At 38.4% G+C, this 72,089-nt stretch overlaps 2 protein-coding genes across 4 annotated transcripts; one reads left to right on the top strand and one right to left on the bottom strand.

Moving 5' to 3' along the window:
* Window positions 1-1,824: 1,824 nt before the first annotated feature.
* Window positions 1,825-3,381, top strand: LOC143616536 (glutathione S-transferase APIC-like). The gene is made up of 3 exons (XM_077089340.1): window positions 1,825-1,990; window positions 2,093-2,141; window positions 2,794-3,381. The coding sequence occupies exons 1-3, from the start codon at window positions 1,844-1,846 to the stop codon at window positions 3,240-3,242; spliced, it is 645 nt and encodes a 214-aa protein (XP_076945455.1). The 5' UTR covers window positions 1,825-1,843; the 3' UTR covers window positions 3,243-3,381.
* Window positions 3,382-14,116: 10,735 nt separating this feature from the next.
* On the bottom strand, window positions 14,117-41,701 carry LOC143616533 (glutathione S-transferase APIC-like). Of its 3 annotated transcripts, none has more exons than XM_077089339.1 (3): window positions 41,545-41,701; window positions 41,403-41,451; window positions 14,117-14,670 (listed from the first exon to the last, which is right to left on the bottom strand). In XM_077089339.1, the coding sequence occupies exons 1-3, from the start codon at window positions 41,689-41,691 to the stop codon at window positions 14,222-14,224; spliced, it is 645 nt and encodes a 214-aa protein (XP_076945454.1). In that variant the 5' UTR covers window positions 41,692-41,701; the 3' UTR covers window positions 14,117-14,221. The 3 variants fall into 3 exon arrangements, with proteins under 3 accessions (XP_076945454.1, XP_076945453.1, XP_076945451.1); XM_077089338.1 differs by lacking the exons at window positions 41,403-41,451; window positions 41,545-41,701 and adding exons at window positions 15,577-15,625; window positions 15,719-15,912 and having other exon boundaries at window positions 14,125-14,670; XM_077089336.1 differs by lacking the exon at window positions 14,117-14,670 and adding an exon at window positions 40,111-40,618.
* Between the last annotated feature and the right edge of the window lie 30,388 nt (window positions 41,702-72,089).

Raw genomic sequence — 72,089 nt, 5'->3', positions numbered from 1 at the left:
TTATTTAGGTGTTTAATATGGTTGAATTTGCATAACATTGATAGCACCATGAAATCATGAATGGTCGTTAAATATCTTCGTTAAATGTGTGTGAAATGCCTAGTTTACCCTTGTTAAAAAACAACACGCTTTTATTCTTCATCACCACACCGGCTCACCTCTTTCTCTCTCTCCCCAACCTGTAAACGCCACCACCAAACTACCCGTTTGTAACCACCTGCCACCATAGCCGCACCGGAACCATCTTTCATCTCCATCACCCCCACACTCACCTCAATCTTCTTCGACATTCATAAATTAAAAGGTTTTTAACACTTTACGTCCGTTACACTAACTGTTCACAGCTAAAACTTTTCGTTAAATACATGTATGAATAATATGCCTTTATCTGTTATACCAAAACTCCAAGATGTATAAAAGAACTATTTTCTTAATTAAAAAAATAGAGTTAAGTGTCAATTTGGTACCCATGGTTGTTCAATTACGCAACTTTAGTACCAATTTTGATTTTTTTGCAAATGGCTACCTCACTTTTATAAAACATGCAATTTAGTACTTTTTTTCTTACCTCGTCTAATTTGTCCGTTAAGTCAAGGGCAATTTAGTAATTTGTATTTTTTTTTTCTTTTCATATAAGTTAATAGCCTTATAACGCATCGTTTCAATACAACAGATCTGAACTTTTGAAAGGCATCATATCTATAAAACAAAAATGAATCACCCACCGCCATTGTCACTGGTTTTCCGGTGTAGGTCTACGGCGGAAAAATCAGCCCCAAATTAAACACACCACCAGTCATCGATTTACGCTACACTATCAATTCAAACAAAAACCGCACACAAACACATCGATTTAGATAATCGATTTTTCAGATAATTGGCGGCGGTGGTGACCAGAGCTTTCAGATCCGCGGCGGACACCGTCAACGAAGCGACGTTCTGGTCGGGTGCGACAATAGTTGGTTGCCGATTTCCGATATGTTTATTTGTTGAAGGAGGAGCCACCAAAGAATGAAATCGACGAAGCTATTGGTCCAATTCCGATGTCAAACAATCAATTGACGGTGGCGACGGCTTGCTAGACGTCGTAGGACCGTCACAAGAAGGTAGAGGGATGTGGCCGGAAAGACGATTAAGTGGTTGTTGGAAGCCAAAGATTAAGTTAATGGTCCAAAATGTTTTTGATATGTAAAGTGGTTTTTTTTTAATGTAGGTTTGGGATAGGTTTGAGTTTTGAAGGGAGGAGGAGGAGGATGTGGATGTGGAAGATGAATTGGTGTGCAGGCGGTGTAGTAATTCGCTAGTGAGATCTCTGGCACGACGGTCGAATTCCATGGACGGCGTAGACCACCAGTGGAGTTGATGAGGGTGTCTTACATGATATAAAAGGAGGAAAATCTTTAAAATAAAGAAATAAAATACCAAAATTACCCTTGACCTAAGGGACAAAATTAGACGAGGTTTGAAAAAAGTACTAAAATTGCATGTTTTATAAAAGTGAGGTAGTCATTTGCAAAAAGTTCAAAATTGATACTAAAGTTACGTAATTGAACAAACCACGGGTATCAAAATGACACTTAACTTAACAAAATATAAAAATTAATAAATATTAAACATAAACATAAATAAAACACACCCGACTCGGTTTCTAACTATTCGATCCTTGTATCACCTTAGGTGATGTATTTTTGTTTTTTATTTCACTTTTTTGTCCCCCCCCCCCCCTTCTTTATTTATACCACACCACATCTCATGCATCAATATATGTTTCCATCATCTTCTCAAATCTCAAATTAATCTTTCTTTTAGCTACATTTTAAATCAGCATTCAACTACCATTTTAATGGCGATCAAAGTCTATGGCTCCGACTTCTCCATAGGGACTTACCGTGTACTGCTTTGCCTAGCCGAGAAGGACATAGATTTCGAGCTCGTTCCCGTCCATTTAGCCTCCTGCGAACACAAAAAACCTCACATACTTGCACGAAATGTAAGAACAACTCACACAGTAATTAGTAAGTAGTTTCTGCATATACACGTTTATTCACTTTCTTCATATTTGATCTATATGTGTATGTGTATGTATATGCAGCCGTTCGGCCAGATTCCTGCGTTCGAGGACGGCAATATCAAGCTCTTCGGTAATCATGGCTACAAATCTACATCACACAAATTTCGTTTGTTGCGTATTAATTTCAAAACTGTTAGTTAGTTGTTTATCAAATTAACTAATTTTTCTGTTAAAAAAGAGTAGTGTTTACATCGGAGTATAAGATAAACGGAAAACAAACTGCGTTTCCGGCTATTTTCAGATAGCAAAACAAAGTTTTATTTTATTATCATACTATCACAATTCTGTCATAATATTATTATTCAAAAAAGATGAAGGCTACTAATTAGTAGGCATAGTAGCTCCACACCCTCAGACGCTAAGTAGTTTACTAATGTGGCTCAATGGTAGAGAGCACTTACTTTACTAGTGAGAGGTAAGGGGTTCAAACCTCACTATCACCAATTTATATGAGAGATATGAGGGATGACCCTGACTTGCCAGGGTTCGAGTCCTGATCTCACCCGGTTTTACCGGCTCCTCGCTGTCGTGCCGTTTGGCGGACGTGGGGGTCGAGTTTTACCCGGGGAATCCCTCAATAGGTGGACCGCTAGGGGCTCCGTCCGTCCAGACTTGTGGCTGGCTCGGGCTACCTTTAACCAATGGGGGCCACACACAGAATACCCGGCGTTACTTAGTTGGTCGTTCCAAAAAAGGGTTTGCTATATATTAATTTGTTGCAGAATCAAGGGCGATTGCACAATACATATCACGCACATACGCTGACAAGGGGACATGTCTAATAAACATGGACCCGAAGAAGGCGGCCGTGGAAGCAGTGTGGATGGAAGTGGAGGCTCATCAATTTAATCAGGCGACATCGGCATTAATGTGGGAGCTGTGCATGAAGCAGTTTTTATTCGGACAGAATGGTGATGAGGATATCGTGAATGCTGAAGAGAAGAAGTTGGTGAGCGTGCTTGACGTGTATGAAGCGCGGTTGTCCGAGAGCAAGTATTTGGGCGGAGACAGCTTCTCGTTGGCGGATCTGACCCACACTCCTATGGTTAAGCATCTAATGGGGACGAAGATCAAACGCGTGTTTGACGTGCGACCTCATGTCAGCGCGTGGGTTGCGGATATCTTGTCCAGGCCTGCTTGTGTGAAGGTTTTTGGTGTGCCTGTTTATTAAGCGTTTAGTTTGAGTTTAAGATGGCTTTGTGTTTATTAAACTTTGCGTTTGATGTTGAGCAGCCGATCATTGATCAACTATGAAAGAAAATATTTGTAATAAAAACCACTTGAAATTGAATTGTTTTATGTGATTAGGAAATTTGTTTTAAACGCATACATCTCCTTCATGGTGATATACGGCTCGTAAAAGGTTATATCGGCCTATACGGTCACGCATGATTGATAAGTGTATGGAGTGGACACATAAAACAACTTTTTTCAGGTCATATACGGTCTACATAGCCTTATAAGAGCCGTATAGACGAAAAGTGGAGTGTGGAGATCCTAGGACTATAAATAACAATAAGGTCATCTTGTAAGACTATATGTGGTGGCCGTTAAACGCCGTTTACATCAACAAAAGTGGACGTTAAGCACCTTTCCAATCAAAGCGCTAACGGAGCCGTTAGATGTTGTGGTTTGCGATGAAAAACTAGTCGTTGGCTAGTAAATTAAAAAAATCAATTGTCTTAAGCTCTATAAAGATATCAAAGCAAAAACCAAACCCTCATGTTCATGTTTAATACTTTAATCAATACGTATAAAGTCGCAAATTAATAGTTTTAGACTCGAAATTTGATCGAGTGCACGTGTACAGGTCAAGATTTCGATATTTACAACAATGTTTTAATATTTCGCGTCACATAAATTAATATAACATGAGGCGCGCACTTCTAACTTGTTTATTTGCATACTCAACTTTTGTTATTAAAAATAAGTCCCACATTTTTTAACATTAGTTGGGGCTTAATACACGTTTATTATATTAAACGTGATTAGGTGACTTGTATTTAACTAATAAAATACATAATTTATTATACCACCTGCAGCTAAAATTAAATAATTTATAGTAGTGTGTGGCTGTTTCCCACCACTTACGAGATGTATGCCAATTTTTCTTTTATAATTACGACCGTCGTTTTAAAATTCATTAAGCTAGTTGATTGATGAGGTGAGAACTATAGATTAATCGGATTGTACTTTTATATGCAACTTACCAAGCTTATATAAAGAGGTTCAATTTTACACTTAAAAACTCATTTTTACATTTAAAAAGTTCAATTTTACATGTTTTCTTTAGTCTTTTGTATACCAACACATATTAATCTTTGGGAAAGCTCCCAACGGTTCACCAGGAAATAACAAACTCAACTACAAACAGCAAGTTCGGGCTGCTCATTTGGGACATCCTAGTTGTTGTCCCGATTTGCACGCCGACGCCCATTTCCCGGCCGAGTGTAACATCTCAAATTCTTGGTCTATATTAAAATGATTTTTGAGTAAGGTAAAATCATTTAAAATTGTCCAAATAAAAGATGGGAGGTAATATATATGTATACAACTGGTTATATTTTATAAAATATATAGGTATGATGTGTTAAATATTCTGTAAGATGTTATATGCTTTACTAATTAGTAGTTGTCACGTCCGGTCTTAGGGGTCTAGACGTATGACAAATAGTTGGTACCAATTTTATAAATATATCAGAGCTGCGTACCTTTAGCGGAAGTTTTTCAATAAATTATTCTTTTATAAAATCTCGGGCTTTAAACACTCGTTGATATAACAAAACATGCTTGTGAAAATATAATTTACATTAATTCTGGTTTCAAACATTTGAGACATCAAATAACATCAAATAATTATATCTCCAATGTTTTATTCCGTCTTTCTTGTTTGATATAAGCTTACTAGTCTCCTGTAATACAACTTTATAAAATATGTTAGCGATATGCTGGTGAATCGTTGACTAGCTCTAGAGCATTTTCAAACTTTTCGTTAAGACACCAAAAATAGTTTTATGTACAGCTCAGTAGGACATCTGCTATTCCCTTGGGGCGTATCAATAATATACACACAGAAGTCAACAAACTCGTTGGGAGTTGTGCCCATTGGAGATATGGTTTGAGGCTGACGCATGATGGTCGGGTAAAAGTCATGTATATTATTATATTATTTGTTTACTTTTAGATTAAATATCATGTGAACTTTAGTACTTCAAGCGTGTTTATATGTTTCAGGATACAAGACGTTAAGGACGCTTATCGGGATGAATTATGGGCTTGGAACGAAGTTGTGGAAGACTCATGGTGATTGACACGCTTCCCTATGTAGAATAAATGAAGAAAACAAAAGAATGGTGTCAGGTACCCCTTAGCGCGACGCTAAGGGGTCCTGAGTGTGATCTTAGCGCTACTCTAAGATGGGAGAATGGGCCCCCGACTATTTTTTCCTTTGCGAGGCGCTAAGAACGTTACTCCATGATGTTAGCCGCGCTAACATCCTTTCAGACGGGAAAAATTAACCTAACTTTAATATATTGAGTTTTCAGCCCCCATTCGAGATATCCTTCATTCCAGCAATCAGAGAGAAGCCCTAAGACGATTTTCCACCATCCCGAAGCCTCCGATTCGTCAGTTCATTGCATGCTTTCGTTCTTTCATCAGATAAGCGAATCCTTCGTGATGTCGATGCCAGGTTAAACCATTGTATTCACATTAGGCTAGGGTTTTGTGTAAACTAACTTTGATCATATTATATGTTTTGAATGAATATAAACTTAATTGAATGTCTTTAATCTTGTTTTACATTAGCACTGATTGTTTAAACAGTTTATTATTTTGATTATCAAACTTTGCGTCACATTTCTGGTTGTGTTTATCACATGTAGGGTTAGCTCTTATGTCATTGAACCAGTAATCGTTAGTTACTCCTTACAATTGGTTATCATACATTAAACTGGTAATTCGGTAAACCGGAGTTCAATTGGGTCAACAATTTGGTTAGGATATTGTTTGTCCTCACAACCCAACTGTTAGGTTCAGTAATGACTGCGCAATTAACAATTAATGTTTATGAATATGTGATTAGTCGGTCAACACATTACCTGAACCTAAATTGAATCATTCTCTCATAATTGTTTACAGTTTACTTAAAGTAATTGTGTTTTATTAAATCAGCTTTTATAAACCGCTTGACATTGTTTGTCCGCTTAATATAACAATTAATAATTATGAACTTTACTTGCACTTTCCACTGATTCCCTGTGTAGATGACCTTACTTAACCATACCAGTTATAGGTATTTAAGACTTTAAAATACTTGTTTTTTATTAGAGCACAACATCTACATCAAAATGGCGTCATTGTCGAAGACTCAACGCGCAAAGTGCTAGATTAGCTTAATTTTTAGTTTTTGTTTTTATTATTTCTTCGTTGATTTTACGCGGGTGTTAGTGTTTTTGTCCGTGCAGGTGACTTTACATGTTAATGCAGACGAGATATTCCCGCAAGAAAGAACCGCTACAGTTTGATCCAGAAATTGAGAAAACAACAAAAAGAACGAGCAGCTCAGAAACCCAAAGTAAACCGAAAAGCAGAAACCACAATTCCAAAAAAGAAACCATGAGTACCCGAAACATCATAGACCCAAATGACTAACCACCACATAACCAAGATCAACCAAATTACCAAGAACAACCAGCTCCTCAAAACAACCTACCACCCAACCGAAACCAAAATGCTAACTGTAACCGAAACCAGTTAAACCGTGTAAGGGGTAACCATAACTAGAGAAAACAACGAATTTCGACGACAAATTATTAGTCAACGAGGATGGTAGACGGGTAACCGGCAATATGGCCTTCAACCCGTAGGGCTTTAGGAGAAACAAGAACTAGAAGGGAGGTTGTGGAGAGGGAGAGGAATTGGGTATCGGTCACGGTTGTAGTAGATGGTCGTGGGATGGGTTGGTTGTGGTGGTTAGTATGTAAAGGTTTGTTGGTGAGGTCTATGAGTAGTGGTTGATTGGGAAAGGAGTCGTCGTTGTTCACAATGAGTTGAAATTGTGGTGGCTTGCACTTGTGGCCAGGGTGGTACTTTTCCGGGCAACAAAAATAGCGACCGAGAGCCTTTCATTTTTCGAGAGCTTCTGGGGAAACTGGTTAAATGGGAGGGCTGGTTGTGGGACATTCGGGGTTGGAAGGATGGGCTGTGTAGATGGGTTCTAACTGAGTCTGGGTGGTTAGGGCTGTGGGGGTGAAGGTTATGCGATAAGTTGGATTTGGTTTGGAACGGTAACTTTGGTCATTTATCTTGTCTTCAACAAGTTTGCCAAGGCCTATGGCGTCGGGAAGGGTTTGGGGTTATAGATTACCAACTCTTGTTGGATGTCTTTACGAGGGAAGCCGTTTAGTAACGCCTCCGCGGGTAACCCGTGACGCAATTGCTTAGCTGTTCAAAATCCGTGATGTAAGCTGTCACGATAGTCGTTTGGCGAAGTTTAAATATGCCCGCTTGATGGTTATCGTAGGAATATGGTCCAAAACGAGCTAGTAGGGGGCATCGTGAACGCCTCCCATGTGGTGAGAAGGCTGTTATAATGCAAATATTTGTACCAACTAAGGGTGTCACCGGATATGCTAAAAGCTACCATCGTGAGTCTTTGGGCATGTTCGATTTTGTAAAAGGAAAATATTGATCGGCTTGGAAAAGCCAGTCTAGGGGATTTGAATTGTAAAAAACTACGATGTAGAGTTTAGGAGGACGGATGTCCATATGGTGATCTAAATCTAGGGGTTTTAAGTGAGATTTTACCATAAATTCGCCATTAGTGATGGCTGCGAGCTGTAGCTTGTTCTGCTCGAATTGGACAACCAATTAAGCCACTAACATGTCGATCTTAGATGCTTTTTCTTTGGCGTTGGCTTGTTCGGTGGCTACGGCTGCAATGGTATCGGTTAGAGCGGCGAGGGCATCATTAATGTTCTCACTACGAGGAGGCATGGTGGTAGTGAAATGATAGCACCAGTTGATGCGGGTTTTGTTTGAGATGAACCTTAATCTCCAAGAAAATAAACTAGCGAGAAAGAGAAAATTCCAAAACTTTTTATTCAACTAAATAAAAGTTCAACACTATATAAATACATAAGTTAAAAGGATAGCTTTAAGAGATTTCCATTCTAGTGGGGTGGTCATTCTCATCCGGAAAGTGATGGATGACCCGGATCACCCGGGTTCGAATCCTGATTCCTCCCGGTTTTATCATAATATCCAGATTTCGGTCTGGTTAACTTAACCTTCGTGTCTTCGGGCGGGTTGAGGCTATCGGATTTTTCCAGGGAACGCCCAAGCCAAACTCGGACGCCAGTGTGGATCTGGTTAAGACAACATAGTCTGGCCTGAGTGGGGTGAAGGGGCTCCTCTTGAAGGAGATGTGGCATCCCATTATAGAAAAAGTCACCGTTTCAAAAAAAAAAAAAGGATAGCTTTAAAGAGTAAACGAGATAAACTAGGATTCTATGAACATTTAAAATTAAATATAGACTTTTGAGTACACATTTAACTCTTGAATTAATTAATCTTCTGGGTCTTGAAAATAGGTTGGCTTGCAGGTTACTTGTTTAGTTCTGGTTGTCAATTGTCGGGCCGTATCAGTGAACGTGGCATTGATTCCTACTGCATATAAACGTGTAACTTATAATGTAGGATTAGTAAATAGATATAGGGGTGTTCATTAAATCGAATAACAAATTTTTAAATTAGTCGAATCAAATAATCCGAATAATATTTGTATTTGTATTCGTATTCGAATATATGTTGACTGAATTATTCGATTCGAATTCGTACTCGTATTATATGACATATTCGAATCGAATACGAACCGAATTCGAATAAATTCGATTCGATTTAAATTCACCTATGTTAAAATTTCCGTAAACCAAAACCATAATTGTAAAACACACAAATGTCAGTGTAAAGTAGCTGCAACACCATGTGATAATAAGTTCAAAATTTAAATACAAATAGTATGAATAATAACATGTGTTATTGGGCTTGTAATGGACATTTATTATTTATGTATTTGGCCTAAACAAAAAATATATATATTAATTTCAAAAACAAATTTCGAATCAAATCTGATAATAAATCATAAATATTTATTCAATTTGTATTCGATTACTATATTCTAATATAAATCGAATTGAATTCAAATTTTTTAAAAACGAATTTGAATCTTAATAATCTAAATCGAATCGAATTACGAATATTTCAAATTCGAATTAAATTATGAACACCTCTAATTTAGATAGAGTTGCGTAAGTAAGCTGCTATAGAATGAAAATATGAGTAAATTACAGTTTTCACCTTTGTAAGTTACATGAATGATCCTTTGCGTTAATATGCTATCACGGGTTATGTCCTTTGGTCTATTTGGTCCAGTGTTTTGATACCCGGACCGGCCAGTCAGACCGGTTCGACCGAGACCCGCTACGCATATCGGTCCGGTTCACAGTAGTTAGCCCGCTTTCTTAAAACCCGACCGGTTTTGACAGTTGAGGATTGGACCGGACCCGATGACCCGCCAGTTCAGACAGTAAAAACACTTTTTTTTATATTATTTTTAGAAATCTTCGTCTGTTCATCTCTTCCGCTTGATCTTCTAAAAGCCTTTGACCTTCAAATCATCTTCATAGCCTTCGTCTCCATCTGCTAATCTTCAAGACTGATATATGAGTTTCTAATAGAAGGTGTTATGTAGTGCAACCGTATCCCGTTTTCCGATTACTATGATTCTATTGCTTGAGTAAAACGATTACACTCAAATAACATAAAAGAAAGGGGGTAGGAATTCATAGTTGATGGAGAAGATGTACTTGGAAGTTTGAACCGCGATATCCTCTTCCATCAATCTGCCTCTTTTTTGTAAAGCAATCAAGCCCTAGATGCATAAGATAATTAGTTTGGGCTGGTTTTTAGGTTACGGTTGTTGGACCTTGAATAACATAAGGTCACAAGGTGTTATGTAGAATGGATCATGTTTCGTTATTAAAATCGTAAACATTTTATATAAATTATATTTATATTATTTATGATGTCATCCGGGTCAAACACCAGTATTCCCTTCTTGGTTGGTCTGACCTTTGACTCAATAAGGAGTCCGAATCAACATCCGGGCCGGGTTTAAAAATTTTGCTTTAGTATATTGGATTTCTATTTTGGTATTGACAATTAAGTTCACATGGGAGGAAAAGACAAACATGTTATGTCCTTTGAGTTAAGTGCCATTTTAGTACATGTGGTTTGGTCAACTGCGCAACTTTGGTACATATTCTTTATTTTGTGCAAATATCTACCTCAGTTTCAAAAAACTTGCATTTTTAGTACTTTTTCTAACTCCGTTTATTTATCCGTTAAGTCAAGGGTATTTACGTAATTTCTTATTTAAATGAGTGATATTTGTCAGTTTTACTCCCTGCTTGCGGTGCGCGCATATAATGTATATATGTGTGAACCCTCGGGTGGGCAAAAGTAAAATTGCACTAATTTTGACGTTATTTTACTAATCTCGTGAAAATAACGTTAAAAGTGGCGGAAGGTTAATCAGGCATCATGTGGTGGCGTTGATAGCCGAAAGACAAGGGCACATGCACCGATCAGTCGGTGTCCCGATGATTGAGTGCTATGTGCCTTATGTCCAAGGCTTGATGCAAAACTACTATCGAGCCGGGGGTCTCACCGGAAGCAGCCTCTCTATCCCTATGGGATAGAGGTAAGGCTGTCTACATCTTACCCTACTCAGACCCTACCATAGCATTGCTATTGGTGGGATATACCGAGTACGATGATGATGATGATGATATTTGTCAGTTTTAATTTCTTTCTTTTCTTTTAATCACATTCCCTATTTATGAAACTGCTCGATCTGTTACAGACCCAACCCCATTTCATTATCATAAAATCCAACAACCTGGGTTCATCTTCAAAACCCTAACCAAAATTCCATCATAATTTTCCCCCAAAACCTTAGTTCATATTTATTTCTCAATTTCTCAATTCCATTCCAACTTTCTTTCTCTCAATTCAATTCCAACCATGTTACACTGGAACCCATCTCTCCCCATTTCCCACCAACCTGACCCCAACTCCGTAACAGCCGGCATCCGCCGTCGCCTCTCCTCCGTCTCATTACGGATCCAGCTTTCTTCCGCCACCGCGCTCCAAATCCGTGTCTTCAATGGGTGAATCTGCTTCCACTTCCATCAGGAACTGGTGGGACTGGGGCGGGGTTGGATACTATCCCGGAAACCCATGTTCGCTCCAGATCTGGAGTTTAACCAACACCAAAATAATAATAATAATAATAATAATAATAATAATAGTAATAGCAAAGGAAGAAGCTGGAGACATGTGTTCGACAAGGTTAGATCTGAGATCCGGAAGAATGTTAGATCTGATAAAATCGGACTTCCTCAGACTGTTCGGTATAACTCCGGTAGTTATGCCCGGAACTTCGACGACGGCAACACCAAATATTGATCTAGAGATCGGTGTATTGGATTCTTATTATGTTGTTTTAGTAAATTCTTTTGTTTAGAGAGAGAAAGTGTAATGTGTGCCGTCAGTGGTGGTTTTCCGGCCGGTAAGGTGGGAATGGGTGTCGGTGGATATGGATTTGTGATAAAATGTAATTTGTATAATTGATTCATGTAATTTTTAAGTTTTGTGATATAAATGAAATTATTATTTATTGTATTGTTTATAACAAAATTACCAGATTACCCCTGATTTAACTAGACAAAATAAACGGAGTTAGAAAAAAGTACCAAAATTGCAAGTTTTTTGAAACTGAGGTAGCCATCTGTACAAAATAAAGAATAGATACTAAAGTTGCGTAGTAGTTTAAATCACAGGTACTAAAATGACACTTAACTCTATGTCCTTTGGTCAAAAGGATGTCTATTTTGGTGGTTCAGTCCACATCGGAGGAAAACATGTTTGAACACATGACATGATTAAGAATAACTCGTTGTAGGTTTTGGCGTTTTGTGATGATTTGTAAAAAATGTTGATATAAACCTATCTAAAACTAGGGATGAGCACGGTACCGGTATCGAAAATACCAATATCGAAAATCAGAAATTCTTGGTACCGGTAACGGTACCGAAATATTCGGTTCGGTGCCAGTACCGGGACGGTATTGGGATAGTACCGGTACCGAGGGTAAAAAATCGGAAATACCGATACCGTACCGATACCGACACTTAAAAATTTGGTACTGATTCGATACTGACGGTACCAAATCGATACCGATTTCGGTATCGGTACCGGTTTGGTACCGGCACAGATTCTGCTCATCCTTACCTAAAAGGACTATAACTATCGTATTTTTAAAATAAGTAATTTTAATAATATAAGGGTCAACTTATTCAATAAATAATGAGAAGTATTTGTAGCTATAAAAAAACTCTTAAAAAAATTAAATATTAATAAAAAATAATAACTCAAAAATTAATAAAAAAAGAAAAAAATTAAAAGCACAAAATGTTTCCACTGTTTTACTCTTTCTTAAAAAAACACAATGGATGATGAAAAAGATCATTGTGTCTTTTTGATTATTATTATATTTTTTGTTTATTTTCGTCATTAATTGTATTTTTTTCTTCATATTGTGTTATATTACTCAATATTGTGTTATATTTTGTTCGGTATAACATTATTTTTGCGATCTATTGGTGTCTTTTGTTTATTTTCGTTATCGTGTCTTTGATCTATGCATTGTGCCTTTTCGTCAATTTTTTTTAACGGGAATGACGGGAAACATTTTAGTTTTCTAATCTTTTTGTTTTTTATTTACATTTTAAGTTATGATTATTTTGAACTTATTTTTAAAAGGTTTTTTGTGTGGTCACAAATTATTCTCACATTTTTAATTTTTATCTCAATTTGTATATAATAAAGTATAGGAAAATTGGTTTTTATTGGTCCCAACTATTTTATTTTTGCCGGCGCTGGTCTCAACTATCATTTTGGCTGGCAATGGTCCCAACTTTCATATACGTTGAATCCACCAGTCCGCGACTAACGGAGTACTAACTCTGTTAGGTATAATCTGATGTGTCGTCCTAGTTGTCAAAATCAGATGACATGGGCATCCTACGTGGACCGGCTGTGTATTATAACCAACGTTTTATACTTAAACATTATACAAACATAAATTCCCAAATTATACAACCCTAAATCCCCAAATTCTCTCTAACTCAAGAACTATAATTCACTTTTAAGAGATGTTTACCTAAGAAACACGGGCGAGGAGGTCAGTCTGCATACCGATTTGTTCGTCTTCGAACGTAGAAATGCCACAATTACGTGAGAAATGTCGCTGAGCTGGCGACACAGTTTTTCACCAATCCGTCATCAAGTCAACCTAATGTGGCTGGACTTATCTTACCTGAATCTGCTGATTTAAAAAGCGAGCTAAGCCGGGCTGGTATGTTTGATCCTTGTTTGCAGGCCAAAATCTTAAATGTGGTTGATGTTGCTTATGGAGGTCGGGACGGTTTCAGACTGACCACCTCGCCCCTGTTTCTTGGGTAAACATCTCTTCAAAGTGAATTAGGGTTCTTGAGTTAGAGAGAATTTGAGGATTTAGGGTTGTATAATTTGGGAATTTATGTTTGTATAATGTATAATAAATAACCGGTCCACGTAGGATGCCCATGTCATCTGATTTTGACAACTAGGACGACACATCAGATTTTACCTGTACTCCGTTAGCCGCAGACTGGTGGATTCAACGTATGTGAAAGTTGGGACCGTTGCCAGCCAAAATGGTAGTTGGGACCAACGCCGACAAAAATAAAATAGTTGGGACCAATAAAAACCAATTTTCCTAAAGTATAATATAATTCTTATCTTTCTTTCTGTTTTCTATTTTGAACAAATTTCCCATTACTAGCCTCTTTGAAAACCAGATCAATCAAAGAATTCATTCTAAAGAGCTTCACCAACATGGATTTTATATATATATTATAGTTGGGCAGTGATCGCTGCTCAACATTAAACACCAAATTACCTAACAGAGTAACAGTACATCCACCACAAACACATCATACAACTCACACACCTATCTTAAATTATTATCAAACCTAACGTTAATTAATACGCGGACACACCAAAAACCTTCACACAAGCAGGCCTAGCCAACATATCCTCAACCCACGCGTTCACATGTGGTCGCGCATTAAACACGCGTTTCATCTCCGTCCCCATCAGAAACTTAATCATAGGCGCGTGGGACAGATCCGCCAACGAGAAGCTATCTCCCCCCAAATACTTGCTCTCGGACAACCGTGCTTCGTACACGTCAAGCACGCTCCCCAGCTTCTTCTCCTCCGCATTCACGATTTCCTCATCACCATTCTGTCCGAACAAAAACCGCTTCATACATAGCTGCCAGACTAATGTCCCAATCGCTGGGTCAAATTTATGAGCCTCCACTTCCAGCCATACATCTTCCAAAGCTGCCTTCTTCGGATCCGGGTTTATAAGATCCGTCCCCTTACCAGCGTATGTATTTGATATGTACCGTGCAATCGCCCTTGATTCTGCAACAAATTTCATATCTAAATTAATACAAAGTTGAATAGTGTTTCACTTTGTGGGCTATGAATTCCACTCTGGATCTATGAATGCTATTCATGAGCCGTTAATGCTACGACTATAAGATCTATTTTTTTCTGAACAGGAAATGTTACATCTACTCTACTCAACATTAATAATAACTAAACTACGAATTTGCCAGCCTCTACCGAATATGCTAGCCCACATTAGTTTATGGCTAAAGGTCTATTAATGTGTTTTATTTAAACATTTAATTTTGTTATTTAAAAAGTCAACAGCACACTTTATTGTTCAGTGACGTTTTATTTTGATGTACACACGACTCTTTTTCTTAACACAAAATTTTGATACACAAAATTTTGATAGACAGCTGACAACAAATTTGGAATTTGTAGGGGAGGCTTGAGGGTGGGTAATGTGGGCGCTTGGCTGGGGCATGTGTTTTTTAGGGGCAAGAAAAACTTAAAATATTCCGATATTATATATATATTTTGAATACCTGAGCTTTTATAAGGCCGCAATTTTATAATATCCAAACACTTTATAGTCTATTTGGTTATTAATTCATTCTAATATCATAATTTTACTAATTTTTTTAGTTAAATGAAATCACTAACATTTGCAAATTATGCAAATTAAATTGTGAATTAGTTTGCAATGTTTATTAGTTTCGAATGCTTAATTTGCTTTTTAGTTTGAACTTAAGAAAAAATGTTATGTTTATTACTATAACTTTAATCGTTGTTTAAAAAAAATCGTTTACATTGTTTAGTTCGTTAAGGCTTAAAGGGCATATTTTTTACAGCTCGGCAATTCTCAGGTCGGCCCTGGAAATTAGTATGCAATAAACGACATTTGTGTGATGTAAATTTGAAGCCATAATTTATTACCGAAGAGCTTGAGATCGCCATCCTCGAACGCTGGAAGCTGGCCGAAAGGCTGCATTCACATACATACATATACGTACAGATCAGATATGGACAAAGTGAATATATAAAACTATATATTTGAAAACTAATTACTAATTCTTACGTTACGTGCAAGCATATGAGGTTTTCTGTGTTCTAGGGATGCTAAATCGACGGTAATGAGCTCGAAATCGATGTCTTTTTCGGCCAGGCAAAGAAGTACACGGAGAGTGGCGGTGGAGAACATGGAACCGTACACTTTAATTGTCATTTTAATGGCAGCTAAATGTTGATTTCAATTCAAGAGGTAGCTAAAATAAAGGAATTGAGATCTGAGAAAAAGAGTGATGGGTGTGGCTTTGAATAAGAGATAAATGAGCAAAGGTACTAGAGGGTTACGTCTATAGTGACGTGATAATAATTTAAAGCATCATGAAAGAATTTTTTTGATTTTATTGGATTTTAATAATCTATTTTGATTGGTATTAGCCGATAATAATTCATATTCATTTTATTATAACGGTCCTAAATTTTAAAAAGTTGCCCCCCAACAGTTCTTCGTTAAAAGGAACTTAACAACGTTATAATTTTTTTCGAATTTCAAACTAATGTTTTAAGGTTTTTTATCGGAAGGCAGGGGTGTGCGTGGTGCGGTACGGTGCGGTTTTTGACTGAAACCGAACCGAAAACCAAACTTTCGGTTTTACGACTTTTTAAAACCGTTTGGTTTCGGTTTTTTTCGGTTTCGGTTTTTGGTTTTCGGATTCGGTTCGGTTTTGGATGCGTTTTTTTCGGTTTTGCATCGAGGCAAAACGTTTTGGGCCAAAATAAACTTGAGCCAGGATATTGAAATTGGGCATGATATTTTTTTTTTATTTAAACTAATCGTTAATAGAATATTGAATATTTGAACCTCAAATATTATTAAAAGCTTATAAAAGATAGGTTTAAAAGGATCGACGATCCATTTTGGGGGCAATTGTTAGGCCACGATTTTTATACTGAGGATCCTTTATCCTTAACTGTCTTATGGATACTTTATCCTTGAAATATATGTCAGGATATAAAGGATCGACGATCCTCGGTATTGTTTGTTTACTATTGATTGCATTTAGTATAGTGATGTGTTAGACATGTGTATCAACTTTGAGACGCATTTGCATCAATTATCCACATGGAACACCCTATAGCTGGAACATGGATATAGGATCCTAATTCAACACAGCTGGTTATGGACGAACTCTCTATAAGATTGAAGTTTAAATATCACCAACGGCTGTGTGACTCGTTCTTCTGCTTATCTCGCTACTGAACGACTATACGCACGTGGTCAAAGTCATGGAGCGGCTAGTGGAGGACTTCCGTGTAATTAGGAGATATTGTTATTATTGTTATATTATTTAAACGGGTAATGATCGAAGAGGAAACACACTTGTATTCTCACACACACTAGAGCAGATTCAATAATTCTCTCTATACACTATACATTGTAATTTCGATCATATACTCCACAAACATTTGTAACCACTTTTCGTTGATTAATAAACTTGACGGTGATAGTTTTCACCGTTCGGGGGGTTTTTGTGCCGGAGACCGAGATAACCATATACTCATCGACCAAAGGTTATCTTGTTGATTATTGACTAAGATACTTTGACCAAAGATTATCCTATTAATCCTTGACCGGAGCTATTTTACCAACGATTACCTCGATAAGTTTTGACCAAAGTAAGACTATCTTGGTTAAGGGCTTTTTCCCTCGTGATCAAATCATCGTGTTCATCAATATCACGCTCATACATTAGTCATTATTGTGTTAGCACCTTACCTCACATTTACAAATTTGGATACTTGATCCTTAGCAGATTTTTGTCCAAAACAATTTGGCGCCCACCGTGGGGCAATTGGTGATATAATCCATATTATTCTCATCAAGCTTCATTTTTCCATACCCTGAACACTCACAATGGCCTCTCAATCTACCTCTGCTTCGTCAACCATGCCCTCATCAATTCCTCTCTCATCGAGGACCTTGCCACCAATGCCCCCGCCAATCACGGCAGCACAACGAACTACTACTACTGGAAGCAAAACACAACTACCAATCTTCCAGAGCTCGAAAACCACTGCTGCTACCCCGGCGGTTAATACTAATAGTGATGTTTCGTCTATGTTTTCGCAGGTTAAAGCATATATGGAGCAACGGAACAAGACTAACCAGAGGATCCTTCCTGAGATAGAAGATCTCAGGAAGAACAAGAGGCCAACAGAAGATCTCACTCCCCTAGTGCCCAGGATGCTGGATTTCACCAGTCCGGGATACTTGGCTCAGCCTTCGCAAGGATCTTCACTGTTTCAGCCAGGATCCTCTATCCTACAACCAGGGTCCATGGGTCAACCGGCTCAGGGATCCTCAATGTTTCAGCCGGGATCCTCTATCCTGTAACCAGGGTCCATGGGTCAACCGGCTCAGAGATCCTCAATGTTTCAGCTAGGATCCTTTATCCTGCAACCAGGGTCCATGGGTCAGCAGGCTCAAGGATCCTCACTCTTTCAGTCAGGATCACATATCCTTCAACAAGGGTCCGTGGGTCTACAGGCTCAAGGATCCTCGCAATCTCAGCAGGGGTCATCAATGATACTGCCGGGATCATTTGGGTAGTATGCTCAAGGCTCCTATGGTTACCAACCTCAAGGATCCTTTGTTCAGGATCAAGGATCTTCAAGAATGCAACATATACAGTCTTCCGAAGTCCATGTTGGAGACATAATTCCCATGCAAACCATAGCTTCAGGAGGACCCACTCCTATTGTCGAATCCTCTTTTCCAAGATACTCGTCTGGAGTACCAAACACCACCCAGAAGAGAGGTAACTGGTACGATCCTATATCTTTAGATACTAACCATGTTCCCATGCAGGATTCAGGCATCAACCAGGCCATAGCTAGGGAAGTACAAAAGCTAAAGGATATGATATCCAGTGTCCCGGGAGTGATACGTCCAATTCCTGAGATACCGGAGGGGAGTCACAAGTTATCCAGATTCGCTCCGCCCATATGTGATACTGAAATTCCGAAGCGATTCCAAACTCCCAACATGAAGACATATGATGGGAGCACCGACCCTGAGGAACATGTTGCCCAATATAGGGAAATGATGGAAATTAATACAATTCCTGAAAGACTCAAGGAGGCTTGCCTTTGTAAAGGATTTGGAGCCATGCTAACGGGAGCTGCACTGAAATGGCTACTAAGTCTTCCACCTTTTTCAGTTACATCTTTCTCTCATTTAGTCAATTTGTTTAACACTCAATTTTCCTGTAGTCGGAAATTTGAGAGGTTAACTAGTGATTTATATCGTGTTATCCAGCATAGTAATGAATCCCTTAGGGATTTCGTTACAAGGTTCGGTAAGGAAGCTCTAGAAATCCCAAACCTTGATATGACTACTGCTGTTGAAGCATTCAAGATGGGAATTCAAAAGAGCTCCCCTTTTTATGATGATTTAGTAATGACTCCATGCAGGACATTAGATGAAGTCAGAAATAGGGCATTAAGGTACATCCGCTTGAAAGAAGATAAAAAGATCCAGGATCGTCTCGGGGGACAAACAAAACAAGAAACACCCGAGAAGAATAAAGGATCCTGGAATAGGAACAACAATACAAAGCCATACGCTAAGTTCAACAATCAGAACGTGCAGGCAGTTGAAGAAGGAGATGACGATGAAGATTACCCTTGCATCTCCGACTATTGTTTCTCTGTAGATACTCATGGCTTGATTTGTGCCATGAAGGATCTGGGAGAAAAAGCAAGGTGGCCCCGGAAGAATAAGAAGGTCGTCGGCTTCAAGGACAAGTCTAGGTGGTGTTCCTTCCATGAAGACTTTGGCCATGCGACAGATGAGTGCATTGGCTTGAGAAAAGAAATTGGGTACCTCCTGAGCAAGGGCCACTTTAAAGAACTCTTGGGAAGGAAGAAATCCAAAACCCAAGATCCTGAAGACCTCCCACAGAAAGCAACACCACCACCACCAGATGCACTTGTGATCAACTTCGTCTCCAGGGACTACGAATTATTTCGAGATTCTTGTACCATAGAAGAAAATCCCGTAGAAGAATTCGAACTGGATGATGAGAGAAGACCGCTCATCCCCACTACTCGGGTGACTGATCAGAGAGTCTTTTTTAACTCAAGGATCCAGGATCCTCAGCAGAACAAGTCCGATGTGCCAGCAGTTAATTTTATCTCAGGAGGTTCAGACATATGTGGAACTTCTTTCTCTGCAGCAAAAAGATTAGCTAAGGAGATCATCCAATAGTCTCAACCACATTAACAACCGACAAGAGAATTTTCTTCGATGAGGAAGACAAGCTGAACATCCAAGATCCTCACCATGACGGTTTGATTATTACATTATTTATCTCGAACCATTATGTACGCATGATCCTAGTGGACGGGGGCAGCTCGGTCAACATTATCCAGCATGACGTCCTCAAAAAAATGAACATCCCGGATTCAGAAATCATTCCTAGAACATCGGTGCTAGTCGGTTTCAGTGGTGAAACCAATAAGACGTTGGGGGACATCAACCTCCTAATTTATATCGAAGGGTTAAATACATACAAAAAATTTTGTGTTATAGATAACCTTTCCTGTTACAATGTTATTTTAGGTAGGCCTTGGCTCCATGGAATAAAGGCCGTAGCTTCAACTTATCACCAATGCATCAAGCTACCAACTCCTTGGGGAGTTGTAAAGATAGTAGGTGACCAAGCGGAGGCTAAGAACTGCTATTCATCGTCAATGAAGCCAACAGCTAAGCAAATTATAGCATAGCAACTACAGCAACATCCTAGGGACGTGCTGGCAGCTCGGGAGAAAGACCTCAAAGAAGTATCATTGGACCCCGAAGATCCAGAGATAAAAGTGTTCCTAGGATCCAGTATCCCCAACAAAATAGAGGAGGATATAATATCCTTCCTAGCGCGAAGGAGATCAACTTTTGCCTTCAAACACTCAGACATGACAGGTATTTCGAAATAGGTAATTACTCATAAACTCGGCCTTGATTTATCTGTTAAACCAGTCCATCAGAAGCGAAGAAAATTCGCTCCTGAGAGGAACAAGATCATACAAGAAGAAGTTGAAAAACTTCTTAAGGCCGGTATGATCAGAGAGGTTCAGTATCCTCGATGGCTAGCTAATGTGGTCGTTGTTTCAAAAAAGAATGGAAAGTGGAGGGTATGTGTCGATTTCACAGATTTAAATAAGGCATGTCCCAAGGATCCTTTCCTATTACCACATATAGATGCCATGGTGGACGCGACGGCTGGACATGAAATGCTCACCTTTATGGATGTTTCCTCTGGATTCCAACAAATTCAGATGGAACCATCTGATCAAGAGGACACAACGTTCATGACTCCAACAAGCATATATTGTTATACTGCTATGCCGTTCGGACTAAGAAATGCAGGAGCGACGTACCAAAGACTAGTAAACATGATGTTCAAAGACCAATTGGGCAAGACTATGGAGGTATACATAGATGATATGGTGGTAAAGTCGAAGAAGTCAGAGGACCACCTTAAAGACCTCGAGGAAGCATTCAATATCCTTGACCAATATAACATGAAACTAAATCCGTCAAAATGCCACTTCGGTGTTAAGGCTGGAAAGTTTATGGGATATATGGTCACAAAAAGAGGAATTGAAGCAAGCCCGGAACAGATTGAAGCTATTGTCAATCTCAAATCTCCTGCAAATGCCAAGGACGTCTAGAGACTTACCGGAAGAATAGCAGCCTTGAATAGGTTCATCTCAAGATCCTCCGAGAAGTGTAAAGACTTCTATGATATCCTTATAACAAGAAGTTTGAGTGAACTGAAAAACATGAAGCTGCTCTCACAGCCTTGAAGGATTACTTATCCTCAGCTTCGGCTCTGATGAAGCCTGTGGATGGAGAATCCTTGTATCTATATCTTGTTGTTTCAGGAAATGCAGTGAGTGCGGTCTTGATAAAGGATCATGAAGGTGAACAACATCCCGTATACTATGTAAGTAAAAGTCTTTTAGATGCGGAGTCCAGGTATTCTCATTTAGAAAAGCTAATTCTTGCACTTATTATGGCTTCTACTAAACTGAGACATTATTTTGAAACTCACCCTATTATTTTGAGAACTAACTATCCTGTAAAGAATGTTTTTAGAAAACCAGAGTTATCAGGTAGAATGGCTAAGTGGGCTGTAAAGTTAAGTGCATATGATATACAATACGAGCCAAGAACAGCGATCAAGTCTCAAGCATTAGCGGACTTTGTGGCTGATTTCACTAGTGATCTACAAAAAGAAGCTGACTTGGAAGTGCAACAACTAGAAAATACCAAGGATCCTTGGATACTCTTCACTGATGGAGCATCTAACATGAGAGGAACAAGATTGGGGATCCTACTGAAATCGCCACAGGGGGGCATATTACCCCAGTCTATAGCTTGTGAGTTCCAAGCGACAAACAATGAAGCAGAGTACGAAGCTTTAATCGCAGGTTTGCAATTAGCCAAAAACATGAGGATCAGGTATCTTCAAGTTTATGTAGATTCTTTATTGATAACTAACCACTTTAACAGCTCCTACGCTGTTAAAGGTGAGAAACTAATGAAATATTTAGATGTTGTGAAGAAATTGTCGAAATCCTTCGAAATATTTAGTATTACACAGGTACCGAGGGAAGAAAACGCTGGGGCAAATGTCTTAGCAAACTTAGCCTCATCTTTGAAGATTCCTGAGGATTTGAAAATCCCAATAATCCACATTCTCACGCCAGCAATAGAAGAACAGGAAATTGGGGAGATAACAAAAGATAAAGAAATCGTGCTCTGGGATCCTTTATCCTCCAATAATAAAGGATCATGGATCCATCCTATCAAGAACTATATTCAGACTAGAGAAATTCCAACCACTGAAAATCCCAAGTCCTTCAAGCTCAAGGTATCCCAATATATTTTATTAGATGATATGGTATATAGAAAATCTCTTGCAGGTCCATATCTAAGATGCATCGAGGATCCTGAGATCCAAGAGGTACTTAAGGATTTTTACGAAGGAGATTGCGGCAATCACACAGGTGGAAGAGCGTTATTTTCCAGGATACTCAGAACCGGATACTTCTGGCCAACAATGAACAAAGATGCAGTGGAGTATTCAAAGAAGTGTGATGCTTGCCAAAGACACGCAAACATCCTTCATCAACCAGCGGAACCTCTATATCCTATATCCTCCTCATGGCCTTTTATGAAATGGGGTATGGATATTGTAGGCAAACTACCAAAAGCACCAGGTGGAAAAGTCTTTATGCTTGCCATGACTGACTACTTCTCCAAATGGATTGAGGCAGAGGCATTTTTACAAGTCCGAGAAAGGGAAGTAATATCTTTTATTAAACGAAATATTATAACTAGATTTGGTATTCCCGCTGAAATTGTTTGTAACAATGGTTCCCAGTTTATTGGGAAGAGAACTACTAACTTTTGTGACAGTTGGGGCATCAAAATGATTACTTCGACTCCAATTCACCCTCAAGCCAATGGCCAAGCAGAGTCTAGCAACAAGATTATCATCAACAATCTAAAGAAGAAGCTAGGATCCAAGAAGGGAAAATGAGCTGAAGAACTTCCTTATGTTCTTTGGGCAGATAGAACTACACCCAAAAATGCGACAGGCCAGACACCCTTCTCCTTGGTGTTCGGAGCAGAAGCAGTAATTCCTACAGAAATGGTGGTCCCTACTACAAGAACCAGCATCCGTGATCCTGAAGCTAATAGAGAAGTTCTCCTTGAAGACTTGGATACTATAGAAGAACTCAGAGACCTAGCAAAAATCAGAATGACAGCGTATCAACAAAGGGTAGCTGGGGCATATAACAAAAGTATCATAATCAGAAGATTTCAAGAAGGAGATCTAGTACTAAGAAAAGCCTTCCAAAACATCACAAATCCGCTGATGGAAAGTTAGCACCCAAATGGGAAGGACCTTATCAGATTGAGTCTGAAGCAGGAAAGGGGGCATATCATTTGCTCACAGTGGAAGGCAACAGGTTACCAAGAGCTTGGAATGCCATTCACCTCCAGAAATATTTTTTCTGATCAGGATCCGTTATCCTGAGAAGATATATTATCCAATAAAAGGATCAAGGATCCTTAAAGCGGTAACATCTTTCTAATCTATTATTCTATTCAAATTATTATTATTAATTTAAAGATAATATATTCTTAACCTTTTATCTTTTCCAAGTCTTGAATAACCATGTAGGATTGTAACGGGAAATTTGATGTTCAAGAGGTTGGCCACCTCTCTGTTGCATTTAAGGAACTTTATTATTTCCCTTGGCCTTGCCCACGTTTGGATATGACCCCCGATGGTCATATCCCCTAAGGTTTAATGGTTTTCACCTTTCTCACGATCACCAGTTGCGCACGCTATCCAACATATAGTTCGGGGGTAGCGGGACCAGTACACGCTTAGTGGCTGACAATTTCGTTGTCTCCGGCTATACGGAGGATCCTACGAATTATGGTAGACGTACCATACATCCGGTTTATAACGTTTTCACATTATCTCACATTTGGGCTAAATCCTGGTTTGGACGAGACCCTAGTTAACATCCGTATCTTTGGGCCAGTCCCTAGTTTGGGCTTGTCCCCAGTTTTTTGGGCTTGTCCCCGGTTTATTTTATGGGCTTGTCCCCAGTTGCACGGGCTTTTCCCCAGAATATTTGCTGGGCTTGTCCCCAGTTTAACGGGTTTAACCCCAATTAATAACATGAATTGTTTGCAGCGAATTTTCTAAGTTCTTACTAAAGATCAAAAAACTAAGGATCCCGGATCCTAGAGCTACTCTTGTAAGGAACATTAGGAGTTCGATACTTCTGGTAACCTAGGTCTATTTGGACCTTCTGGTATGATCTTTATTGATTAACTTAAGTTTGATATTTATTATAACTTTGGATATTCCGGCTAGAAAGGCTAATCTTCTAAAAATAGTTATTTAATTACTGAAGTCTTTAACTAATTTTCGGATATTTTATCCTAAAATTTACCTTATATAAATTTATTGATTACTTAAGGATATTCTATTCTAAAATTTTTTTAAAGATCTTACATCCTAAAAATCTAATATTCGAAGATTATTTACCAAACTCTAAGCAATGCATAAACTTATATACAACAAGTTTTTGAAAATAAGTAACAAGCAAATAGTCAAAAGATTTATGTTAATTAAAGTAAATAAGCCACAAGGACTTATCCAAAATTTCTTAACCCGAACTTCACCATATGAAAAGATGGACCATCCATCCGGGTTAAGTAAGAGTTACTAATAGTTCATAAAGTGCAGGAAAATAAAAAAAACAGGGGCAACAAAGGCTTCATCCCCACAAACAGAGGATCCCTCCACCTTTGTCACCCCCGCATATTGTCATAAGGATCATAGATCCTTTACCCTAGATAACTATTTTTTAATACAGACCGTAGTACTTGTTAATAAAAACATCATAAAAGCAAAATAAAACAGGCTCGGGCCTTATCTTTTGTATCCTTCATCGCCTGTCGTTGCCTCGTTTCTACCTTCAGCTCCATCCAAACCCTTCACCCCGCTAGTTCCTGCTTCGCCCACGTCAACCATCACAACCTCAGTCTCCTCCTCGCCTCCACCTAAGTCAATCAAGTCCTGCTTCCATTCTTTGATTTCCCATGAAGACTTATCAAAGGACGGATCGTTGGCTTCGGTAACTAGCTTGATTCTGGCCTCTAAGATTGACTTGGCTGCCCATACCTTCGCCTCTTCGGCTACCCGGTTGATTTCATCCTGCATCTGAACGGCTGAGGGCAGCAGCATGCGCCTCTATTTCCCTTTTCTCTTTGGTCATCTTAGCGAGGGCCTTCTCATTAGCAGCAACTGTTGATCTCAGCATGGCAAGGGTCTTATCATGTTCTGCAACAGTCTTCTCATAATGATGTCGGGTTGAGTCAATAGCCTATAAATGAAAGCAGAAGAAGTCAAGGAAAAAGTTTGAGATAATGGAAGTTGGTGAAGATAATGGATCCTTACAGAAGAAAGCATATCCAAGATCTGTTTTTCGGTGTCAAATGGGTTCTCTGTCTCTGAGCTTTTCTTCCTCTTAGATCCAGACTTTGTTCGGGTTGTAATTGGACGAGGTTCGGATGTTGGAGTCGGGTTCGAAGTCCTTTTCTTGTTAAGCATGCAATCAATATCCTTGAGGGAGAACTTGGAAGCAGATTTTCCAGACTTTGGGGTACCTATAAATAGCAGATAGCGGATAAGTTTTCAAATTTTAACGCTTTTTACTAAAAATTATCATCCTTACTTGACATGATTGATTCTGGCCTTGGTCTTTGAAAAGCTTCAACAGATTTTACCTGAAAAGTCCTAATTGCATGATCCAAGGATAAAAACTCTTTACTCTATCTTCAACTCCTGGAAGATCGGTCAGCAGATCGAAGTTTTCAACTGCACAAATAATGGAAGTGGTTAGCGAAAGAATAAAATATCCTACTTATGTTATCTAAGGATCCCGGATCCTACCCTTTGGTATCCACTTTTTGGGAAGATTAGTTCCGCCTAGGATAGAATCTCGTCTCACGAAGAAGAATTGATTTTTCTAGAGGGTATTCTTAAGGGTGACTTTAAAGATGGGGTTCTCTTGATTAGGCTTCGATTTAAAAAGGAACCGTTTGGAACCATGGGTAACAAGGTTGTACCGGTATGCTAATTCCGCTAGGCCAAACTCGATTCCCTCCTCCACGGTAATCCTTTCTATGGTTTGAAGGAATCTCCACAACATTGGCATGGTCTGAATATAAAAAATTCCCGCCAAATTGAAGAACCTTTGAGTGAAGTTGGGGAATGGATACTTATAACATATGAGGAACGGTTGTGCTGGAAAGCAAACCCAGGTTTTCGAGATGCTGTCACTACGGGCTGTGGAATCGAAGGGTCGAAAGACCGTGTTGATTGAAAAGCATGATCGAATTTCATCGATTTCTGAGTCTGTGAATTTACAGACTTCGGCAGAAGGTGATTGAAGAATGTTTTGCGAATACAGTTCGTCGTGAAGAAAAAAGGAAGAAGAAGATGTAGAAGCAGTCGACATATCGAATAAAAATAAATAAGAAGATGAAAGGATACCTGAGAGACGATTAAAGTGTGTGATTATAAAAGAATTACAATGATCACATATATAGGCGGCTTGTAACTATGGTTTGTGAATATCAACCGCCTGACACACGTCTAATCATCTACTATTTTGCAGGATTTTGAATTTCAAAATGACAGCCGTGTTCCACTGTCACCCGCCATTTTGGGGGCAATTGTTAGGCCACGATTTTTATACTGAGGATCCTTTATCCTTAACTGTCTTATGGATACTTTATCCTTGAAATATATGTCAGGATATAAAGGATCGACGATCCTCGGTATTGTTTGTTTACTAATGATTGCATTTAGTATAGTGATGTGTTGGACAGGTGTATCAACTTGGAGACGCATTTGCATCAATTATCTACATGGAACACCCTATAGCTGGAACATGGATATAGGATCCTAATTCAACACAGCTGGTTATGGACGAACTCTCTATAAGATCGAAGTTTAAATATCACCAACGGCTGTGTGACTTGTTCTTCCGCTTATCTCGCTACTGAACGACTATACGCACGGGGTCAAAGTCATGGAGCGGCTAGTGGAGGACTTCTGTGTAATTAGGAGATATTGTTATTATTGTTATATTATTTAAACGGGTAATGATCGAAGAGGAAACACACTTGTATTCTCACACACACTAGAGCAGATTCAATAATTCTCTCTATACACTAGCTTACATTGTAATTTCGATCATATACTCCACATACATTTGTAACCACTTTTCGTTGATTAATAAACTTGACGGTGATAGTTTTCACCATCCGGGGGTTTTTTGTGCCGGAGACCGAGATAACCATATACTCGTCGACCAAAGGTTATCTTGTTGATTATTGACTAAGATACTTCGACCAAAGATTATCCTATTAATCATTGACCGGAGCTATTTTACCAACGATTACCTTGATAAGTTTTGACCAAAGTAAGACTATCTTGGTTAAGGGCTTTTTCCCTCGTGATCAAATCATCGTGTTCATCAATATCACGCTCATACATTAGTCATTATTGTGTTAGCACCTTACCTCACATTTACAAATTTGGATACTTGATCCTTAGCAGATTTTTGTCCAAAACACGTAATATTAGGGGTGTTATTTAGCAATGTTTTCAGACCCGGCCCGGACATCGATCCGGACGTCTTACCGGGTCAAAGGTCGGACCGACCTGGGAGGGCGGACCGATGTTTGACCCGGATGACGTCATATATCTAACTATCTATATAAATGTCTACCATAAAATCCTACGTGTCACTCTTACATCGCTCCCCACCCTTTTTAAAGTCACCAGATTGCTTGATTTCGAAACGGAAGCTTCTTTAAATCACATTGATTTAGCCTTATAAAATTCGCGGGTCATGGTCGGATCCTTCTTACCCGGATATCAAATAACCCGGTCTTCACCATTCTAAACTTTTTACAATCAGCCTCTTTAACTCATCCGCTACCCTGGCCACGAACATTCTAACACCATCATCTTTAATCGTCGTCTTTCTCTCCTTTCACCAGCTGTGGAGTTACCCTAGGTTTATGTCTTGTACCCTACAGGTATTCGTTCCATGTTTTCAATCATACGCCACCGTTTTGTTTCAATCTGTTTAAAGTGGATCTAGATTGGGGTTTTGCTTTACATCCACCTAAAATTGATGTAGAATGAATTAAATTAAGAATTTTCATATGTTTCAAACAAACGAGTGTATAACCGAAGCAATAGATGTGTCATTCCATGTCTGTTAATATAACATTTAATTCGTTTATTTTTTAATTCATTACCAATCAAAAACGTGTCTTCAGTTTACGGATTCAACAATATGATGGGTTTTAATTTAACAGATTTCAATCATTGGGCTTTGCCATATGGGTTTCCAATCAACTGACTTTGGGAGGAGACTTCGCTAACAGACTTCAATAGATTCTTGTCAGGTAATCCTGTTCTTACTTAAAGCCATTGATATTGTAATTCGTCTTGGAGTTACATGAATCCATCTCTATAATTACTATTGTTTTGGTTCTTATTTTACTTGATTATTAATCGACATACTATTGTTTTGGTTCGTATTTGATTTGATTATTAATCGCCTTTTAAGGTACATATTTCAATTGTTTTAGTCTGGGTCATGATTTTTTTTTAATCGTAGCCTCATTATAAAAAAAATCCTCAAAATACGTCATCAATCTTACACGTTTGTGACTTTGGGTTTGGCATAAACAAGTTCTGGTCACTTTCAGGTCGAACCCTTGAACCTGGTTAGCTAAACGGGTATGTTCGAGTTGGACCCGTTGGGTTTGCGTCTTGACCCGTTTAACCCATTTATTAGTTTGACCAGTTATAGTTAAAACACAACCTAAACATTTCAATTCACAGGATAACTTAAAAATTTGGAAATGACCAGAATTGATTAAAAAATAAAGACGAATTTGAAAAGTATTTAGGGAAACTTAATAATCATCTTTAATATGTTCTTGCTTCATTTGTTCTTCTAAACAAACCGAATGAAATCAACCTACTACAAGTTTTTGGGTAATTAATGGCATAAATGTTGTTTTGAGTTATGAAATCAACCTACTACAAGTTTTTGGCTAATTAATGGTACGCTTACATTTTTATTGCTTCAAATCTATAACATAACATATATTGCCGGTGTTCGTTGTAACTTATCAGTTTTCATTTCCTCTGAATCAAGTTCAGGACAATATATTATTGCCTTAGCTTCTATGAATTCGGTATCATCTCTTGATTGGATTCTTCTTAGTCACAAGATTAAATCTGCCCCATGTCAGGTAAGTAAAGGAAACTCAAGGTCTTTCACACATTACATTAGCAAAATGGGCTGTATTAAGATGTTGTATGAAAAGGATGTGAGTGGAGCTTAGGTTAATGATAGTTTGGAAGCGGATTCGACTACCGGTATCGCTGCATCATTCTCCCATCCTTATATTGGATTCATAATTTTTTTTTTCTAATATGGTTCTTTGGTCTCTCCAGGTAATAATAGTTATTCTGTTTATTTTTGGATTTTGTTTTTTGATAGGTAAATGCAGTATGTTTGATTTGATAGTTAAATGCAAACCTAATAATTATGTTATACCTTTTTCATTCATCCATATTCTATTCTGTTAAAGTTAACATGTATGGCACATTGGTATCGTTACCTTAAATCATTGATCACTTTGGCTTTGGTCTAAAATGTTTTTGTATCTTAGTATTATTATAATAATGATGATTGTTGTTAATAGTTTGAACTACTTTGTAATGAACTGATTAATAAATATGGTCCACTAATAGTGACAGTGTAAATCATACGAGCCGTATGATGTCAAACCAATTCTGCACACCAGAGCCAGTTACAATCTTTTTGTACATAGAATAATATTTTTTTCCGGGGTTATGAGTTGGGTAGGTTACGGTTATGGGTCTTGGGGTTATGGTTCAAAAATGGTTTCGGGCCAGGTGGGTTAAGTGACCAGTTATGTTTAAAAAATATAAATGACCAGTTGTATATAAAAGAAAAAAATATAGAATTATTACAATATTACTTACACTTGTTCAAACGACATGTAATTATTTAAAACACATGATTACATGTATTAATATGAGCAGGGTTAGTATCGGTTAAGATATTCTTATATATTTAATTAAGTATTGGTAAATATTATATTGTAGGAAGAAAACAGAAACTGAACTAAGGCGACATCATTCATTTTTCAGCACATTCATTACATGTCGAATTTGGAATGACAGGTCTTTTGATTGTTTCTACAATATTGGGTCTCAATTAAATCGTGTTTGATTTGTTCAGAATTTAAAGAAGGCAACTTAAATTCACTATTTGAAGCCACTCAAAGGAATAGAGAAGGTATATTATTTTCTGTACTTTTCTCATATATTGTCGTAGTTTTTGTATTTTATTTGATTAATAAATTATAATTTGTGTACTAAATTTGGAGTATGTATAAGCATGATTCGGTTTCAACTATATGTTTTGGGTCTCAATTAAATCGTGTTTGATTTGTTCAGAATTTAAAGAAGGCAACTTAAATTCACTATTCGAAGCCACTCAAAGGAATAGAGAAGGTATATTATTTTCTGTACTTTTCTCATATATTGTCGTAGTTTTTGTATTTTATTTGATTAATAAATCATAATTTGTGTACTAAATTTGGAGTATGTATAAGCATGATTCGGTTTCAACTATATGTTTTGGTGTTCTTAGGTTAATATTGCCCAAGATTTGAAAGATTTAGTGCAGTTTGTGGCGTTTGGTACTCTTTTTTTTTGTTTTTTTTTTGCCTTCTTGTGTTCAAGAGAATTTATATTTTTGCATGGCAACATAATACAGCTATCTGTATAATTGCAAGATTAAAAAAAGAACTTGATGAAGCCAAGACAATGCTTGGCCATTTAGAAAGGAAAGCACCAATGGCAGCATCAACTGCGGTGACAAGTGCTTCTACTCTAATCAATAGGAAAAGATGTTATTTATTTACTCTCTTGGCTTTGCAGTTTTACTTTTCTGTTTTTATATGACTCATTTAATCAAAAAATTGGTGGGAATATATATTAGAAATTGATGTTCTCAAAATGCTTTTAGAACAAACAACTGGTTTGTCTTTCTTAACTTCAATTTCAAGAAACTTAATTTATTGTTGCCAATGTCGTTAAGTAATTTATTATAGGAAATTGAGATTTCAAGAACACTTGAGATATGATTGGTGTTAGTTATGTACTGTATATGGTAATTTTATAGGAAAAAATGGAGTTTTTTGAAAACTTAGATTAAGGTTTGTTGTTATTAAAATCTGTAGTTGAATGAAGTTTTGACATATGTAAATTTTTAGGAAAAAAATGGTTTTTTTTTTGGTGAACTTAGTTTAAGGTTTATTGTTCTAAAATATAAAGCTTATAATTTGATCATATAGTATTAGATTCATTAATACAATGTTGCTAAATGATAGATTGTTGTTATTTATATTGTGTTTGTAATCTATTCACCCAATTCTTTCTCTGACCCGTTAAGGAATGGACGTCAGTGTGATCCACTGATAGGCGTTCGATTGATATAGGGACTTGCTAAGAGCCCGAAGGCTAACAAAAATAATGAACAAAATTTATTGATTTACGTAACTTTTGATTTTAATACAAAAACTGCACCTTAGGTTTATGTTTAAGTTAAAACCTAAACAAATCATATATTCATAATAATATAAAAAGAAAATCTAAATAAACCCGCGTAATAACACGCGGGCTAAAAACTAGTGTGTATATATATATAATACAATCTATTATAATAATAATAATAAAAATAAAGAAGTAATAAACTTAAATATAGGATGTTAAGTAAAAACGTGGATACATATGAATCTGGAGTTTATTTTAATTATAAACAAATTAATTAAATAAAAGGTTAAAATGTGGGCTATAAAAAATGAGTGGTTTTAACTTTTAACCTAAATCTAACAAGCGCCGTTCTTTCTTCTTCAGTTCTTCTTCTCCATCACATGTGCACCGTAACTTCACCTCTCACATCTTAGGTAAGATTTATTACTGAATCGATCCCATAATCTTCATCTCCATATCCTTCGCACCCATATCCTTTTCTCTCATTCGCGGAACTCACTTATTTGTAGTCACAAAATGTAATTGTGGCCGGAATTTTTTGCCGGAATCTTAGATTTTATACATTTTACCGGTTCACCTGGCGGTTCACCGGGTCCGATCCGATCGCAAACCGTAAGAACCGGCCGGGTTTTTAGAAAACGGGCTAAATGCCATAACCGGACCGGTTTTGTGCCGGGTCCCGGTCTGATCGGTCGGACCGTCCGGTCCGGGCCAGATTTCAAAACATTGTTATTTAGTACTTCATTTAATAATCTTTAATACTGTGTTTTTAAGTTTCATTTAAAGGAGGAAAAGAAATGAAATTAAGGGATGGAAAAAATATGTTGTGTTTTCATTTAAGAAAGAAAAATGAGAGAGGTTTTCCAGAGTTTAATTAAAAGAAATAAAATGAGGGGATGAAGGAGAAAATGATAAGTAAAATAAAAAAATTTGTATCTTTTTAAATTGGAAAGATTTGTATCTTTTCAAATTAGAAGGATTTAGAAGGAAAATAAATTGAAGAGAAAAGAAGAAATACCAAAAGAAAATATAATAAGAAATTTTTTTTCCTTTCCTTGACTTTCTTTTCATTAATAAACTCGGAAACACAACGTAAGTGTCATGATTTGAAAAACATAAAATTAAAAATAGATTGAATTATTATTCTTTTTGCATATCAAATGACAATAATGTCCTTAGAAATTGAGTTCATCAATATTGTTTATTAATGTTACTTTTGTGGGTTTAAGGGTAAAGTTGAAATTGGCTAATAAATTTTAAAGGTAAACATTTGTAATGGGACAAACAAAAAAGAAATATTAACACTTTTAATTGAACATATGAGCATTTAATGATCCTTGAATTTTAAAGTATATAGTTTAGAAAATTGGTTTTTATTGGTCATAGTTATTTCATTTTGGTCGACGTTGGTCCCAACTTTCATTTTGGCTGACAACGGCCGAAGTTTCACATACATTTCTTCCACCGGTCCGCAACTAACGGAGTACTAACTCCATTATGTCGTTGCTGAAGTGTCCACCCTACTTGTCAAAAATATATGACATAGTAGCCTACGTGGATATTATGTCTGTGTCAAAAATAGGTGATTTTATAACGATTTGTTTTTTCCACTTATAATCTTATTGGTTAAAAATCATCCTATTAAAAAAATTTATTTTAAGATATAAAAAAAAGAATTAACTGATAAATAATAAAAATTACTTTTTTTTAATTTTTCTCCCCAGTCTTTTCAAAATAATAGAAAATGATTTTAAAAAAGATTTGTACAGATTCATTTTTCTTTTTAAAATTTATTTCATCATCATATGTAAATATTAATTCCGCTCGTTAATTATTTTTTAAAAATAGTTAAATATAAAATTGTGTTTAATTTTATCTTCTTCTCAATATTTCGGTATAATTTTTGTTCAGAGCAACTTTATATACAAGTGTCGGTACCATATTGGTATTGTGACAAACTAAAACGATTCTGATCGAACAACATAAGTATTATTATCAGTTTTATCAGGATAGGTACCTGCATTCGTTTTTATGGTTTTGGAATTATGTTTATTTTTCTCTTGACATTCTAGCATAGATTTTGTTGAAACGGAATTATTCAACAAATTTTGTTGGATATAGAAAATTTTCGAGTGTCGTTACCATGCTAGTACAGATGGTGAACCGAATATATTCTGACTAAGCAACGACGATATTGGTATCGATATTAAAAACCAATTCAAATTTTGAACACCCTAATATAAGGAAAAACAAATTGTTGAAAACAATTATAAAGCAATAAAAAAATAGAACAAGACTACAAAAAACCCAAAATAATAATAATCTTAAATATATATAAACGAAACCTCCATATTTTCTCTTAAGCCACCAGATTGCTTAATTTGTAAATGGTGGTTTTCTCATGCATTTGACTCGAATTCACGGGTATGGATCTCACCGAACCCAGATAGCCATTAAACGGGTTATAACATCTCTATTACAAATTAATCTCACAAATTATTTGATATGAAAATCCTATAAAATAGGGAAACATTAAAAACTAATATCCAATTTTTTTAAACAAAGATATTATTTATAATTATGAAACAATTTTATATTAATAAAAATAAGCTGGTCATGGACCTCATCAAACTCAGTTAGCTTTTAAACGGGTTATAACATCTCATTATTTGTGATACTCTTTCAACATCAAACCCTAAGTATATTATTAATTTTCTTACAATAAATAAATATAAAATACAAAAAAATATATAACGTAAAATGTAAAACAAACCTCGTAATCAAACTTAATTTAATTTCTAAATATGGATTTAGTTACATTAGCGATTCTTTTTTCTTTTAAGTTTAACTTAAATGAAAAGTTTAACAAAATAATATCGAAAATATAACAAATGACTATAAACAAATAGATATAAAAATTAAGTAGATAATTCATTCAACGTTTATTAAAAATGAACAAAACCCAAAATAAATTAATCAAAATAGGTTTTAGTATTTTATTAACTTCTTACATTAAAGAACTAAAATCCAAGAAAATATATTCACAATATTAGAAAACGAAAACTTTAAACATCCCGTAATACGAGTGATAAAAACTAGTAATAATAATAATATGTATATGTATAAACCCCTAGTAACTATATTCTTTTTCTTTGTATATAAAAACTGCTACGATTTCATATTTTTCTAACTCAAAATAAGTGTAATGACATCATGAGTTTTTTTTAATTCAAATGAGATAAGAGCAAAAAATAAATACAAAACAGGTGGTTTAAAACTTATTTAACAAAATAGGTGATTTTATAACGATTTGTCTTTTTCACTTATAATTTTATTGGTTAAAAATCATTTCTGTTAAAAAAAACTATTTTAAGATAAAAAAAGAATAAATTGAAAAATAATAAAACATACTTTTTTTTAAAAGAATTTCTTCCCAGTTTTTTTCAAAATAATTGAGAAAATGATAAAAAAGATTTGTACAAATTCATTTTTCTTTTTAAAATTTATTTTCATCATCATATCTAAAACTTAATTCCGCTCGTTAATTTTTGTAAAAAAAGTTAAATATAAAGTTGTGTTTATTTTTTTTTCTTCTAAACATTTCGGTATAATTTTTGTTGAGAGCAAATTTGTATACAAGTGTCGGTACCATAGTGGTACTGTGACAAACTAAAACGATTCCGACCGAACCACATCAATATTATTATCAGTTTTATCGGGATAGTTACTCGCATTCGTTTTTATGGTTTTCGAAATTATGTTTATTTTTTCTCTTGACATTCTAGCATAGATTTTGTTGAAACGGAATTATTCAACAAATTTTGTTGGATACAATAACCTTTTCAAGTTCCGTTATCATACTAGTACAGATGGTTAACCGAACATATTCTGACTAAGCAACGTCGATATTGAAAACCAATTCTATTTTAAATACCCTTAATATAAGGAAAAACAAATTGTTGAAAACAATTATAAAGCAATAAATAAAAATAACAAAGACTACAAAAGAAACTCAAAATACAAATAATAATAATAATAATAATATATTATTATTATTATTATTATTATGAAATTGTAGTTTTAAATCAGTGTTGTGAAATAATAAAAAATAATAATTTTAGAAAATTGTTTTAAAGGGTTTTTTTTTTTATTTCGATGAAACAGAATGGAAGACAAAAATACAAAATTCATTTTTTTTTATTTCTTTATAAAAGAGAAAAATTTAATAAATATGAATTTTACATAATAAATAATGATTAGGAAATAAAATCAGCTATTTTAGTAAATAAATTTCTAAACTCTTCAATTTGATAAATATTTATTTCTTTCATCTAATTTTAGTAAAAAACTCCGACATCATTGTTGTAGGAATAGCCATTGTATAAGATAATGTGGAGTGGATGTATCCCGTTTGTGGGCGTTGTGCAACATGTGACGCAACATCAGTATAAGGGTTTTTTTTTGTTAAAATGGGTATAGTAAGATAGAACATCTTCAAATCATTACCCTATTATTATTTTATTATTATATTTATCATCAAAATAAATAAAAAAAAAACACACCAATCACATTCCACCATTTCCCCCCAACTCCCCCCCCCCCGCCGCCCCCATCCGACGCTGTGTATGCAGCACTTCCCCCATCCAAAACGCCCAAAGCGCCCCTGAAGGGCGGTGTTCCCGATGCTTTGGGCGCTTTTGAGGCCCAAGACGCTCCACTACATTAGGTCTAATAGTGTTGAGTATTTATTGGGCATATCTAATTACAATAAAAGTTTGATAGATAATTATGAAATTTATAAGACTGTTCATTATGGTGTGGCTTTAAAGCCCCTCTACGTCATCTTCATATAGGAAGTGAGGCTTCGAAAACACTTCTTCATAACGCCCCGCTATAATTTAAAGCCCCTTTGTAGCCACGATACACACACGTATATATGTGTGTGTGTGTGAGAGAGAGAGAGAGAGAGAGAGAGAGTAAAAAACATGATGACGCCGGTCTTCACATTGCCGCCCAACCCAATAGCGCTAGCGCCCCCCCCCCCCCCCTCAAGATATCCTCTATGGTATTCCCGTCCAATAGCGCCTCTAAAAAGTCTCCCAAGCGACCATAGCCCCGTCTAACTACAATATAAAGTCTTACGATAAAAGTAGTTGTATGCATTTGCTCACTACTAAGTCCAAACTCATTCGCTCTCTTCCATGTTTATTTTTTCCCCTTTTCTCTATAACAACCTTTTTCATTAAAAATTCTTTTTAATTTGGCACGATAATAATTTATATCCACATTCTCATTTATAAAGGACAAACATTATATCACTTATGTCGGAACGACAAAACTTGTTGACCCGTGGCGAGATTTTAGAGGTGGTTGAGTTTCATCAGTGGCTGATGTGCTTTCGTCAGGTCCGATAGTTCTTGATGGCTATTTTGGGTATATAAGTGTAAAGGATGGCTAAAGTTAGAAAAATGGTTTGCCAAAATGGTTATTTTGAGAATTTTTCAGAGAGAAATATAGAGTTTTGATCGTTTATTATTGGTTTGCGATAATAATTATTTTATTTCTTAGTATTTGTAAGTAATCATAAGTTATAATTATTATCTAAAAACGTGGTTTAGGTTAGGTTGGGTTTAGAATGATAGCGAAAGGTAGAATTGTATAGGGAAGAAAATTTTGGTTTTTTAACTAAAGTTTGTTTAGGTGGATTGTGATAGTCGGCGCTCTAAGTCCAGTTTGGAGGAAAACATCTTAGGGTATGGGTAGTGGGGCGTGACTGGCCCAGCGTGGACGATGTTGCCACCGCGCACACCACTACACCATTCTTGTGATCAGGGGCGCGGACAAGAGGGGTGGCCGGGACCGTGGGGCGGAAACTAGCCGTTGGCTAGTGATGTTTTAAAAAAATAGTCGTTGGGCTATTATTAAATGTAAAAAAAAAACGTTTTTTTTATTATTACAAACCCACTATAAATAACTACCATATTCTATAACAACAACACACCATTTTCACTACATTTCTCTATAATAATTTAAATATCTCTCAAGTTTCTTAAATTAAAAACCATGTCGGGCTCGGGTTACGGTAATATCAACAACAACGACCCTCAATTTCCCGAGGGATTGAACTACTTTGACGATGAATCGTTTCAAGCGTTCATGGATATGTCACAATCCGATATTCGGTCCCGGAAACACAACCGGAGCCGACAAAACGATCCCACAAAAAGGGGAAGAAAACCGGAGAAGCGGATGGTCCTTCGGCACCAGCTAAGCGGAAGTCTACTCCGTGGTCTAAAGAAGAGAAACTTGCGTTGACAAAAGCTTGGATTGAAATATCCCAAGATCGGAACGCGAGTAAATTATTTCGCGAATTTTATTGTTTAATATATCTTTTAAGTTTTGTGTGTACTTATTACATTTTTTGTTATTTATTTTGTAGCCGACTTTCAAGGAGCTTGAGTTTTTTGGGCCAAGGTTCGGGAATTTTTTATGATCAAGTGGGGAGTAGGGCTCGTACCGAAAATATGATATCGGGTCGGTGGACCGATACTCGTAAATAGGCTTGTTTACCAACATACATAACCGCAATGCTAACCGAATGCGGCCGAGTGGGTCCGATGATCTCGTGGTTTACCAATTCACTTGTGATGAATGGAAACAAGAGGTGTTGAGGAGGTACGGGGTGGCTAATTGTGGAAGGTGTTCAGAAAGTGCTCGAAATGGATTGAACTATGTGTGAAGGACGTGGCCGATGGGGCAAAACGTACAAAAACTAGTGCGTCTGGCACATACGTCTCTTCGAGCGGGTCGGAGAATCAAATTAACTTCGACCTAAACTTGTCCGAAGGTCATTTGAAAGACCAAGGTTGTAGCCGCCCTCCGGATAGGTATCGTGGGAAAAAACGGTTGTTGATAACGACTATAATAAAGAAATTAAGGAATTATCAAGTGGCCTCCTCTCGATTGGTGAAGCTCGACATAAAAAAACTGTATTAAGAGTTTGGCTTTTCTAGCCAAAGACTTTAGCCACCTACCGCCATCCGACCAAGCGCTAATAGAGGAAGAAAAAGATCGTATTCGGAAGTAATTTACGACAAAAAAATAAAAACGCTATTTATATGTATTTTTTTTGTTTTTATTTTCCTTTTTATTTATGTTTTAACGAAGTATTTTAACTTATAATTGTGTGCGTAACAAAAAAAAATTCAATCAAGCCCCGGATCACCTGGATTACCACACACTCTGGGGCTAAATCTAGGGGCTTGATCCAGGGTCATGTCATCGCCTACATGTCGGATTTTGATTGTAGCACTTGTGGCTCAATTAAGCTCCATTACCCTTAGCCTTAAAGATTTTGATCTGAATTTCTATTTTGGTGTTGAGTCCACATTGGAGGAAACAAGTGGCAGCATCTAATGAAAGAATGGTTCGTGCACGTTTTGAGATGATTTGTACATGTTAATAACGTAAACCTACCTAGACAAAACTATAAAATAATATAACTGTTATCTTTCCGTTTCTGTTAACTTTTGAACAAAGTATTCATTCGAGAGACCTTCACCAATAAAGATTTTATATAGGAGAAATTCTCAAAATAAGTATTATAAACTAGTCGTGACGAATAGTTTATGATTACACACGAGTAGTTTGTAGAACCAGTTAAAACTTGCCACGTGCCCTTAAACTAAGCGTAACGAGCAGGTTCACTAATCATTTGCTCGTCACGACTAAATAAGTTTCATGCCTCGTAATCAACGCCCACGAGTAATTCATACGTTATTTAGTCGCGACGACTAGTTTATCTCGTTTACGTTCCCTACAAGAGCAGTTTATTAGTAGTAATTAACTCGCCGCAACTAGTTTAACCTTACAATCTACTCGTCGCGACTAAAGAACTTATGAATTACTCGTGGGCGTTGATTACGAGGCATAAACTTATTTAATCGTGACGAGTAATGGTTAGTAAATCTGCTCGTTATGGTTATTTTAACGACATGTGTCAATTTTTAATTGGTTATATAAACTACTCGTCACGACTAGATTATAATACCCATTTTGGGAATTTCTTGCAAATAACACCTAAAACCTGAAAAACGTTTTCATAAACGCTTATTTTGAGAATTTTTCCTTTTATATATTATTTTTGGGCTGTGATCGCTGCTCAACATCAAACACCAAATTACCTAACAGTAGCGCAACGTACAACTCACACAGCTATCTTAAATTATCATCAAACTGTAACATTTAATACGCAGACACACCAAAAACCCTCACACAAGCAGGCCTAGCCAACATATCCGCAACCCACGCCTTCACATGAGGTCGCGCCTCAAACACGCGTTTCATCTTCGTCCCCATCAGAAACTTAATGACAGGAATGTGGGACAAATCCGCCAACGAGAAGCTATCCCCGCCCAAATACTTGCTCTCGGACAACCGCACTTCGTACACGTCAAGCACGCTCATCAGCTTCTTCTCCTCCGCATTCACGATGTCCTCATCACTGTTCTGTCCAAACAAAAACCGCTTCATACATAGCTCCCAGACTAATGTCCCCACTGCCGGGTCAAATTTATGAACCCCCACTTCCAACCATACATCTTCCAAAGCCGCCTTCTTCGGATCCAGGTTTATAAGATCCGTCCCCTTCCCAACATATGTAAGTGATATGTACCGTGCAATCGCCCTTGATTCTACAACAAATTACAAATGTTACTCATACTCTACTTTACACCAATAATTCATAACTACTCGTTTACCCAGGTTTTAACCAGGTGTGTAAACGAGCTCAGCCCAAGCTCAAGAGCCGTTTTTAGGGCCGGCTCCGAGAAAGAAAAATAAAAATAAAATTTGGGCCGAAGGAGAAAATTTTTTTGGGCCTTAAGTAAAAGGAGTATTTAGTTGGGTTATATGAGTTTATTTGGTTATATTTGGGTTGTGTAAAAAACTTTTTGCATAAAAATAGGACTAAATATGCCTCATATGAGAATAGAACGCACAACCTTCGGGTTGAGAGTAATACCCCTTTACCACTAGACCAAACTAATGGTTACATAATTAAGTTTAAACACTAAATATACATATTGTTTTAATAAAAATACATATAATTTACAAAAATAAAAAAATGAAAAAATTGGGCTTACGGGGTGTCGGGCCTGTGGCCGTCGACCACCCGGCCACACCTTATGGTCGTCCCTGGTCGTTTTAATTTGACCTACTAGAGCTCGAGCCCGGTGTAGTAAACGAGCCAATGTTCGGCTCGAGCTCGGCTATGACATATGAAATCAATACATCGAAGTTCAAATGGGGTAAAACTTAAAAATACATGTGAACGAGCCTCCCATACAAGGCTCGAGCGTGAGCTCAATAACTAAACGAGCTTTATTTGAGGCCCAGACTTGGCTTGAGCTCGAAAACACTCATCTTATTACAATTTTTTTTTACATTTGTGTGATGTAAAGTTGTAGACATGATTACCGAAGAGCTTGAGATCGCCGTCCTCGAATGCGGGAATTTGGCCGAACGGCTGCATTATATACATACATATCAAATATGGAGAAAGTAAATAAACGTATATATGCGGAAGCTAATTAGTAATTACTATGTGAGTTGTTCTTACGTTACGTGCAAGCATATGAGGTTTTCTGTGTTCCTGGGATGCTAAATCGACGGTAATGAGCTCGAAATCGATGTCTTTCTCGGCTAGGCAAAGCAGTACGCGGAGAGTGGCGGTGGAGAGCATGGAACCGTACACTTTGATTGTCATTTTAATGGTAGCTAAAAGAAGAGAAAATTTGAGAAGATGGGAGTGGGTTTAAATAAGAGAGAAATGAAGAAATGTACTAGAGTGTTACGTCTATGGTGGTGACGTGATAATAATTTAAAGAAGGTAACATCTTAAATGATTTTTTTTTTGTATGGCGTGTATAATTTTAGAGATTTCACATAATTATATTCTTGGAAAATTTTTAAAATGGCTATTTTAAGAGGAGAGAAGTTAATAAATAGCCCAATATATCTACACACTCTCAAAATAGCCCATTAATTTTGAACTGAGGCGACGAGATCTGGCGAAAAATCTTTAGACTAATAACACTCTGACAAGTGTAACATTTTTTGAAAATCCGACGGTTTATTTGAAAATCTTGAGGGACCGGTCTATACTTTCCACTAAATGTTCTTATAAAAATAGTCTTTTTCGACGGTTTAATAATGTATCCTACTGGATCCCCTCAACTTCCAAAAATTTAGGAAATTGTGCCTTCAAACTCAGTCTTTTAAGACACATTTAAGGTGAATTTGTACCAAGAAGACAAGCTAGTAGTTTATTTCTTATATGTTGAAATCTAGTCCACACCTTCAAAATTTATTTTTAATCCGTCTACACCGACAATATATTATGAGATTCCGTCTATTCCGACATGATCGTCCTATGAATATGCATGAGTTTATCTTCATCTTCCCCATCATACTACCATAAACCTTTAATGAACAATCCCTCTCATACCACCATAAACCTTAAACTTCCATCCGATGAACCCGGGACCCATATCTATAACCTCCACTTGATCTCCCCTCTTAAACTTCAAAATTTTGATTCAAGAGTTAGAGATAATCGTTGAAGAGATGTGAGTGAATTATTGAGGAAGATGATAGATACTATACATATAATGTCAAATATGAACGGCCACATAAGATTTGAACTACATAATTGTCACCTTAGTACAAATTAAAAGATTTGTGTCTTGAAAGACAAACTTATAAGGCACATTTTTCTATGTGTTCAAAATTTGTTGGAGTCAGATAGAAATCCTTAATAAACTGTCTAACAAGACAACTTTTAATAATAAGATTTAGTGAATGAATATGGACGGGTCCCTCAATATTTTCAAAACTATGATCCTCTTAGTATAAATTTACCAAATAAGTGTTTTGAAAGACAAAATTTAATGGCATATTTTTTCATGTGTTTAAAATTTGTAGGGGTCAGATAAGAAACCTAAATAAATCGTCTGGCAAGAAAGTTTTTAAGAATAAGTTTTAGTGAAAAAATATGGACGGGTCCCTCAATATTTATAAAATTATGGTATTCTTGGTACAAATTCACCCGAAATGCGTCTTGAAAGACTGAGTTTGAAGGCACAATTTTTTTAAGTTTTTGGAAGTTGAGGGGATCCGGTAGAAAACATTATTAAACCGTTAGAACAGACTGTTTTTTTATAAGAACATTTAGTGAAAAATAAGGACTGGTCCCCCAAGATTTTCAAATAAACCGACAAACCGTCGGATTTTCAAAAAATGTTACACTTGTCCGAATTTTATTGGTCTAAAGATTTCGTCAAATTTCGTCGACTCAATCCAAATTTGGTGGGCTATTTTGAGAATGTGTAGAGATTTTGGGCTATTTATCAATTTTTCTCTCCTCAAAATGGTCATTTTTGGATTTTCCCTTATATTCTCTACGAGAATAATAAAACAAGCATAAATAGCTGTCACACCCCCATTCTAGGCCTAGGAGTGTGATCAATAGTTGGTACCACATTTGTAAATATATCAGAGTTACGGTTATTAGTAGAAGACTTATAAAAACATAAGGATCAATATTATAAATATTTACATTACAAAAAGACGAGACGAAAGTCTCATTTAGTATTTACTTGTTTATAAGTTTTACAAAAAAAAAGATTATATTTTAATATTTAAACAAAATTATCCGAGCGATCGGATTCTTGAGCTTCTTCGTTTTCACAAGCTCTAATCTTGATTACCTGAAAAATGTTATAAAATACGTCAGCAACGAATGCTGGTGAATATGCTGACGCTAAAAATATTTTCTTTACTTAATTACCCCTCGAGACCACATAAGCCTCGGCCCATCTTGGCTTAGGAATAATCAAGTTAAACAATAATTATAAACTCGAGTCTCTACACTAGGTCACCTCAGCAAAACACCGCAGCGTTTCGACGTACTTAGGACCTTTAGTCTTATTTAACTCGTTGAACCTTTAGTTCAATATCTCATTTTACTTTAAAACCTTTAGTTGAAAAGTAATATTAATAAACCTTTAGTTTATTCATAAAACCCGACGTTTCTTCTTTTTAAGAAACGTATTCCTTTCTTTATTATTTAAGTATACTCATTATACTTAAATAACATTTTGTATAACAAAGAATATTTATATATACTCATATATATTACTTTTCTTTCTTTATTTTCTTTGTTATATATTTCTTTGTTTATCGAGAATAACATCAACTTGGGGTATTAAGCCTTTATAATATTTTATTATTATTTTGGTCGTGCATTATGCCTACCTTGCTTGGCTAAGAAATACCCTAGACACTTGGCCAGCACTTCGTCGCCGCTTTATCAATCACCCTTTCCACACTTGGCACGCTTCTCGAACCACCAACACTTCTCGGCACACACTTCGAGATAATCGTCAGGACGTCGGGGCAGCACCTTCTCTTTGCTTGGAATGTTGTCGGAAATTAGTACGTATAACGGGATAATAGGCACGGAAAACGAGGTAACGGGGCACGTTTAAAGAGATGGTTTAAGGACACGCTTTACGAGGTTTAGAGAGAGTAGTGAGAGATTAATGTGTGAGTTTTTGGTGTGCAAATGTGAAGAGCCGGACCTTGCTATTTATAGACTTGATTTTGGGTCCCATCGCGGTACACGATGGGTCCCTTGGCAAGCCCGTCGCGTACCGCGACGTAGGCTTGATGAGTCAGTGGGTAGCCTTGCCATGTGGCGACACGTGTCAGGCGCCGCGCCACGTGGCGGACGTGTTGCCACGTGGTGACACGTGGCGGCAGCGTTGCCACCGTGTGCCACGTGGCACACGTGTCACAATCTGTCAGACATCCCATCGCGGTACGCGATGGGTGTCTCTCTTGACCTGTCGCGTAGCGCGATGGGTCAAGAAAACAGATTTTTCATTTTAGCCCCTGGAGTTTGGAAAATGGCAGAATTGGTCTCTATACTTTGGAAACTTGACATTTTTGGCCCGATATTTACGTGATGTTACATCCTCCCCACCTTGAAATAAATCTCGTCCTCGAGATTGCTTACGAGAACAAGTGGGGGTATTTCTTTCTCATTTCGGACTCGAGTTCCCAAGTATACTCGGGTCCTCTTTGGGAATCCCATTTAACTTTTACGATTTTCAAGGTTCGTTTTTTAAGTTTCTTAATTTTCGAATATTCAATTTGAATTGGTCTTTTAATGAATTTTAAATTTTCATTAATTTCTACATCTTTTAATGGCATTGAAAGAGACTCATCGGCTAGACACTTACGCAGATTCGATACATGGAATATGTCGTGTATCCCTTGCATTTCCTCGGGTAGTTGCAAACGGTATGTGACGGTACCAATTCGTTCGAGTACCTCGAAGGGTCCAACGAATCGAGTTCTTAGTTTGTCTTTCTTGCCGAAACGGACTACGCCTCTCCATTGCGAGAGTTTTAATAGAACTTTGTCACCGACATCGGCATAACTCTTTTGGCGATCACGTGCCATCTTAAGTCATTCGCGGATTTGTAAAACTTTGTCGGTAGTTTCTTGGACTATCTCAGGTCCAGATAATTGATTATCTCCGGTTTCAGACCAGCACACAGGCGTCCTACACTTTCGGCCATATAACGCCTCGAATGGTGCGGCTTGAATGCTCGCGTGATAACTATTATTATATGAAAATTCCATTAGGGGTAAGTGGTCGTCCCAACTTCCACCTAAGTCTATCACACAAGCGCGGAGCATATCTTCCAACGTTTGAATTGTCCTTTCACTTTGCCCATCGGTTTGCGGATGATAGGCGGTGCTAAGGTTTAGCTTTGTCTCTAACGCTTGTTGGAAGCTTTTCCAAAAGTGAGACGTGAATCGACTGTCTCAATCAGAAATTATAGGTAGCGGTACTCCATGTAAAGCAACGATATTGTTTACATAAATACGCGCTAATCTATCCATTGAATACGACTCGTTGATTGGAATAAAGTGTGCGGATTTTGTTAAGCGATCCACAATCACCCATATAGCTTTATGTTTTCGAGTCGTCTTCGGGAGTTTGGTTATGAAATCCATAGTTATTAACTCCCACTTCCATACGGGAAGTTCGGGTTGCTGAAGCAGTCCCGAAAGTTTTTGATGTTCAGCCTTGACTTTCAAACAAGTTAGACATTTCGCAACGTGCGAAGCGATGTCCTTTTTCATTCCATTCCACCGGTAGTTCGATTTAAGGTTTTGATACATCTTGTCACTACCGGGATGCATCATGTATTTGGACTTATGAGCTTCGTTCAGAATCTTTTCACGCAAGTATCCAATGATTGATACCCAAATTCGGTTTCCCATTCTAAGGATACCATCGTCACCTTTGACTAACGAGTCAATGGTTCCGTTACGTTTTTCATCGGAGATCTTGTTTTCATTGATCGCTTGAGCTTGAGCAGACTTGATTTGGTCAGTGAGATCAATTTGAAGTTCTAGCCTTAATGCTCGGACTCTTTTTGGCTTTTCATGCTCTTTGCGACTCAAGGCGTTAGCCACAACGTTGGCTTTACCTTCGTGATAAACGATCTCGCAGTCATAGTCGTTAAGAGTTTCCATCCAGCGTCGTTGGCGCATGTTAAGCTCTTTTTGCTCAAAGATGTGTTTCAAACTTTTGTGATCAGTGTACACGATAAATTTAACTCCATAGAGATAGTGCCTCCATATCTTAAGTGCAAAGATTGTGACGCCTAACTCTAGATCGTGAGTCGTGTAATTCTTTTCGTGTACTTTGAGCTGACGAGAGGCATAGGCGATTACTTTCTTTCGTTGCATTAGTACACATCCCAAACCCGAATGGGATGCATCACTAAAGACAACAAAGTCTTTGGTACCTTCTGGCAAGGCCAGTATAGGTGCTTGGGTAAGCTTTTGTTTAAGTATATCGAACGCCTCTTGTTGCTTTGTTCCCCATTCATACTTGATATTCTTACGAGTCAAAGAAGTTAGGGGAACAGCGATTCGGGAAAAGTTTTCGCTGAACCTACGCTAATAGCCGGCCAATCCCAAGAAACTTCGAATCTCGGTTGGCGACTTTGGAATCTCCCACTTAGAGATAGCTTCAATCTTAGCGGGGTCCACTTGAATACCGTTAACGTTAATGATATGACCAAGAAATTGTACTTCGTGCAACCAGAACTCGCATTTCGAGAACTTGGTGTACAACTTCTCGGTCCTAAGGATTTCAAGTAAAGTTCGCAGATGATTTTCGTTATCGTCCTTAGACTTAGAGTAAATAAGTATGTCGTTGATGAAGACGATAACAAATTTATCCATGTAAGGCTTACAAATTCGGTTCATCATGTCCATAAATGCGGCTGGCGCATTAGTAAGTCCAAATGGCATAACGGTGAACTCATAATGGCCATACCTTGTTCGAAAAGCGTTTTTTGGGATATCTTCGGATTGAACTTTGAGTTGGTGATAGCCGGAACGAAGATCGATTTTTGAAAAGTAGCTAGCACCTTGAAGTTGATCAAAAAGGTCGTCGATTCGAGGAAGTGGATATCGATTCTTGATTGTAACTTTGTTGAGAGCTCGATAGTCGATACACATGCGCATGGATCCATCCTTCTTCTTGACGAATAGTATCGGCGCTCCCTATGGTGATGAACTTGGTCGTATGAAACCTTTCTCGAGAAGCTCGTCAAGTTGTTTCTTTAGTTCCTTCATCTCGGTTGGCGCGAGGCGATATGGAGCTTTAGCGATCGGAGAAGTATCAGGAATAAGATCGATCCTAAACTCTACTTCTCGATCGGGAGGAATGCCGGGAAGTTCATCGGGAAATACATCGGCATATTCAGAAACAACAGGAAAATCTTTGATCTCCTTGGGTTTAGATTCTTCGGTGACATAGGCCATGAATGCTAAGCATCCTTATTTAAACATTTGTTAGCCCTTATTATTGAGATTAGGGTAACTTGGCCAGCGTCCTTATCGGTTATATTAGATCTTTGATTGAAACACCGATTGGGAACATGTTAGGGTTGAATATTAGGGGATCAAGAGTTTGTTGCGGGTCAAATGGCAATTTCGGCCTTCTTGGATAAGACGACACGAATCTCAAGGGAGAATCCAAAGGGTTTTCTGTTCTCAGCTTGTCTGACCGAAAACCCATGGTCAATCAAGGGTTCTCGGTTGACTTTGTTGACCGAGATCTCTTGTCTCTAACCGAGAACTCCTGTTCTCGGTGTAACTGGACAGAGAACATGCCCCATTGACCGAGAACTATCCCTTGACCATATGTGGGCAGAAAACAACCACCTTGGACCGAAAACCATTAAAATATTTTATTAAATCCCATTTTCGTCCTTATAATTTGCTTTTGTCACAATTAGTCTCTAATGTTTGAGAAATTAAAATTTGGTCTATTAAACTAATGATTGTCATCCAAGTTATGTAAACACTTACTAACTTGACTCGTTTGTTGCATAAATGGTTGATCAGTCTCCTTTAAAGTTTGTTGACACTCACAATATAACTAGATATTTATTTGATCCTTCTCCAGCACACAAGGAGTTCAAGTCAATGATCGTTGGCCTCAACACTTGCAGGATTTCTCACGCCTTACGAGAAAATCATGTCATTTGCAAGAACATGATCACGGACTTCTGGAAAAATGCTTCGATCAACCAGCAAGGACCAGGTGGAGTTATGTCTATAGACTCCAAAGTGCAAAAGAAGCCGGTCGTCATCATAGAGGCCATTATAAGGGAGGTTCTTTTATTTGGGGATCAACCTGATTACCCAACGGAATACATGACTGATGTTGTTTACGAGGTTCTTACAAGAATGGGCTATGAGGGATCCAATCCTCCAGTGATCAAGAAGCTGTTCCACCCGTACTGGAGATTTCTAATACACACATTCTTTACGTGTGTGTCGGGACAAAAAGGAGGTTCCGATGAGATTAGCCACATCCAGATGTCGGTTGTGGTTTCTCTGATCATGAATTGGAATTAGAATTATTCCAAGTTCGTTTTCGATGAGATGATGAGCAACTTGAAGGGAAAGAAGAAAGAGATGTTTCTCATGTATCCTCGATTTTTATAGATGATTTTTGACTCACATTACGCTGACATTGTTAAATTTGTAGAGACATTGGACATGAAGTCGATGGGACCCAATACCTTTGGATTGATGAAGCAGTCTAGGAAAAGGTCAAAGATCGTTTATCAAGGCCTCCATGATTTAGTTAAATTTGGTCAGTTTGCTTAAATAGAGACTGTACCGGTTATAGCTCAAGTGGCTGAAGAGCATGTGGCGCCAGCTCAAAGGCGTGCTGCTACATTTGAGATCAGCTCTGATGAGGAAGATGAGGAAACAAACGTGCAACATTTAGAAACTGAACACCGTGATACGGAGACTACTCCGACTTCTGAACAGTTACAAGATTTTGATAAATTCAAAGAATTACTTCTGTCAACTGCTTTGAAGCCTCCTCAAACAGTTGCTGAAAATCTAGATGAAGACATTCCCAAGGAACCAACCGCCGATCTCATTCCACGTAAACGAAGGAAGAAAGATCCGAGACCTGGCGTGCTGGTCAATGAAGATACAACAACAACACCAACAACAACAAGCCTACAGCAATAATCACATCAGCTTGATTCGAATGTTCCTGAGACTTATGTTGATCCCAGTCCATCCACTGCTGAGCCTCTAACTCAAGATCAAATTTTTGATGATATTGCTCATGAGTTTGACTTTGAGGCTGAATTTCAACATGTTGACGCCCCATCTGGTCCATCTGACCCAATCAATCTGGGTCAGTCAAGTTCTGGTGCTTCCGAGAAGATCTCTCAGATTCTTGCTATGCAAGAAAATATTTGCAGAACAAAGGTAAAGGGGTTGTACTTGAGGATTCTCTCGTCGATGTACAAGTTCTACAACGTCGAGTCTTTGAAATCGAACAAGACTCAGTTGTCAAAGATATACGTATTCAAGAACTTGAAGCGAGCAACACTGATAAAGATTCCAATATTAAGGAGCTTCAGTCTGGTATGGGAGAATTAACTGCTATATATCTAGACCTCCAACAAAAACTTGTTCAGAAATTTGGAGATGAATTCAAGAGCAGTGATGATGTAATTTCAAAGACGCCCTATGTGAATCAAAGTGGCAGCTCTAGTGGTGGTCCAACTACCAACGTAGATGAATCAGGGACGCTGGAAAAATATGTGTCTGCTCCTCAAATGACAAAAGAGAAATCAGATCGCAATCAGAAAAAGCTCCTTGTAATGAAGAATTCAAATCAAAACGTTCAATCGTCTGATCATCCAGACAGGTTCATTGTCACCTTTCCAAAGGGAATCTCAGATAAATATGGTGATCGTTCAGGAGTTATGTCATGGGGTTATGACACCGAAAAGAATATGTGGTGGGTTAACGAAGGTCTGGGAATACCGAATACTACAAGAAGATGAAGGACTTCGGGTCCTAGAAAAAAGTAGATCTCATTGACCTAATTAATGCTCCATTTCACAATCCAACTCACGACAAGCGGGGGACTAACTTTTGGAACTTTCTACCTCATCAAGTCGATACTGGATTTCCAAATATGAAGACCTCTCGGGCAGGAAAACCTATGGTAAACGTTATGTGGTCTGTCACAACTAAACCCACTCATATTCTTGTGCCTGACGCCGTTCCAGATGGTACCTTGGTTAATATGAGGTTCTGGATATGACAGTGAGAGTGCCACCGCTGTTATACGTTTGAAGAAAGGTAAGGGACAGTTCAGATTTGTTGATCCAAGAGACTTGCTTAAGTTTGGGGAAAGAGATATCAAGACCCTTAGCACTTATCAAATAATAGCTGACCCAATTTTTGAAGCGGCTGCAAAGGAATTCACAAGTATGGCAGCTTCTATCATCAGAACTAAATTTTGGGCAGGTGGTTTTAAGGATGCTGGCATTGACTGCATGGAGCACGATTAAAGAACGAAGCTACAAACCAAGGGGAGATTGTTGGGTCTATACTTGATGGTTTGTACTTAGTTAGGCTTGATATTGGTTTTGTATGTAAACCGAGATCCTTATGGATCTCGGTAGGCTTTGGGCTCTTGTTGGGCTTGTTTGTTGGCTACTCTATATTTAGATTTCTTTGTATAGGGTTTTAGGTTGGTTGTTCAGTTGGTTGTTTTAGCCGTTCCATTGTATGTGTGTTACACGAGTTTTGTATTTGCTTAAGCATCTGACGTAATAAACGTATGTGTTGAAGCATCCCACCGTGTGTTCTACGTGTTCTTAGTCTTTTTCTTGAATCATCTTGTGTTGCATTTCCGCACCAACATCTAGATCAGTTGATATCATATTGAAAGATCCGTCTTGGACCTTGCAGTTGCTCACTCAACCTTGTATTGACAAAACTATGTTATTTTCAACGCATATGCAAGTCAACATGTGATGTGAAGTAGTTGAAGTTCGGAAGATCACTTAAGGAATTATATTAGAGAAAACTTAATGAGACAATTACTTTATGATTATGTTTGTTTGATGCTTTAATTGTTTTGGGATATTGTAACAAATATTTTTTATTTGAAATTATTAACTAGATATTGAAATTTATGGTGTTTCATGATAGTAACCTTGAGAGCGGTGACAATCAGTTTGCGCCCCGACATTTCCGCCGTAGGTTGGGGTGTGACAACTACAATAGCAATAAAACGTTCTGGAACGCTATTGAGCAGTTTTTTAACGAGTTCATGTTCTTCCATCGGACTACCCAAACTATCAAATTGTGAGGCGTATTCCGTTATCTTCCCAGCAAAGTCTTTAATGGATTATTTTACTCCCATCTTCAATTGAATAAAATCTCGCATTAACGATCGTAAGCGAGCTTATTGCACTCAATTAGCACTGAGAAATCTAGCCTGTAGTGATTCCCAAGTCTCCTGAACATCATGGGTTCTTGCAACTTGCATCAACACATATTCCGGTAAGTCTTGAAAAATAATAGCCCTAGCTATCTTGTTCTTTCTCTCGTCTAGGGCTTCTCCGGACACCAGCTTCCATAATCCTTGAGCATCAAGGATCAATTCTATAATTACAACCCACATGTTGTAGTTTGTTTTTGTTAACTTCGGACACTACAATGAAGTTGAACTTGGTTCCCTTGCTTGCACAACTTGGTTTGCACCCGGTACCGCATCTCCCATAGTCACCGTCTTCGTTGATTGATCGGGAAAACGTGAGCCGTACTCCTTACGGATAACTTTTTTCCTGTCGATAGGATGTGGTTATTCGCCCCACACCGTTCTTGTTCTTCCCAAATATCGTAGACTGCCTACGCTTTGTTACCAGTTGTTGGAGAAACAAATTGGATTTTAGAACTCCAAATTGAGTTGAGTTCACGTAAACGGAAATCTGGAAACGAAACTTGGATACGGAATCGTATAATTTACGTCGATGTTGGGTTATGGTTTTGAATCGTGAAATACACAAGAAGTAATAATAGAATTAATGATGAGACGACTTCAATAATCGAACTCGGAAGGAACAAATTGTTTTCAACTTCTAAAAACTAACTTTTAGTTATCTTCAAAACTCTTCCAACTTTTCTTATTACTTCAAATAAATAATGGACCTTATATAGGCTAAACAAACCTCTCATACTAAAACTAGGAAACCATATTTAAAAATTAATATAAACATAAAATTAATATAAACATAAAATTAATGCAAGTGTAATCTTGTGCTTAATCATTAAAAATCTAAATAATTAAGAGACGATCTCTAAATTGGCCAACATGTTTCTCAAAAACTTATTCACGACATAGGCCTAGGCGTGTGCGCCTTTTGTTGGTACCTGTTTTGTAATATTAGAGTTACACTCTTTTAGCATAAGTGTTTTGAATAGTATATTATTATATTAAAAATTTGGGATTAAATACCCGTTTAATGTTCGAATACATGTCTTGAAATATTATTCTTTATAACATTATAAATAAAATATCTGAGTCACCATATATTATCTAATGACTACATCTCCAATATTCTATTTTGTCTTTCTTATCTGATCTAACCTTTCTTATTTCGTGTAAAATGGGTCGGAAAATACGTCATCACACAGCTAGTGAATGATGCTGACTCTGTTGTAAAATATTTTCAATACCATTGTGAAATCAACAATAATACCTTTGTGACAACTCATTAGGAACCAAACTCAATTGAGATAAAATTACCCTACGTATATGTACAATTAATCGTATACACAATATCATTTCTCTAACAGTCCCGTAGACTTCCAGAGGCATATTGATGATATGCATGGCCTCAAGGAAATCTGATTCACCATGTATGAATGGATCCATACACATGTATACTTTTAATCAGAGTGTCAGTTTCTTATTATTATAACACAATGTTTTAAGGATTCATAGATCCAATGCAATCCTTCTAACTCTTAAAGAGTTTGTAAAAGTTTAGGGTGCATTCACCTTTTTTGTTTAGGATTATTGGATTAAAATAATCTCACCTTTAATGAGTTGGCCAATAATAATCCCACCTGAGTTATTTCCCTCTGGCAGTCCCTTTTCCATGTTTTTTGTTTTATGACCCCCCGTTAAAAATAATTAACGAGGTTACTTTTTGCTGGTGTGGCTAGATGAGTTGGCATGTTAACACCAGAATATCCTCTAACCACCATCGGACAACTCTACCGTCTTCAACCTCTATCATGACCTTCACCAGCCGCTCACTTACCTCTCTCTGGTCATCAATACACCGTCCGGTGGTGGTTGCGGCAGCTTCCAACGCCGTAGTAATCGAGAAACCAGCAGTTTCGAATTAGAGTTCAGATGACATCAGATCGTCTTCTTCGAATTAGGGTTCAGATAACATCAATTTGTTGATCGTCTTCTTCGAATTAGGGTTTAAAAGATATCAATTTTGAAACAGGTGTTTCATAATTAAGTGGTGTGGGTGCTTGAGGGTTTGAGAAAGTAGAGAAAGTCCAGACGAGAAGCAACGCAACGACGACGCCGGAGAAGAAGATGAAGGCGTCGGAAGTGATGGAGAACGACGATGAAAACCGATGTACGCCGCCGTTGTTTTTTGCCGGCTGAGCTGAAAATGGTGACAAAAATCTCTAGTGACTTCATTAGATTTTCGTCAGTGGAGGTCTGTGACACCCGGTAAATTCCCAACCCCTTAAACTAAGTAATCAACCTAATAATTAGGTGATTGTATATATTATGCGCGCCATGTTAGTCAGCGCGTGCATTTGTTATGTGCGCCCTGCGCGAGCGCACTATGTTAAGAAATCAGCGCGGGCACATTATGTGCGCCCGGCGCGAGCGTATGTTAGTCAGCGCGTGCATGTGTTATGTGCGCCCTGCGCAAGCGCACCATATTAAGAACCTGCGTGAGCATATGTTATATGCGCCATGCGTGAATGATTTGGCTTTATGTTTTCATGTAACTTAAACGTGTTGTCTATGGGTTGACCATCCCGCATGATGCTAAGGCGGGTGCATCCTACATCGTTTATGCGCGTGCGGAAGGGAACTAACCTCCCCGCATGGCGGGGAACATTGAGAACTAGTTTGTCTGAAGCTCCAAGATGGAATTGACTTCAACATGACTGATCACTATGTTGAAATACCAAGACCACCTGGAGAATCTACAAATGAAACTCAATGTCCCTAACTGCGAGAAGGTTACGCACCTACCCGCAGCAAAGAAATGTCCTACTCGCAGAAAGCTATGCGCACCAAGTTATACGCGCAGAACACTTAGTCAAAATGGTCAGATTTAAGGAATTTGTCCCCGCCCAAAAGAGGGCGGTAGCGTGTTTCAGAAAACTCCTACTTTTTACTGTACACTGTCTAAAGCACTGAAAAAGCAAACTGTAAAAGTCAACTGCCAACCACCCACTCTCACCAGCCACAGCCCTGCATGTCCTGTCCATATCAAATCAGAATCTTTAATCTACTTTTCTACTCTTTTTAATAAATAATAATAATTTCCATACTTTATAATCATTTCAAAAGATTACAATTCCCTAAAGCAAGGGATTATGTTCCCTTGAGTTTGCCTATAAATTTGTAGCCTAAATTATCACCCAAAACACACTTCAAAGAACTACAAACTTGCACTAATCCTTTCCCAAGCATCCGTTGTTTCCAGCTCCGATCCTGTTACTAGGTAAGCCGAGAATATAACCTTGAGACCTACTATCCAACCCTTATATTCTCCTATTACTTGATCTTAATATATATACTTGTTATTTAATCGTATTCTAGACCTTCGATTCCGAGGCCAACACCAAGAAAACCCGAATCTCGATTAATCTCTTAACAAAGAACCACAGGTGAGTCTCACAGCCCCTATTTTCACTGTTTTCACTATTTTAAACTGTTTTCGGGGCGAGGGACACGTATTTAAATAATGTTTTATCATGGTATACTTACAAGCTAAGCAAATGATTATGTGTTTAAGTTATGTTTCATGATGAGCAATGCAAACGGTTATCTAAGGTTTTCGATGTATGTGCGCTAGAACTCGAGTAAGTGATCACTTTACCATTGGAACTCTAAGGGTAGGGACTGCTGGTTTGATCCGCCCACTCGTAGGGGTCGCACCTCTTTGCATGGACGAGTGCCTGGCATGGGGCAGTACTATGGGGTTGAGCCCGCTCGTAGGGGTCGCGCCTCTTTGCATGGACGAGCGCCTTGATTTCCGGCACAACGTCTGCGCGTAACCCGCGGGACGGTATCCTTAGCTCGTAGGGGCAATGCCTCTTTGCATGGACGAGCACAGTTTCTCAGAATTGTTCGCGCGTAACCCGCGGGACAGTATCCTTAGCTCGTAGGGGCAATGCCTCTTTGCATGGACGAGCACAGTTTCTCATAATTGTTCGCGCGTAACCCGCGGGACAGTATCCTTAGCTCGTAGGGGCAATGCCTCTTTGCACAGACGAGCATAGTTATCCAGAAACGTCTGCGCGTAACTTGCGGGACGGTTTTACGTTATTTTAGCTTGTAGTGGCTGCGCCACTTGCATAGACGAGCACCGTATCCAGAATTTGTTCACGCGTAACCCGCGGAACGATTTTTATCAGAATATTGTCAGAATTGTGTTAACACGATTTTACCAAGCAGATGTTAATGATGTTGCCAGAAATGTTTCAGAATGATTTTATCAAGTTACTAAAACTTGTGAACTCACTCAGTTTATACTGATTCAAATGTTTTTACGTGTCTTTCAGGAGATAACTAGGTAGCGCATGGAGTCACACTTAGAGCACCACACGCTGAACATCTAAAACAAGCTTTTTGGAAGATTTTGGTTTTATCCCCTCGATGCGCACGGTTACCCGCCGCGCAAGGGGATATGGCGAGGAAATCTTCAGTTTTATACTTGGATGTTTCTTTTTGTAATCTTTGAACAATGTAATGTGTTTGTACTAAACTTCTCATGCGCAATAAAAATCTTTGAATGTTTTGCAATGGCCCGTGCTTAATTATCAATCCCCACTCGTGCGCGCCCGGCTGTTTCCGCCGCTCAGGGCCGGGTGTGACAGATTGGTATCAGAGCACTGGTTATAGCGAACTAGGAAAAGAAGTTTTTTTTTTAACCTAGACTATAACCTTTGGGGAATCGCATGAAATATTTTTCAAAGAATATTTCAAAAGAAAAATCACACACGCACTTAGGAACACGGGTCACAGTGTCTAGAGATAAGAACATTATGTGCTCTGAGTACATGCGCTAAGTTTGTTATATTTTCTTGTTATGAAAAGAATGCCTCCAACCAGAGCCAAGGGAATTACCATGACACCCGAGGAGCTCGCAGAAATAATCGCGCAGGCGATTGCAACGCATGAGGCCAGCAAGGCCGAATCTAGTCAGGGTCGCCAAGAGAACGAGACCCCAGAACCCGAATCAGGAGCCTTGAACAAAGGATGCTCCTATAAAACATTCATGGCCTGTAGGCCTTGGCCGTTCAAAGGCACCGAAGGAGCCATTGGGCTCTACAATTGGATTGACAAGATGGAGACCGTTCTCTCCATCAGCGGATGTAGTGAAAACCAGAAGGTCCTTTACGCGACCTGCATGTTCCAAGAAGCAGCTTCGTCTTGGTGGAAGCTCCAAGTAAAGACTTTGGGGCGAGAAGTTGCTCTTCACAAGACCTGGGAAGAATTGAAAGAAATGATGATGAGAAAGTTCTGCTCTCGCGCAGAAATTCAGAGCTTGCAACAAGAATTCTGGAACCACACCATGGTAGGAACGGATATCGATGCCTACACCAATCGTTTCAACGAGCTTTGCCAGCTGGTGCCAGACATGGCAAACACAGAAGAAAAGAAAATCGAGAGGTACATCTTTGGGTTACCTCCTGTCGTTAGAGTCCCGCTCAACGCCGCCGCACCTCCGACCTTTGACGAGGCGGTTGCGCGAGCCATCACCCTTACAAGGGATACGGTTCGTGCGGGTATGTTGACCGCTCGCTTGAACGAGCAGCGAACCTCTGACTCCAAGAGGAAATGGAACTCCCACCGAGGATCAGACCTCAAGCAGCCACCGCCCAAGAAGCAGGAAAGCACAAGGGTTTACGCGATTCAAGCCGCGGAACCATCAAGGAAAGGATACAGCGGGCCTCGCCCATGGTGCAGCAAATGCAAGTATCACCACGAGGGTGAATGCGCAAAAATCGAATGCGCCAAATGTGGCAGACCAGGACACAAGGCGATGAATTGTCGCATCAGAGAAGCTGGATCGAGCGACAGCTGCTACGCATGCGGGAAGCCTGGACACTTCAGTCGGGATTGCCCACAGAAAGGAAACCAAGCTCGCGGGAGAGCTTTTGTGATCGGCGCGGGTGAAGCAAAGGAAGAGCCGAATGTGGTAACCGGTACGTTTTTGCTTAACGGTCATTATGCATCTGTCTTATTTGATACTGGCGCTGACCTAAGTTTTATATCCCATGAGTTTAAAAACTCCCTGGGCTTAGCGACCAGTAGGCTAGACAAACCTTATACTATAGAACTAGCCAATGGTAGGCAGTTATGCGCGAATGAAAGGACTGAGCAATGTGTATTAGTCATGGGAGGTCATGAGTTCAATATAAACTTGTTGCCAATAGATTTGGGAAGTTTCGATATTGTGGTAGGTATGGATTGGTTGGTCGAGAATCTCGCGGAGATTGTTTGTCATGAGAAGCAGGTTCGGATTCCACTGTTGAACGGAGAAACTTTGATGATTCAGGGAGAAAGAAAGGGAGTTGCGACGAAACTGATTTCGTGCCTAAAGGCGCGCAAGTGCCTAAGGAAAGGGTACTACGCCTTCCTGGCGCATGTAATAGAGAAGGGAGATGAGCGAAGAATTGAAGACTTACCTGTAGTGCGCGAATTTCCAGAAGTTTTTCCTAAAGATCTGCCCGGATTGCCGCCGCCGCGACAAGTCGAGTTTCGTATTGATTTGGTCCCAGGAGCTGCGCCAGTAGCTCGAGCGCCTTATCGCTTAGCTCCATCTGAGATGCAAGAGCTATCCAATCAGTTACAGGAACTATTGGATAAGGGTTTCATACGCCCAAGCTTTTCACCTTGGGGAGCTCCAGTACTGTTTGTAAAGAAGAAGGATGGTTCGTTCCGGATGTGTATTGACTACAGGGAGCTGAACAAGCTGACAGTCAAAAATCGGTACCCCTTACCGAGGATTGACGACTTATTTGACCAGTTGCAGGGATCCAGTTATTATTCGAAGATAGATCTACGGTCAGGATACCACCAACTTAGGGTCCATGAGGAAGACGCGTCAAAGACAGCCTTCCGAACCAGATATGGCCATTATGAGTTCTTAGTGATGCCTTTCGGGCTAACTAATGCGCCGGCTGTATTCATGGATCTGATGAACCGTGTATGCAAACCATATTTGGACAAGTTTGTGATTGTGTTTATAGATGATATTTTGATTTACTCTCGAACCAAGGCCGAGCATGAGCAACACCTGAGAATGATTTTGGAATTGTTAAGGAAAGAAAAGTTGTATGCGAAGTTTTCCAAGTGCGAGTTTTGGCTTAGAGAAGTTCACTTTCTCGGTCACGTTGTAAACGAGAAAGGAATACACGTCGATCCTTCTAAGGTTAAAGCCATCGAAAACTGGGAAGCGCCAAAAACCCCAACTGAGGTGAGGCAATTCCTTGGACTAGCTGGCTACTATCGACGCTTCATTGAGAACTTCTCCAAGATAGCTCTACCTCTGACCGCGCTAACTCAGAAAGACAAGGCGTTTATTTGGGGCGAGAATCAGGAAGCGGCATTTCAAATGTTGAAACAGAAGTTATGTAGTGCGCCAATTTTATCTTTACCAGAGGGGACGGATGACATCGTCGTTTACTGCGACGCTTCACACCAGGGACTCGGATGTGTCCTTATGCAGCGAGACAAAGTTATAGCGTATGCCTCGCGCCAACTCAAGACCAATGAAAAGAACTACACAACGCATGATTTAGAACTTGGAGCGGTTGTCTTCGCGCTAAAGATTTGGCGCCATTACCTCTACGGTACGAAATGTGTAATCTTTACGGATCATAAGAGCCTCCAACATATTTTCGATCAGAAGGATTTAAACATGAGGCAACGAAGATGGGTTGAATTGTTGAATGATTATGATTGCGAGATCAAGTATCATCCGGGGAAAGCGAATGTGGTAGCAGACGCGCTAAGCAGAAAGGAGCAAATAAAAACGCTACGAGTCAAGGCTCTAAGGTTGACCATTCACGCAGATCTCTCTACCCGCATCCGAGACGCTCAGCAAGAAGCCTTGAAACCAGAGTTTGTTAAAAACGAATGCCTTGGGGGTATGATTAAGAATTTGGAACTTAAAGGGAACACTCGATATTTTGCCAACCGCATATGGGTCCCTCTCAAGGGAGGATTGCGCGAGCAAGTTTTAAACGAAGCTCACAAGACGCGATATTCCGTACATCCTGGCGCAGACAAGATGTACCAAGATGTTAAAACGCTGTATTGGTGGCCCAATCTTAAAGGCGCCATCGCGACGTATGTCAGTAAGTGCCTGACGTGTTCGAAGGTAAAGGCTGAATACCAGAAACCATCAGGGTTGCTTCAACAGCCAGAAATTCCCATGTGGAAGTGGGAACAAATCTCTATGGACTTCATCACCAAACTGCCAAGGACACCTGGGGGTTACGACACGATATGGGTTATTGTAGATCGGCTAACTAAGTCAGCGCACTTCCTGCCGATTAAAGAAACTGATAAAATGGAAAAGTTAGCCCGACTGTATATTCGAGAAGTAGTTTCAAAGCATGGAATCCCAGTGTCCATCATTTCTGATAGAGATAGTCGGTTCACATCAAGGTTTTGGAGATCATTACAAGGAGCTCTAGGTACTCGCCTTGATATGAGTACAGCTTATCATCCTCAAACGGATGGGCAAAGCGAGCGAACAATCCAGACATTGGAAGATATGCTGCGCGCGTGCGCAATCGATTTCGAAGGTAGCTGGGATACTCATCTCCCATTGGTTGAATTTTCTTACAACAATAGCTATCACACAAGCATTAAGGCTGCGCCGTTTGAAGCGTTATATGGGCGCAAGTGTAGATCCCCACTATGTTGGGCTGAAGTGGGCGACAAGCAAATGACTGGTCCAGAAGTGATCCAAGAAACAACAGACAAGATTTTTCAGATAAGGGATCGCCTTAAGACAGCGCGCGACAGACAGAAGAGCTACGCAGATGTGCGAAGGAAACCATTGGAGTTTCAAGTAGGGGATAAAGTACTTTTGAAAGTCTCTCCATGGAAAGGAGTCCCCCGTTTCGGCAAGCGAGGAAAGTTGAATCCGCGCTACATTGGACCTTTTGAGATCCTGGAGAGGATCGGTCCAGTTGCTTATAAACTCCGTCTACCCGCCGAACTCAGTGGAGTTCATGATACGTTTCATGTATCCAACCTCAAGAAGTGTTTATCAGACGAAACGTTGATTTTACCGTTGGAAGAAATTCATATTGACAAACAGCTGCACTTCGTAGAAGAACCCATAGCAGTGACCGATTGGAAAGAACAAAAGTTACGCAGAAGCAAAATCAAGTTAGTAAAGGTTCAATGGAACTCGAGGCGTGGGCCTGAATTCACTTGGGAAAGAGAAGACCAGATGCGCACAAAATACCCACACCTCTTTCAGAACATGGCTTCTGCTAGCAACGTCTCCTAAATTTCGGGACGAAATTCGTTTAACGAGGGGAGAATGTGACACCCGGTAAATTCCCAACCCCTTAAACTAAGTAATCAACCTAATAATTAGGTGATTGTATATATTATGCGCGCCATGTTAGTCAGCGCGTGCATTTGTTATGTGCGCCCTGCGCGAGCGCACTATGTTAAGAAATCAGCGCGGGCACATTATGTGCGCCCGGCGCGAGCGTATGTTAGTCAGCGCGTGCATGTGTTATGTGCGCCCTGCGCAAGCGCACCATATTAAGAACCTGCGTGAGCATATGTTATATGCGCCATGCGTGAATGATTTGGCTTTATGTTTTCATGTAACTTAAACGTGTTGTCTATGGGTTGACCATCCCGCATGATGCTAAGGCGGGTGCATCCTACATCGTTTATGCGCGTGCGGAAGGGAACTAACCTCCCCGCATGGCGGGAACATTGAGAACTAGTTTGTCTGAAGCTCCAAGATGGAATTGACTTCAACATGACTGATCACTATGTTGAAATACCAAGACCACCTGGAGAATCTACAAATGAAACTCAATGTCCCTAACTGCGAGAAGGTTACGCACCTACCCGCAGCAAAGAAATGTCCTACTCGCAGAAAGCTATGCGCACCAAGTTATACGCGCAGAACACTTAGTCAAAATGGTCAGATTTAAGGAATTTGTCCCCGCCCAAAAGAGGGCGGTAGCGTGTTTCAGAAAACTCCTACTTTTTACTGTACACTGTCTAAAGCACTGAAAAAGCAAACTGTAAAAGTCAACTGCCAACCACCCACTCTCACCAGCCACAGCCCTGCATGTCCTGTCCATATCAAATCAGAATCTTTAATCTACTTTTCTACTCTTTTTAATAAATAATAATAATTTCCATACTTTATCATCATTTCAAAAGATTACAATTCCCTAAAGCAAGGGATTATGTTCCCTTGAGTTTGCCTATAAATTTGTAGCCTAAATTATCACCCAAAACACACTTCAAAGAACTACAAACTTGCACTAATCCTTTCCCAAGCATCCGTTGTTTCCAGCTCCGATCCTGTTACTAGGTAAGCCGAGAATATAACCTTGAGACCTACTATCCAACCCTTATATTCTCCTATTACTTGATCTTAATATATATACTTGTTATTTAATCGTATTCTAGACCTTCGATTCCGAGGCCAACACCAAGAAAACCCGAATCTCGATTAATCTCTTAACAAAGAACCACAGGTGAGTCTCACAGCCCCTATTTTCACTGTTTTCACTATTTTAAACTGTTTTCGGGGCGAGGGACACGTATTTAAATAATGTTTTATCATGGTATACTTACAAGCTAAGCAAATGATTATGTGTTTAAGTTATGTTTCATGATGAGCAATGCAAACGGTTATCTAAGGTTTTCGATGTATGTGCGCTAGAACTCGAGTAAGTGATCACTTTACCATTGGAACTCTAAGGGTAGGGACTGCTGGTTTGATCCGCCCACTCGTAGGGGTCGCACCTCTTTGCATGGACGAGTGCCTGGCATGGGGCAGTACTATGGGGTTGAGCCCGCTCGTAGGGGTCGCGCCTCTTTGCATGGACGAGCGCCTTGTTTTCCGGCACAACGTCTGCGCGTAACCCGCGGGACGGTATCCTTAGCTCGTAGGGGCAATGCCTCTTTGCATGGACGAGCACAGTTTCTCAGAATTGTTCGCGCGTAACCCGCGGGACAGTATCCTTAGCTCGTAGGGGCAATGCCTCTTTGCATGGACGAGCACAGTTTCTCATAATTGTTCGCGCGTAACCCGCGGGACAGTATCCTTAGCTCGTAGGGGCAATGCCTCTTTGCACAGACGAGCATAGTTATCCAGAAACGTCTGCGCGTAACTTGCGGGACGGTTTTACGTTATTTTAGCTTGTAGTGGCTGCGCCACTTGCATAGACGAGCACCGTATCCAGAATTTGTTCACGCGTAACCCGCGGAACGATTTTTATCAGAATATTGTCAGAATTGTGTTAACACGATTTTACCAAGCAGATGTTAATGATGTTGCCAGAAATGTTTCAGAATGATTTTATCAAGTTACTAAAACTTGTGAACTCACTCAGTTTATACTGATTCAAATGTTTTTACGTGTCTTTCAGGAGATAACTAGGTAGCGCATGGAGTCACACTTAGAGCACCACACGCTGAACATCTAAAACAAGCTTTTTGGAAGATTTTGGTTTTATCCCCTCGATGCGCACGGTTACCCGCCGCGCAAGGGGATATGGCGAGGAAATCTTCAGTTTTATACTTGGATGTTTCTTTTTGTAATCTTTGAACAATGTAATGTGTTTGTACTAAACTTCTCATGCGCAATAAAAATCTTTGAATGTTTTGCAATGGCCCGTGCTTAATTATCAATCCCCACTCGTGCGCGCCCGGCTGTTTCCGCCGCTCAGGGCCGGGTGTGACAAGGTCCGACAAGGTTAAGGTGAAGTAGGATTTTTATAAAAAAAGCCATGTAGGATTTTTAAATGTCAACTCATCAAGCCACGTCAGCCAAAAACTAACCCCGTTAATTATTTTTAACCGGGGGTCACAAAACAAAAAACATGAAAAAGGTGAGATTACTAGATAGAAATAACTCATGTGGGATTATTATTGGCCAACACATTAAAGGTGGGATTATTTTAATCCAATAATCCTTTTGTTTATGATCAGTTTCTGATACTAATTTATGTTACTGATTTCTACTTCTGATTGTTTTCTCAGACCTATAGTACGAGAATAACATTTGTATAAATATCTAGATCAATAGTATACATTCAAACCTTTAATCTATTTTGTATCGCTTTAACCTTGATAAAATATTTGTTTATATAAAACATTTGGACCTTTAGTCCTTTTGCTTATCTACCGGTCATATTCTATGTTTCTTCTTCATGAAGAAACATCTATACTTAGTTTCTTCTTCAAGAATAAATATTAATTTAATTATAACCTTTGTATTATATGTAACATCCCGGATTTCTATGAATAATATTAAAATATTATTTACGTTGGAAGAATTAATTTTACTTAATAGAAAAATAATAATAATATTGATAAGAGGATGGCATGCTAAAATAAATGGAATTAGATCATGGACTTAATATGAAGATGAACATAAGGTCCATGGGCTTAAGGAGTATAAATACCCCTTAAACCCTAAATCCTTTCCATCTCCATCATTCTTAACCTACACCATCAAAAAACACACATTTAAGCAAAACACTCTCTACACCATTCAAATCAATGATCCAAGAGCAACCCAATGTAAGAAATTAACTGTCACAACTGACCAAGGTTGCAAAAGTCGCTACGCGCTCCCAGGGCAGTCGACTAGGGAGTTGTGAGTACGCGATCTAGGCCAGGTGTACTCGGGGAGTACTCGGACATGGTATTTATAAAGAAATTCATTTTTCGAAGATTATGTGTATGTCAAATAACAAAAAGTAACTAAATATTCTACAAAATACAAACGAAAAATACAAAACAGTCAATAACACGTACATATAAGTTCAAGGACATGTCTCAATTGATGAAAGACGTACCTCAATCGAACTTAAATAAGAGGTTTTCGAGTTTTGAACTTCGAATTAGATGATACCAATGGTGGTTGCGAGTTTAGAACTGAAATTAGGTTGTGTCTTAGCGTGAAAAGGGAAAAAACGGTGGCAGGCTCTTGGAGAAATCGAGTGTTTTTAATAAAAGTAAAATGTTTGTTAAGACTGAGTTGGGCCACCTAGGCCGAGTAGAGCCTCCTAGGTCCGAGTTGGACCACCTAGGGCTGATTCTGAGTTTTTTAACCTCGGAGAAGAAAAGCGGTGCAATGATGTGCCAAGGAGCGCCTAGGGGCCGAGTACTCGGCCGCCTAGGCCGATTTTTACAACACTGCAACTAACCAAACATTATGGAACCCGACACCGCAGCCCCGGGATGCCGAATGAGCCGTTTAAATCTAGATCTAGCTTTAATCGGGTGTTTAATCAATAACAAAAAAACGAGCTTAAGGGACACCTTAGCTTGGATTTGGACACCCTGAAGCTACATGGGTTATAAACAATCAAAATCCGGCCAATCATGGTGGTTAACGGTGACTGACGGTACCGAAATCATTGAAAAACCTTAAAAACGCGTTAACGATGAGCTGACATGCATATATCTGGCGGAAATCTGCCAGTGGATAAGTGAGGAGCGTATATGTGTACACATACACATATATGGAGAATATGTAATTACATATACGGCGGATATGTAGGTTCGACTTATACGGGCAAATTTGTATTTGGCGTGTATGCAGTTAAACGTTGGAGAACATATACGCTGTAAATATACATGGGGTTTGAACTTCAGTTTTCTAATGAGGTTTTTGGTAAAGACTTATTAATGAAAATAAAATTTTTCCAAGCTGACCTGGCAGCTTAACCCCAGCCAGGGGCTTTGCTTCTTTGACCCTGCTAGGGCTATCGCCCCTAGAACCCCGCTACCAGGGGCGCTGCCCCCGAACCCCCGTTAGCTAGGGGTTTCATTAACTTAGAAATATGATATAATTGGGAGTAGTTAAGTGACGCGTGTTAATTGCTACACAGTTAGTCGTGCCCAGCTAAGAAGATGTGTGACCATAAGCTCAGAAAGAAACACGACACATGTGAGTTTCTAGCCCCATTTTCTTGTTATGTTTTCGAGGATGTGTGCATATTCAATGTGATTCGTTAATACACTTACTCTAAGTGGTAAGTGTATTCTATTTGCATGTTTAATGATGATATTTAAAACGTAGAAAGTATTAGAAGTATACAAGTAAACATATATGAACGCATGGTATGGTTGTATGGTTATTTGATGCATAAGTGAACCGAGCCCTAATAATATCCAAGGCAGGAGGGAACTAGACCCTAATAATATCCAAGGCATGAGGGAACCAGATCCTAATAATATCCGAGACATGAAGGAAACCGGGCCCTAGTAATACTCGAGGAAGTATGGTGAAATGCTCTTTTAAACGTAGAGATAAGTATGTATGTATGTATGTATGTATTAGTAAGATAAAACAAGAAGGAAGTAAAGTGTGAAGGTAATAAAGTGAGAATACAAGTGTGTATGAATGAAAGGTAAGTTGAGTATATGATATGTGTCTTCGGATACAGGTATATGTGAATGTAATGTATGTTGCCTGATTAACTAGAACTCACTTAGCGTAGCTGACTTTTAGTAAGCAAGCATGCGAGTAGAATGAGACAACTGGCTTGAAGAGAGACACATGGTAGAAGAATAAGGAAGTTGGCATCTGAAGACTTATTTAATGATGTTTGAACTTAAAAGATATGTTTTTTATTGTTTAAATGTTAAGACTTATGTAATGAATGGTTGACATTTATTTATTCCGCGAAAAGTTTTCATTCACTCTAATAATTGGAACTTGTTTATGAGTAAGCCCAATGCTAAAATAGGGACCGGGGCCTTACATTATATTTCTTAATAATCAAGAACTATTATTTTAATTATACCCATTGTATATAAAAGCTTTATGTTTTTTAATTATGAAGAAAAAATATATGACTATAGCCTTTGCTTATGAAAAGTATATTATGCTTAAATGTAATCAAGGTTCGGGTTATACCCTGACTATGGTCTAATAACTTAAGCGGAATCCCTACCTTACACAAGTATTTGGAGTTAGACGCTTAAGACAGATCGAGCAGCACTACTACTATATGTCGCGTATTAGGGCTTAAACCGACAGAACTTCGGAACTTGGCACACACTACGATACTTGGAACGCTTCCCGAGGGTAATGCGTTGAAAGTGGATGTGTTTGGTGTGAGGAGAGAAGTTCCGTGAACCTCCCTATTTATAAACAGTTTTATATTCCTTCCCGTAGCGCGAAGGAAAAAGGTTATTGTCGTTCGCGTAGCGCGAATCGACCTTATGTTAATGATTCATCGTTGGGTTCGCCACGTGGTCTGACACGTGTCACGCATGCATGATGGTCATTTTGCGTAGCGCGAAGTAGTTCTGAGTTGTTTCTTCGCGTAGCGCGAATGAAAAGGTTATTGCCGTTCGCGTAGCGCAAACCGACCTTATGTTGATGATTCATCGTTGGGTTCGCCACGTGGTCTGACACGTGTCACGCATGCATGATGGTCATTTTGCGCAGCGCGAAATAATTCTGAGTTGTTTCTTCGCGTAGCGCGAACCACTTAAATCCTTGGTTTTACCCCGGCTCCTTCGCGTAGCGCGAAGGGCCAGATCTTTGTCCGTCGCGTAGCACGAAGGATCAAGATCTCAAAATTTTCACCTTTTGTCCTTTAAATTTTCCAAAAATACTATGGCGGTTTTCAAGCGGCTTGCAAGGTGCAAAGTGCGCCATTAAAGCGCAACATTGCGCTCATCGCTCGTGCCTAAACCTGTGCGTGTGTGCGTCGGGTGCTTCGCACACTCTGTTAGGATCGCTGGGTACATCTTGTTATATGTGAATATTATTACTATGTTAACTTTTTTCCTTGTAAAGAGCTTCCAAGTTTTATAATTTATCAATGCGAGAGGAAATTCTCTTTCACATTTATATCAATGTAGAATGTTTCACTTTCTTCTTTCTTTCCGTGTGAGATGAACTTTCTTATTTTCTTAACATGGGATGCTTTTTTCCTTATCTCATTTTCCTATTCTTTTTCTTAAGAATATTTTTTGATCCTTCATCTTTCTTTAATTGTCAAATTTGAACTGAATTTTTCGGGATGTTATAATAAATCATTAAGAAATGTTTTTTAGGTGAATCAAACACATTCAACCTCTGATCGATCTAGAGATAATATCTTAATGGAATCACTAAAGGAAAACCAAACAACCCTTAATTTTGGCATGGTATGTGTTTTTTGGAAAATTAGCATTCTAACCCTCATTAATAAATGAAAATTAATTAAAAGTACTACTGAAATGAGTCTAAATATAAAGATAAGATTAAATTGCGTATATTATGATCTATTTTTAAAGTATTATATAGAACTAGGGGCGTTCAAAACTGGATATACAGAGTTTCGGATATCCGAACATTTTGAAAATGGATTTCACTATCCGAAACCGTATTCGAAATTTCGGATATCCGAACCTCGGATATCCGAAATTTCGGATAGTGAAACAGATATCCGAATTAAAAAAAAAAGTTTTGCCAGTTAAACCAACATCCAAACAAGTCTTTCCTTGAATAATTCGGTACACAAATCCAATATCTCTGTTGATATATTCATAAAATAGTTCTAGAATTTCATGGAGAATATTAAAAAAAAGAAGGAAAATTGGTTTTAAATAATCCCAACTATGCCTCATTGGCAAATAACAGTCCCAACTTAGCACTTGGCCGGTGACGGTCCCAACTAAAGATGTATTTGTTTTCAACGGTCCGCGACTAACGGAATGTTAACTCCGTTAACCTTATGCTTATGTGGAACGCATAGCTGTCAAAATTGATTATATGGCATCTTACGTGGCATTTGTCTTTTTATATTATATATAATTATATCATACATTAAAAAATTATTTAACCCAACCTCCCATTGGAAAAAAATAACAGTCACGGCCTCTCGTCACCCCCTTCTGCCACCACAACTTCATCTCCGACGGTCCGGCAAGCCACTAGCACCACCTTCACTATAAAGCATATTGAGTTTATTCATTAAACCAAATCCAAAAATTGGATTAACCTTACACCAGGTTTAGTTTCTTAAACCCAAAGTGAGTCTGCCACCGATTCATCGGAAAAGATGTAGAAGTATTTCAGAACATTGAAGCCTATACGTTCGCATTTCACATAAATACTGCTAGTAATCGAAGCTCTCCCGAACAACAAAGCCTAATTTAGATCTTAGATCCATGACAAAAACCTGCAACTCGATTTTCCGGTGACGCAGATTCGAAAATACGGTGATTAATTGCATATTTTAAGAGAGAGAAAGAGGGGGGAAAACGGCTATGGTTCCGCCCCGCGTCTAGTGGCTCCACGGTGATGACAGTGATGGTCGGAGGAGCCAGATAGGCGACAACCACCTGAACCACCTTAGGTTTCCCATCGGTTCGAAGTGGCCGGAAAATTAATAAATGGTGGTGGTGGGTTGAAGATGGAGATGGTGTTGGTGTTGGTGTTGGTGTTGGTGTTGGTGTTGTTGATGGGTTGAAGATGGAGATGATGGTGGTTGTGTGTTGAAGATGGGTACAGGAGATGAAGTTATGGTTAATTTCTTTTTAATATATTTATAAATACTTAAAAATGATACACATGCCACGTAAGCTGTCATATAATCAATTTTTGACAGCTATGCGTGCCACATAAGCATAAGACTAACGGAGTTAACATTCCGTTAGTCGCGGATCGTTGAAAACAAATACACCTTTAGTTGGGACCGTCACCGGCCAAATGTTAAATTGGGACTGTTATTTGCCAATGAGGCATAGTTGGGATTATTTAAAACCAATTTTCCAAAAAAGAAATGGTGGAAAATTAATTGCAATAAAAGTCAGCGGCCAACGACGGATTGGCGGTCGGAATCGCGACTCGGTAAGGAAGAGTGGCTGGATTAACCGCGGTGAGAGTTGAATGTGTTAACAAACTTTCAACAGGAGGAGTCAAAAGGCACTAATGTAGTGGTGTGTGTCGATAATCACCAGCAAGATTAGGGTTTCAGTCACAATGGAGTAGATTGAGTGTGGAGAAAGAGAAGACAACCAGATAAGATGCAAAATGAGGAGGCTGGATAGCAAAGTGATTAGGGTTTTCAAATTGATATTTATATATTTAAGTATAGAAAATAATGAAAAGATACAAAAAAAATATTCTGGATAATTCGGATATCCGAATTATCCGAAAATTTTCAAAACCACTATCCGAATCCGAATCCGAAAATTGGATATCCGAGATTCGGATATCCGAATTTTCGGATAATTCGGATACGGATTTACGGATATTTCGGATACGGATTCGGATTTTTTTGAACACGCCTATATAGAACACGTTAAACAAAATTAAGGAGCATGTCAAACGATATAAATTTAAACACAATAGTTTAGTTGTGAGTGAATGAATCGCAATAGTTAAGGAATGCTAATTAGAGTATGACTGGTGAAGAAATTCGTTGAAATAACAATATGTTGATTAGACGAGTGTTGTATACTAAATTTGCATGTTAATGAGAACTTTTGGTTGATAGAATGGACAAGAACTTACAAATTGAATAAAGAGAACTTCGGTTTGGCCCCTGTGGTTTCTTATAATTTTGAATTTTATGTTTTAAGCTTTTACGGTACAATGGTTTCATTTGGCTATTAATTTTATTCCAACCTGCTAACTTCATTCACTCAACCGTTAGTTAATTAACATGTGCCCGGAGATATTTATATTTTTAACCTACCATTTTTAAAAAGTCTCATCTAATAGATTTCATAATCGTCGATCACTTTCATCCACATGATATCACGAGGTGAAGATGACAAAAGAGATGTATGTTGTTCATGTGGTTCTCCAACATCAAAACATACTTCATGGGCATTTGCAAACTCTGTGAGAAGATTCTATTATTGCATTGGGTTGAAAGTTTCATTGTTCGATTCCCCCATTTTTTGACCTAATTCCAATTTCTTTAACCTAATTTATTTTGAAAACAATTAACAGAGATCAAATTGTGGGTTTGTTTGTTTGGTTGATCCTCCTATGTCTCAAAGAGCTGTTGAAATTATGCCTGGACTCTTGTGTTCTATCCACAATTATCAATTACCATGTCTAAAATCAAAGGCTGAAATTTTCTTTAGTCCTTAGTTTCGTACGTTGATGTTGTTTGTTAAAATTATGACATTAGTTTATTTTGATGTATTTCATACAAAAAATGACCGAAAGTGTTGTAAAGGTCATTAATTTTGTTTCAAGGTACTAAGATGTTATTGAAATTTGGTTGTGGTTTACAATATAATTTTTAAGGAAATTGAATGTTTCAAAAAAAAAAATTTTAACCAGTAAAAAAGTACATAACAACAAAAGCTCAGCAAGAAATGTGTAATGGTTTATAACCTTAACAAAACTAATAATACAAAACCTCTCAATCACTGAGATCTACATCTATGAATTGAAAGGTCCGAAAGATCCATAGTTTTTAGAATCAATAGGTTTTCAAATCGTTTATTTGAAAAAATTGAAACTCTTCTTATTGGATGATCGTGAGACTTGCCAAAAATCGAAATTCTTGATCAATGGAGGAACAAGGCCAAGCGGAGCGAAAAGGGTTTTCCATGAGATGGTAAATGAAAACTGTTGTTGAGACCGGACCGGACCGGCCGGTCGAACCGGTCCGACCGAGAATCGGTCCACCGACCGGTCCGGTTCTATAGTTCGCTTGGCTTTCAGGGAACCGGCCGGTCGGACCGGAAAACCGGACCGGTTGAATCGGTTTTTTATTAAAAAAATATTTTTTTTTTGAAAAATCATCATCATTTTTTGACCAAAATTGTTCGGCCGGTCCGACCGGTTGAACCGGCAAGCCGTCCAGTTCGGTGTCCGGTCCAGTTATGAAAACATTGAAAAAGAACAAAAAAAAAAGAAAAAGCCCCTTAAGTGAAGGGCACATGTTAATTAACTAACATATGTGTGCATGAAATTAACAAGTTGGACTAAAACTGATTTGTCAAATGATATACTATAAAAGCCTAAAAATAAACTATTAGACTAAAATTGATAATTTTAGTATACCACAGGGATTAAAACTGAGGTTCTCTCAATCGACTAAACAAAAAAACAAATGTGAGTACCCAAAAGTTACTTGAGAGGTTGTAAAATTGACCAGGCAAGTATTATACATTTAACACAAATTTTAACGTCCAATCACTCCAAGAATCACATGTATCACGTACTACGGTACTAGTGAACACTTGATACCAAAGGTGTG

This window comes from Bidens hawaiensis, unplaced genomic scaffold, assembly GCF_021521415.1.
Source record: "Bidens hawaiensis isolate Kalapana, Puna unplaced genomic scaffold, B.hawaiensis_p1.1 tig00047737_1, whole genome shotgun sequence".
In the NCBI taxonomy this organism is placed as follows: domain Eukaryota; kingdom Viridiplantae; phylum Streptophyta; class Magnoliopsida; order Asterales; family Asteraceae; genus Bidens; species Bidens hawaiensis.
This window is presented reverse-complemented; position numbering and strand designations above follow the sequence as displayed.

What these genes read in the sequence shown, in the direction of transcription:
- LOC143616536 (XM_077089340.1), top strand. Translation starts at nt 1,844, where the DNA reads ATGGCGATCAAAGTCTATGGCTCCGACTTCTCCATAGGGACTTACCGT. An exon ending in CTCACATACTTGCACGAAAT is followed by an intron (nt 1,991 to 2,092) that starts GTAAGAACAACT and finishes ATGTATATGCAG; the next exon opens with CCGTTCGGCCAGATTCCTGC. An exon ending in CGGCAATATCAAGCTCTTCG is followed by an intron (nt 2,142 to 2,793) that starts GTAATCATGGCT and finishes AATTTGTTGCAG; the next exon opens with AATCAAGGGCGATTGCACAA.
- LOC143616533 (XM_077089339.1), bottom strand. Translation starts at nt 41,691, where the DNA reads ATGACAATCAAAGTGTACGGTTCCATGCTCTCCACCGCCACTCTCCGC. An exon ending in CTCATATGCTTGCACGTAAC is followed by an intron (nt 41,452 to 41,544) that starts GTAAGAACAACT and finishes TATATAATGCAG; the next exon opens with CCGTTCGGCCAAATTCCCGC. An exon ending in CGGCGATCTCAAGCTCTTCG is followed by an intron (nt 14,671 to 41,402) that starts GTAATCATGTCT and finishes AATTTGTTGCAG; the next exon opens with AATCAAGGGCGATTGCACGG.